The following is a 72,089-nucleotide window of genomic DNA, read 5'->3' as shown; positions in this document are numbered from 1 at the left end:
TGCCCTTTTCTACATACAGCTTCACAGTTCAGTTTACATTCTATTGTAGTCCCAAGGTACTTGTATGACTGCACAAGTTCCACCTTCTGACCCTTGATGACTGTGGCCTCCGGCGTACAGAGGTTCTTTCTGAAATCCACAATCATATCTTTAGTCTTTGATTGGATGGATGTTACAATTTTATGCCTGACTGTCTATCTTCCAGTTATCAGTCAGAAAGCAAGTGCCAAATAGCAATGACAAATTGTGCATAGCAGAGATAAGCAATGTTCTATGAAAAGTATTTTAAAAAGAATTCAGAAATTGAAAAATTTGAATAAATAAATAAAACTACCTGACAACACCACAAAAAAACTTTGATTCAAGCACATGAACTAAATACATACTCCTGACCTTTGATCACATCTAATTTAGCTTATGAAAAGCCACTTCTAACAGGACTTTTTCCTTTATATTTTTTCCAAGGTAAAATTTTGTGGAATTGGAAACTAGTGTTGGTGGAGGTTTGTGCTTCTCTCCACTGCACCACACAGCTGAAACCTGCATTTCTCTCACAGCAGGACTGTGTCAAGTTTCAGTTCAGAGTCACAGAAAGAAAAATCTTCAATCGAATCCTTCATTAAATAATCCAGAGCACCTTCTGTGCCCGTAGCTGCAGTTACATTCAGAAATTAACTGTTTATTTTACAGACTAAAAGCTGTAAAGGCTTTGTGTTTCCAGGAAGAGAGTTGCTGATCCTGGGGGCTTCACTCATTTTCACATGAAAACTGTTGACAGTCTATCATGAAAATGAAAGTTAACAAGTTTTCATGGAACTGTTTAAAAAATGTACAAACTGTTTACAAATGAGCACAATTGTTTGTGTGAACAGCAGCAGACTCTAGAAGTTAAAGCAGCTAATGATTACAAACGATCATCTTCAGCACACAGCCTCATGTTTATGAAACATGAAAGTGTAATAAACTGATTCAGAAAGCTTTTCACCCAGGTTTTATCCTTTAAAAACAGGTTCGACAATAAAACCAATCCAGCTCTTGTTCAAATAAGACAACGAGAGCACCGCGCTCAGAGTGCAAACCTCTGCCAATACTAGTTTCCAATTCTACAAATTTTTACCTTGAAAAAAATTTTCAATGGCAAAGTTCTGTTAGAAGTGGCTTTTCATAAGCTAAAATGTACAACCCCAATTCCAATGAAGTTGGGACGCTGTGTAAAATGTAAATAAAAACAACACAATTTGCAAATCCTCTTCAACCTATATTCAGTTGAATACACCACAAAGATATTTAATGTTCAACCTGATAAACTTCATTCTTTTCAATAAGTGTTTGGGAACTGAGGACACTAACTGTTGAAGCTTTGTAAGTGGAATTCTTTCCCATTCTTGCTTGATGTACGACTTTAGTTGTTCAACAATCCGGGTCTCCGTTGTCATATTTAGCGCTTCATAATGCGCCACACATTTTCAATGGGCGACAGGTTGGGACTGCAGGCAGGCCACTCTAGTACCCGCACTCTTTTACTATGAAGCCATACTGTTGTAACACGTGCAGAATGTGGCTTGGCATTGTCTTGCTGAAATAAGCAGGGATGTCCCTGAAAAAGATGTTGCTTGGATGGCAGCATGTGTTGCTCCAAAACCTGGATGTACCTTTCAGCATTGATGGTGCCATCACAGATGTGGAAGTTGCCCATGCCATGGGCACTAACACACCCCCATAATGTGGATGGTCTTTTTCTTTTGTCCAGAGGACATGACGTGCATGATTTCCAAAAACAATTTGAAATGTGGACTCATCAGACCACAGCACACTTTTCCACTTTGCGTCTGTCCATTTCAAATGACCTCGGGTCCAGAGAAGGCGGCGGTGTTTCTGGATGTTGTTGATATATGGCTTTCACTTTGCATTGTAGAGTTTTAACTTGCACTTGTACATGTAGTGACAAAGTGTGTTAACTGACAATGGTTTTCTGAAGTGTTCTTGAGCCCACGCAGTAAGATCCATTTACACAATGATGTGGCTTTTAATGCAGTGCTGCCTGAGAGACCGAAGGTCACCGGCATTCAATGTTGGTTTCAGCCTTACGTGTAGAAAGATCTCCAGATTCTCTGAATCTTCTGATTATATTATGGACTATAGATGATGGAATCCCTAAATTCCATGCAACTGAATGTTGAAAAACATTGCTCTTAAACTGTTTGACTATTTTTTTCCACACAGTTGTTCACAAAGTGGTGATCCTCACTCCATCTTTGCTTGTGAACGGCTGAGCCTTTTGGGGATGCTCCTTTTAGACCCAATCATGACACTTACCTGTTTCCAATAAGGTGTTATTTGAGCATTCATCAACTTTCCCAGTCTTTTGTTACCCCATCCCAACTTTTTTGAAACGTGTTGTAGGCGTCCATTTCAAAATGAGAAAATATTTGCACAAAAACAATAAAGTTTATCAGTTTGAACATTAAATATCTTGTCTTTGTGGTGTAGTCAATTGAATATAGGTTGAAGAGGATTTGTAAATCACTGTATTCTGTTTATTTACATTTCACACAACGTCCAAACTTCATTGGATTTGGGTTGTAATACAAAATATAGATCAAAAAGGTTTTCAATGTTAAAATTAAACATCTGCTAAATCTGTAATACGGATCAGATGCAGATCAAACTTAGTCTATTCATTGAGAGTGCCAGTTTGCACATTATTGTCACAAATGAGAGTGATTGAGGCACTTTTGATTGCGATATACAGTGAGGAAAATAAGTATTTGAACACCCTGCGATTTTCCACGTTCTCCCACTTAGAAATCATGGAGGGGTCTGACATTTTCATCTTAGGTGCATGTCCACTGTGAGAGACATAATCTAAAAAAAAAAAAAAAAAAATCCGGAAATTACAATGTATGATTATTTTAATAATTTATTTGTATGTTACTGCTGCAAATAAGTATTTGAACATCTGTGAAAATCAATGTTAATATTTGGTACAGTAGCCTTTGTTTGCAATTACACAGATCAAATGTCTCCTGTAGTTTTTCACCACGTTTGCACACACTGCAGCAGGGATTTTGGTCCACTCCTCCTTACAGATCTTCTCCAAATCTTTCAGGTTTGGAGTTTCAGCTCCCTCCAAAGATTTTCTATTGAGTTCAGGTCTGGAGACTGGCCAGGCCACTCCAGGACCTTGAAATGCTTCTTAAGGAGTCCCTCCTTAGTTGCCCTGGCTGTGTGTTTGGGGTCATTGTCATGCTGGAAGACCCAGCCATGACCCATCTTCAATGCTCTTACTGAGGGAAGGAGGTTATTTGCCAAAATCCCGCAATACATGACCCCATCCATCCTCCTTTCAGTACGGTGCAGTTGTCCTGTCCCCTTTGCAGAAGAGCACCCCCAGAGTATGATGTTTCAACCCCCTTGCTTCATGGTTGGAATGGTTTTCTTGGGGTTCTTCTCATCCTCTAAACATGGTAAGTGGAGATGATTCCAAAAAGCTCTATTCTGGTCTCATCTGACCACATGACCTTCTCCCATGCCTCCTCTGGATCATCCAGATGGTCACTGGTGAACTTCAAACGGGCCTGGACATGTGCTGGCTTGAGCAGGGTGACCTTGCTGCCCTGCAGGATTTTAAACCATGACAGCATCATGTGTTACTAATGTAATCTTTGTGACTGTGGTCCCAGCTCTCTTCAGGTCATTGACCAGGTCCTCCTGTGTAGTTCTGAGCTTTCTCAGAATGATCTTTACCCCACAAAGTGAGATCTTGCATGGAATCCCAGACTGAGGGAGATTGACAGTCATCTTATGTTTCTTCCACTTTCTAATAAATAATAATAACAGCTGTTGTCTTCTACCAAGCTGCTTCCCTGTTGTCCTGTAGTCCATCGCAGCCTTGTGCAGGTCTACAGTTTTGTCCCTGGTGTCCTTAGACAGCTCTTTGGTCTTTCTATGGTGGACAGGTTGGAGTGTGATTGATTGAGTGTGTGAACAGGTGTCTTTTATACAGTTCAAAGAAGTTCAAACAGGTGCAATTAATACAGGTAAAGAGTGCAGAATAAGAGGGCTTCTTAAAGAAAAATTAATAGGTCTGTGTGAGCCAGAATTCTTGCTGGTTGGTAGGTGTTCAAATACTTATTTGCAGCAGTAACATACAAATAAATTATTAAAAAAAAAAATCATACATTGTGATTTCCATTTTTTTTTTTTTTTTAGATTATGTCTCTCACAGTGGACATGCACCTAAGATGAATATTTCAGACCCCTCCATGATTTCTAAGTGGGAGAACTTAGTGGGAGAACTCAAATACTTATTTTCTTCACTGTAATGCAAAATGTACACAAAATCTACAATCCAGATCAGATCCTGATTAAACTTTGTCAGGGGATAGTGAGTGCCAGTCTGCATCTCATTTTCAAATATGAATGTGATTGTGGCATGTTTGATTAAGACATAATAATAAACATAATAATAATAAAATATACATTCAATGGGGTTTTCAATGATAAATTTAAATGGCCAGAAAATCTGTAACCTATATCAGATCCGGTGTCACCAACCAAATGGTCCCCCATAATACACATGCGTCAATTCGGTCAGCAGCGGTGCACCGATTATCACCTCATTTCTGCTTAAAACTGCCTCCAGTCATCATCTGTCTCAGTGACAGATATCTGAAGCTTTTGTACAACAATCATTTCCACATAAATTCAGCATTATTTCATCATAAAAGATGGAGGAAGCGATCAGAGCGCCACGGCTACACGAGCTGCTAGCTTCTGCATTCACTGTGCCTCCGTCATTTCAAAGCGCCAGCGATTATCGCTGTGTTTTTTCTTAAAACTGAAGCCTGCTGTCTCAGACTGGCATAGATGAAGACAGCAGTGTGCAGACTGGAGCTGTGTCAGCTCTATTCATTGTGCGTTCATTTATTCAACTTCACAATGTTGCTTGTAGCGCTTTGCACTTTTTGTGTGAAGGTTATGTTGAAAGGTTCTGTGAAATAAACACATGCTGCGAAACATTTAAAGAAAGATTTGTGTTAAGAGTGTGTTATACTAAATTTTGACACCTTCTTGACACATTTTACTGCAGGCAAATACCAGCAATGGCCTCCAAACCTTGTCAATAACTGGTATTGGCCCTGAAAAATCCATATCAGTCGACCCCTAATTGTGACATCACAACTCATTTAAAATATATAAGCCAACTAATTTAGTTATTTATTGTTTTGTAGAGTTGGGTATCGTGAACCGATTCTTTTCAGGTATTGTTAAGAAATTATTCAATCCACCGACATCGATAGCCTTTTTGTGGCAAAATTATCATTTCTCTACATTGATAAACTATGCAGCAGCTCCGTAATCAACCACCTCTGGTTCTTTGATTCACTGCTCTTCAGAAGCGCCAAGTCCTGTTCTTAACCCCTCTCAAAGCCATTAAAATATGTCAATCGTGAGTCACATTTGTGTGGATTAAAGTCACTAACTAGGAATCTTGTTTTGTTGCAGTCAAGAAACGAGAATTGTCCTCTGTTCCGGTGGCACAGCTACAAATGCTGCGCAACTCTCTGCCGAGACAGAGTCCGGTCGGAATTAATAACTTCAAAACAAATTGCCGCTTTAAATAAAATGACACCTCTTTCCAAACATTGTAATACAGACAAACTACAATAGACTAAAATGTTTTTTCCTTCCAAAATGAGACGTCCTGCATTCTTTATGAATTACATCCTGACGTGCAGCACAGCCAGCTGCAAGAGCTCAGCTCAGATGTATGGAAACACATTCATGCCAATGTCTGAATGGAAATGCTTTTGACAAAAACTACAGATTTTGTTTATTTCTATTTATGTTCAGAGATCGAGGATCTACCACGTAGAGTTAATTATGTCCAGAGTTTAGACTCAAAATGTTGGATGACACAAAAAAATCTGTAAAGCCTACTTTTAGGACACAGAAAATTCATAAGAGGTATCGATAAGGGAATCGATAATGGTACCGATAGATAAAATCTTATCAATACCCATCACTATTGGTTTGTAAGGTTGGTGATCTTGAACACAATGATAATGGACTACATTTTGACAGCACTTTTTTCCCCATCTGATACACATGCTCAGAGCACTTTAGATTCATGTCTGCATACATGAATCTACTTTGGAAAAATCGTGTCCCATGTTTTTCACTGTCCAGACTGCCAAAAAAAGAATAAATAAAATAAAATCAAGTTAGATACAATCTGGATACACCAAAATCCAATTTGAACTGGCAGTGTAAACAAGGCCTTGGACACCCCTGCCCTAAATCGAAACCTGCACTGGATTATTAAAAGCGCACTCAGACACCTGTCTATGGCTGATGCAGAGACCCTGATTCATGCATTTGTTTCTTCTAGATTGGACTACTGCAATGTTCTTTTTTCTGGTTTACTGCAGTCCAGCATCTGGGGTCTCCAACTGGTTCAAAATGCTGCTGCCAGACTTTTGAAAGGAAGCAGAAAGTTTGACCACATTAAACCCATTTTGGCATCTCTTCACTGGCTTTCTGTCTCAGAGATCTGATTTTAAGGTGCTGCTATTAATCTATAAAATTATTCACGGACTAGCACCTCCCTACTTAGCTGACCTAGTCAAGCCCTACGTACCGGCCTGGGCTCTGCATTCTCACGACACAGGGCTACTTTATGTCCCTAGGGTAAATAATAAAGTAAGTAAGTATGTAAATTTTTATCTATGTAGCATTTTCACAGATAAAAATCACAAAGTGCTTCACACTGAAAGTATAACATATCACAACTACATAAAACAATAGAATACAGCATAAAACAACAAATTAATTAAAAGCTTGTCTGAATAAAAATGTTTTGAGCTGCTTTTTAAAAGAGTCAATAGAGTCTATACAGCATAAAAACAAGGGAAGGGAATTCCACAGCCTTGGTGCCACTACCTGAAAGTGGCCCGATCCCCACGAGTTTTAAACCCTGTACGTGGAACCAACAACAACCTTTGACCTGATGATTTAAGAGCTCAGGAAGAATAAGGTTTCAGCAGGTCAGAGATATACTGATGAGCTTGACCATGTAAGGCCTTAAAAGTCTGTGGGTCAAAGAGCTTTCTCTTATCATGCCCCTGTTCTGTGGATGATCTCCCTGCGTTAATAAAACAGTCAGATTCTGTAGAGACTTTCAAGTCCAGACTTAAGACGCATTTACTCTCCCTTTCGTATGGCTAGCATACTGGCATAGTATGGTACTATGCTGTCTACCCTTTTAAATTAATTTAATTAGTAAACAGAGTGAGTTGTGGCCTCAACTTTATCTAAAGTCTGGGTCTGTTAGCGAAGCTAAGGGCTAGTGGCCGGCAATCCCCTTAGTATGTCTTCTGCTTTCCTGTTGCTTAATGCTGACAAATTATGCCTTAAATGTAGTATTTCTGGGTGACTGATTCTGGTTTTTCAGTTTTTCAGTCTCTCTCTCTCTCTCTCTCCCTCTCTCTCTCTCCAAGATGCAGCTAGATCTACGTGCTGGATGAGATGATTTCTGTACTGGACGCGGAACAGACTCTCCTGCAGGAACAGAGCGACTGAGTGGCTCGATGACCCCCCCAACGGTGGACTGGACAACTGCATGGACTCTCATCAATTGTTATGTTCTGTATTGTAAACATTTTTGGTAGAATGGTCTTAAGCATTGGGTCACCCCTTTGACTCTGGTCTGCTTGAGGTTTCTTCCTCAATATCAACAGAGGGAGTTTTTCCTTACCACGTCACCTGTATGCTTGCTCTAGGGGATAGTAAGGTTAGACCTTAGCTGTGTGAAGCACCTTGAGGCAGCTTTGTTGTGATTTGGTGCTATATAAAATAAATAAATTTAATTAAATTGAAAATGGAGTAAACAAAGCTGAGTGAGCAAACGTGTTCTGTAAAACAGATTTGGAGGATTAAAAACAGCATCCAGCCCGTTACCTCTTTTGTTCTCTTCTTTTAAATGACACATTTCTTCTTCATGGTCTGTGATCGTTCCTTCATCAACAGGTGTTAGCTGTAGTTTCAACATGTTCCTCGGCTGCTGGACATCAGACATGTTTGTAGAAACCCTTAAAAAAAAAAAAAGAAGTCAATGATCAAGTGGAGGAAAGAATAAAAACAGGATGATTTAAACATCTGCTGCTGCTGTGCTGATGAATCACAAGTGTGTGACAACACCGAAATGTCCCTGTGCCGGGACAGACGTCCTAAAGCAGAAGTCTCCAAGCCTGATCCTAGGGATCACCTGCCGTGCACGTTTTCCTGATATACCTGCTGCAACCACAGCTGATGATTCAAGATGGTGTTTCCGTCTTCTTGACTGGCTGTGCACAGCTGACTTAGTTAATTAGCAGTGGGTGGAGCAGCTAGAGTTTGGTGTCTGTCCTGTGCTTCAAGACAGAAACAGTGCATCACCTGTTAGTGTACTGTGGAACTTATAGAAACATGCTAAAATGCTAAAGTCGATGGAAAAAACATCGGCATGGAGAGAAACAGCGTCATGAATGTACAGCTTGCAGACTGACAGCAGATGATGTAAACAAACAATGCACGTCTAACGCGAGTTTGTGCCTCATCACCACGAGGTGACGATGTACCACCTCCAAGTAGCCCAGATGTTCAGGCAGCCCGATGTCACAGACTGAGATCACCCCTGTGTGCAGATAGCAAATACACTAGTGATGTGTCTTTCGCAAACGAAACGGCTCTTAGAGATGATGGCTCTTTCAAGTGAACAATCTGAGTTGGAGCTGTATTTTTTCCCCCCTAGTTTTTAGTTTCTTTTCAAGCTGCATGTGATTGGTCAATTCCATGTGGCAGCGTCTATATGTCCACACCACACTGAGCAGGAGGGACGGGGGCTACAGACATACCATGCGCACACATACACAGAGAAAAAGAAGGAAGGGAGAGGCATGTAAGAGGGAATAGCATTTCTATGTTGTTTCCCTGTAAACAATTAAAAGTTTATAAATATTATACAACCAATCAGAGAATGGATTGTTTTGTAAAATTGAGATGGGTATTTGTTTTTGTACTTTAAAATTAATTTTTTGTAACCCCTAGTTCCACAATGAGTATAATACACACCTGTCAATCTGCTTGTCAACCTATTTGTATACGATAAAACAAAAATTTCAAAGTCAAGATTTTTTTATGGAAATGTTATTCTGTTTGACATCAGTGATTTTGTCTGTAAATAAAGACAGTTTTTGACAGCAATAACTGGGTTCGATGGCCATGGAAACTTTTTTGGAAACTTTTTTGCACCATTTAAAAAACAGCACTAGAAGAGAGATTTCTTTTATTTATTAAAGAGACGTTAATAGAAGGCATCACTGTTGTTGTTTACTTCCGACTTTCCCGCGCATGTGCATGGACTGGTAGGTAGAAAACTCCAGACTCCAAGCAGATGCGGTGAAATAATGCATGGGAAGATGACTTCAGATGACTTGTCAACTCTTGATCCCGAAGATCAAAAGCGATATTGCGAGAAATTAAGTCTTGGCAATGACGACCATGAAGGCTTTCAATTTTTTGGAGGTGTACAATTATTTTATCAGTGGTCATGTGAGGGAATGTTGTTATCAGCCTGCTGCTGCAAATGTTGATGTTTGTCTGTGTTCCTTCTACTGTCTGGTCCTGTATGTGTGGGCTGAGTGCAGCAGTAGGACGTGCTCTGAAGTTGAGGGACTTTTGAAATGCAGTCCAATAAATAAATAAATAAATAAATAAACACCCCTGCACAGTCCGGCCGGTGTGTGCATCTGTGCACCAGGCAGCAGTTCACCTGTGCTGACAGTAGGGCTGAAACAATTAGTCGAGTAACTCCAATAATTCCATTACAAAAAATGTAGCTTGAAGCTTTGTTTAACACTGTAGTATATATGCCAGGCCTGTGTGTGGTGCTGTAACGTCCCCAGAAAAACAAACAGAAGATGACTAGAGCATGCACACAGGCCGTGTAAGCGCTACTCAAATTAGCACAAAAGCTACAGCTTTCTAACACAACACAGAGTGAAATAAAGTCTATTAGGAGACAAATGGTCCATGCTGATCATCTGAAATAGCGTACTGCACATTTAAAGTGAAGCAGTGTGTTCGTCTGTTTTAATAAAAACCCAGTTTCGTCCACTGCCTGCTCTCCGCTCTATGTGGGGAGTGGCTATTCACAGGGCGGCCGGCTGCTGCCTCTCTCTGCCCGGTTTGAGTGCTGAGCCCACTCACACCGGGCGAGTCACAGCTCCGTCCTCAGCCACACTGACAAACAGTCTCCGAAAGAAGATCCTCTCAGCAAAACTCCACTCTTTCTTCCGTGTTTTGCTCAAACTTGCACTGAGTGTTTTGCTTTTTAATTTCCGCTTTTTTGGGCAACACACAATGCTTCACAAACACGGTAACACAAATAAAATAATAATTTAAAAGACTGACTGCGAGGCTTGCATGTTCAACCTCCAGCTGAAATGCATTGGCTGAATTGCAGAGAAAGAGGGATAAAAAAAAAAAACAAAAAACAAATCACGCAGGGACCCAGTCCACCAACCTTATAAAAAACAAACAAACAAACAAAAAAAAAAAAAAAACTTAAAAATGGTTAAATTTTACAAGTTGGGGAAAACAAAAAAAGAGAAAGCCACATCCCATCGCCATTTCAGCAAAATGTCAAGACTTTGGCTCGACTGGCTGAGCTCCTGACACCAAAACTTGTAAAGATGTGAAAAAATAATTACCCAGGAAAACGGAAAGGGATACACTAAATTTGACAATCTCCGTGATGACGCAGCGATATTGTGCCATTGCTTAGGGAGATGTTTTAAAATGCAAAAGTATTTTTTATTCGATTAATCGCTAGAATAATTGATAGAATACTCGGTTACTAAAATAATCTATAGCTGCAGCCCTACCTGACAGTCATTAAATGCAGCAGTTCTGCGTGTGAACCCAGTGAAAGGTTGAAAAAAATGATCGAGGAAAAACGATGAGCCAAAGGTTTGTGTTTAACAAAAAGAAAAAAGAAGCCACCACAGAGGCGGCCACTTTAATTATATACACATGAACGTTGATTATATACACATCTGTGTGGATCACATGACTTCCCAAAAACAAAATAAAATATAAAAAAAAACCCTGAGCACAACACAAAATCCACACACACAAAATCACCTCATCCATTTATACATTTTAACAACCTGAAAGCCACCAGACCAGCTAGAACTGAACCACAGATTCTTGGACAGTTGCCTCCGTTTCTTCTCGCTGGCTTACAGTCATTTTGACACCAGTAATCCCAACTTTTCACTTTGTGTTCATCCGTTTGTCTGCAAAATCCCTCTTTTGACCATGTTAAACTGTGTTTGATTTCAAAAGAATGAACTGAAAATCAGATCATAGTTTGCACCCCTCATAATAACTTCAGTCACAGCTTATCACCTAAATGTCGAGCTGCACAAATAAAACCAAAGGAAAAAAGAAAAAAAAAAAAATACAGAAGGGGAGGTTTGTTTTTAATGTGATGAGTTCAAACACAGGGTGAGGTCATGAGATCCCATCTCCCACCTGTAATGAACACAATTCTGAGCCAAACCGCATCCAATCCTTGAGACTAAATGCTTGTTAAGTGAAAACCTTTAAAACAGATTGTCATCCATCTGGATGTGATGTGTTTTTTTTATACACGGCGCTGATCTGTGATGGATCACAGAGTGCACACTTTGAACAGTGACATCTTCAAATATTACGCACAGTCAGTGGGTGCATAAGAGTTTTCTGCCTACCAGTGTGTAGAGTCCCTTAATTGAAAGAGTAGCTTCAAATCAGAACATGGCGCCATTTTGGTTCTAACTGTGCCGAACTACTGAATGAGCTTTTTATGTTTTCAACATTTTTTTAATAATTTAAACGCATATAGCAACACATCCAGATACAGGTACTATTAAAAAATAGTTAAGCTATCAAATTTGCCATTTATGATGATTTATTAAATTAATTTAAAGCCTGATTTATGCTTCTGTGTCATGCAATGACGTGCGTGACAGTTTAAAAGTTCACCTTCGCTGGATTATGCTTTATTATGGGTTAATCTGACCCTCAACAAGCTTTTGTTTCTACAATCATCACTTCCAAATCAAAGGTAAGCTGTACAATTTCAGCTTTTTCTGACTTTGTGTTGTAAATTTGGGGACTTTTCTACGAAACTTATGTGATCCTGAAATGCAATCAATGTGCACACTGCAAAAACTATTAAAATATTATGGGAGATGCAGGCGTGAAAGCAGAGAAGTGTCAAATCACAGCATTTTGCTGTGTCTGATTTAACAGGTGCATGTCAGGCTGCAGGTCTGAGTCTGAGTACGGTGTGAAAAAAATTGGTCAGGCTTTTAATCACGGAAATGACTCCGGTCTCACATTCCTCAAATCGGAGAGTGTCAGTGCTGAACTTTAATTTGTACCTCTGCTGCTGAGCATGTCCAGACTAGTCAGGGTTTTAAATGGAAATACATTGCGACCGGACGGGACATTTTATCCGACGTGAGCGAAAATTCGTTATACAAAATTGTTATATACAGTGTTTATTACATGGAAAACAACACAAAAACTTGGGACTTGTTTTGGCTGGTGGCTGTGAATATCTGGTTTACATGATGATGGTTTAGGTGAGTTTTACTGTACATGGGACAGAAGCTTTGACAAAGTCACTTCCATCCCACAGAGCTGACTTTATCTTCCCAAATTTTTCTTCTGTTTGGATCTGAAGGGAATCTGTACATCTTGAAGCCCTTCCTTCTTGTGTCTATTTGTGTATCCAAATACACAACTTGGCATTTTCAGCAAATAAAATAGCTGAATTTATATGCAAACAGATTAACAGCAAACGCTATTTTGGCCCCAAGATGGCACCACGAATCATGTGACCAATTTTTTTTTCTACTCGTCATGTCACGACTACCTCAATGGACAATTTTCAAGATGTGTTGCCGAGACTTCCGGTTAGTGAGCCCCATGCTCGCTTGTTTGGCGTCATTAGAAACACCAGCTCACCTGTCAGATTTTAGGGAGTGAAATGGCCACTGAAAGCAAATTCCACACCGTATCGATAAGTAATTTTGTTGTCACTGTTGTTGTTAACCCACAAGGAAGCAGAGTGTGAGAAGGAGTGCTGCAGTTGTGTGAATATCGATGTAAAGGCCCGGTCACACGGCACTAACGACAGACACTGAAGCCAAAATGAAACAAGAAATCTGGACTTGCGTTGACTTTCAGAGACATCATTTTGTTCCTGTAGTTGGCGCTTCGTCAGAATTTTCAAACTGTTGAAAAATGTGAACGAATCCTGACTAGAACATCAATTTGTCTGTAATCTGTTTTGCTTTCTGTCTTGACAGTTCCTCATTGTTTGCGTAGTTCCTGTACCATCAGCGTTCCGGTTGATTGTTGCCCAACTTTGTCCAACCTCCCAAGTCCGCCGTGTTGCACAAACATTGACAATATCTTAATGACTCAATAACTAAAGATCCTCTCCAGCTACAGACGGCATGCGAACGTGCGCACAGCTGCTTGTGTGTGTGTGCGCAGAGCCTCTCCAGCCAGAGACATCATGTGAACGTGCGCACAGTCATTTGTGTGTGCACGCACAGCCTCTCCAGCCACAGACGGCATGCAAACCTGCAGATTTATTGTTTCATTTTGGCTTCAGTGTCCTTTGTTAGTGCCATGTGACCAAGGCTTCGTTGCTAGGAATGTTCAACGACCAAAATACCAACATTCTGCAATGAACATGTTTTCACTATTATTTGATTTCTTTGTGCGACTGACATCGTTATTCAAGCATTCAAAGAAAGAGAAAGTTTCTCGACATTTCTTGTTGAACGAAACTGCGTCTCACTAACTGGACTCAGTTGTGACGTCATCACGCATGCGCTGTCTAGCGACAACTTGAAAGTCCCCCATTAAGGGACGCTACCAGTGTGGCCCCCGCCCGGCGGGTGTCATCACTGCAATTCCTTCTGTCCCTTTGTTTGGGGTAATCTCAGTACGTGACACCCTATTTTTTCCCTGTTTTATTATTAGTATTTTATACGTGTGTCTTCTTTTATTCCTTTTATTTATTTTACTCCTTTTACTTATGTTTTAATTTGTTTATTGTGTTTTTAATCTTTAGTTCATTTTATTCTGATTTTTAAATTATGTTTGTGAAGCATTCCTTGTCATTTTTATCCAATTTTAGACCTGTGTCTCATCTGCCATTTCTGTCTAGGGTTTTAGAAAAGGTTGGCTTTTTACAGTTACAATCATTTTTAGAAGACAATCTCATCCTTGAAAAAGTCCAATCTGGGTTTAGATCACGACACAGCACTGTCAGCACTTAAAAGTTCATAATGATATTACTCTGTCGGTGGATGCAGGGAATCCTGCTGTGCTGGTTCTGTTGGACCTTACAGCAGCCTTTGATACTGTGGATCACACAGTACTTGTCTCCCGGTTAGAACATTTTATTGGCATTCAGGGTACTCCACTTAGATCATATTTGGCTGAAAGGAGCTTTTCTGTCATGATTGGGGACCTCTCCTCATCAACTGCTCATCTGTCTTGTGGAGTGCCGCAGGGTTCTGTCCTTGGGCCGATTCTATTTTCTTTGTACATTCTACCATTGGGGTCAATTATAGCCCAGCACAACATGTCCTTTCATTGTTATGCAGATGATCTGCAAATCTATCTGCCTGTGAGGACTAATGGGAGTGATGCTTTGTCATCATTATTTAATTGTATTTGTGATGTAAAGCAGTGGCTGTCCTAAAACGTCCTTTACCTGAATGATGGTAAAACGGAGATCATGGTGTTTGAGCGCTCTGGCATACCAAATGTGGTAACACCAAATTTTGGTGCTTTGGCTAACTATGTAAAACCAGCTGTCAAGAATTTGGGAGTGATATTTGACAGCTGTTTGAGGTTTGATCAACAGATAAACTCTGTTGTCAAAGTTAGTTGTTTCCAACTTCGCCTTTTGGCTAAAATAAAGCACTTTCTCAGTAGACGTGATCTTGAGACGGCCATTCATGCTTTCATCAGCGCCAGACTTATTATAATGCACTTTATTCGGGCATTAATCAGTCGTCTCTTGCATGTCTCCAATTGGTACAGAACGCTGCTGCTCGTCTTTTAACAAACACTTTTAGACGTGAGCATATTACGCCCATCCTGTACTCACTCCACTGGCTTCCAGTTCGTTTTAGAATTGATTTTAAAATTTTAATGTTTGTTTTATGCTATTTATTTAAGCTATTTATGGCCTTGCACCTCCCTACTTGTCTGAAATTTTAACTTTGTGCACCTACAGTAGGACATTAAGGGCGTCTGGCCAGCTTTACTTAGATGTTACAAGGTCAAGATATAAACGCTGGGGTGATCATGCTTTCACGGTAGCTGGCCCCAGACTGTGGAATGAGCTACCTCTTGAGTTACGTACTATTCCTGACGTAGCACTTTTTAAATCTAAGTTAAAGACTTATTTATTTAAACTGGCTTTTAACACTTAGTGGGTGGCATGTTCTGTTATTTTTATGTTCTTTATGTGTTGTTTTAAAATTTTATTCTATATGTTTTATTTTTGTGAATTGTGTTTTTAATGTTAAGCACTTTGGACACCAGTCGGTGCTGTAAAGCGCTTTATAAATAAATGTTGACTGACTGATTGAAGTGCATTGAGGCGACTTGTCGTGATCTGGCGCTACATAAATTAATACATTTGATCTGATTTGTGACACCGACAACAATGGCGGAGCTAAGCTAATGCTAACGGACGGAAGCTCATCTGGAGTGCCCGAAATATTTAACTCCAAAGAACCTATCTGCTTCGGTTTACGGGCACTGTTTAGGAGGGCCCACCCTGTCTGACAACATCGCGCAGTAAACACTGAACCGAGGATAAGAAGTTAGCTAGAAGATGGCTAATAAGTTAAACTGACCACTGCTGAGATTCACACGGATATAGAGTACAGAATGTCTTACCAGTACGGATAGAGGTTGAAAATAAGATTAAAGCATAGCTAGTTAGACTAAAAGAGAAACGATTACGAGGAGCTTTTCACACCTTTCATCAGCAGCACCGGAAGTCCCTCTGAAAACATGATCCGGCAGAAACAAGCAGCGGTACATTTAGTAATAAGCGTAATAACGTTGTTGACAACAACAACAACAACAATAATAATAATAATAATAATGTTGTTGACGACATTGGCACAAAGTAACATTGGCAAATATAGAAGGAATCGCGATGACGTCACGCGCCGGGTGTGGGGATTTTAATTTTAATGGAGGGGTGATTGAAGAAATGTTGGAGGAAAAAAGATTAATATGTCTGAATGATATGAGGAGATGAGGTAGATGTGTCCAGAGGGTTTGAGTCATCTATTGACCTCACACTGGACTCTGTGGAACTACAGTAGTGTTCAGAATAATAGTAGTGCTATGTGACTAAAAAGAATAATCCAGGTTTTGAGTATATATTTCTTATTGTTACATTGGAAACAAAGTAGTAGATTCTCACAAATCCAACAAGACCAAGCATTCATGATATGCACACTCTTAAGGCTATGAAATTGGGCTATTAGTAAAAAAAAAAAAAAAAAAAGTAGAAAAAGGGGGTGTTCACAATAATAGTAGCATCTGCTGTTGATGCTACAAACTCAAAACAATTATTTTCAAACTGCTTTTTTAGCAATCCTGTGAATCACTAAACTAGTATTTAGTTGTATAACCACAGTTTTTAATGATTTCTTCACATCTGCGAGGCATTAATTTTGTTGGTTTGGAACCAAGATTTTGCTCATTTACTAGTGTGCTTGGGGTCATTGTCTTGTTGAAACACCCATTCAAGGGCATGTCCTCTTCAGCATAAGGCAACATGACCTCTTCAAGTATTTTGACATATCCAAACTGATCCATGATACCTGGTATGTGATATATAGGCCCAACACCATAGTAGGAGAAACATGCCCATATCATGATGCTTGCACCACCATGCTTCACTGTCTTCACTGTGAACTGTGGCTTGAATTCAGAGTTTGGGGGTCGTCTCACAAACTGTCTGCAGCCCTTGGACCCAAAAAGAACAATTTTACTCTCATCAGTCCACAAAATATTCCTCCATTCTCTTTAGGCCAGTTGATGTGTTCTTTGGCAAATTGTAACCTCTTCTGCACATATCTTTTATTTAACAGAGGGACTTTGTGGTGGATTCTTGCAAATAAATTAGCTTCACACAGGCGTCTTCTGACTGTCACAGCACTTACAGGTAACTCCAGACTGTCTTTGATCATCCTGGAGCTGATCAATGGGTGAGCCTTTGCCATTCTGGTTATTCTTCTATCCATTTTGATGGTTGTTTTCCATTTCCTTCCACGCATTTTTTTTTTTTTTTTTTGTCCATTTTAAAGCATTGGAGATCATTGTAGATGAACAGCCTATAATTTTTTGCACCTGCATATAGGTTTTCCCCTCTCCAGTCAACTTTTTAATCAAACTACACTGTTCTTCTGAACAATGTCTTGAAGATCCCATTTTCCTCAGGCTTTCAAAGAGAAAAGCACGTTCAACAGGTGCTGGCTTCATCCTTAAATAGGGGACACCTGATTCACACCTATTTGTTCCACAAAATTGATTAACTCACTGACTGAATGCCACACTACTATTATTGTGAACACCCCCTTTTCTACTTTTTTTTTTTACTAATAGCCCAATTTCATAGCCTTAAGAGTGTGCATATCATGAATGCTTGGTGTTGTTGGATTTGTGAGAATCTACTGAATCTACTGGTACCTTGTTTCCCATGTAACAATAAGAAATATACTCAAAACCTGGATTAATCTTTTTAGTCACATAGTACTACTATTATTCTGAACACCAATGTAGGTGGGATTTCCAACTAGGACGCCATTCAGGATACTATTATAGGTAGCAATCATTACCCCATTGTTTGTGAAATAAGTTGGGCAGAGTCCAGCTTGAGGAGGCAAGTTTTCCTAGATGTAAATTAAGAAAAGCAAAGTGCGCAGCAATCAATAAGGTATGTCGTGTGAGGTTGGAGCATTTAGGCCAAGGTCATTTTGATCGTGTGGATAATTTTAATAGCAAAGTCACAGAGATAATGTATTCTACTCCAGTGGAAATAAATGGTAAAAGAAAAGCAGTGCAGGCACAAAACAAAGCTTTTAAAAAAGTTAAAGCCTCTTTGTCATTTACAGATCTCATAGAATACTGAAGAGCACGAGCAGCTGTCAGGCGGATGATAAGGAAGGCCAAACGAGACCAGTGGCAGCAGTTTTGCAATAGTATTGGAAGAGGACACAAGATTAGTGATGTGTGGGGTATGATTAGGAAGATGGGTGGTGTAAGGAGGGAGCAAGCTTTACCAGCTATGAGATATAATAATGAAATTATGAGAACTGATGAAGACAAGGTAGATGACAAAAACGTTTGTCAGAATTCATAGTTCAGATAACCTGCCCCCGGAAGCACAATCTTGGAGGGATGAAATGCTGAGGGTGCATCCCAATATTTTAGAGAAGACTGGCTTGGAAGCAGCATTGGACGTCTCCTCTATGTTTGAGTTGAAGCGAGCGTTAAATGGAGTCAGAGCTACATCCCCTGGGAAAGATAAGATCTGCTACAGGATGGTGGAGAACTTGTCTCCCCAAGCACAGATGGTGCTCTTACAGTTATATAATAGAGTTTGTGAATTTGGAATGCTTCCACTTAGCTTGGAAACACTCTGTTGTGGTCCCAATTGCAAAACCTGGGAAAGATAAGTGTGAAGCTACCAGTTATAGACCAATTGCATTGACTTCAATTTATGCAAAATAATGAAGCCTATGGTCAATGATAGGCTAAACTACATAGTTGAAAGTAGAGGGTTACTCAGTCCCCATCAAAGTGGCTCACAAAGGAAGGACAATCATGGATCTGGTGCTGTGCTTGGAGGATGTTATTAGGAAAGCTCAAGCCAATAAGGGCTTGGTAGGAGTGGTCTTTTTTGACATAGAAAAGGCGTATGATATGTTGTGGCGAGTTGGTCGCCTAATTAGACTGGAAGCCAAGGGAATAGGTGGGAGACTGTTCAACTGGGTTATGGATATGAGTAGCAGAACCATGGAAGTGAGGCTTGGGGTAGCCCACTCCAGGATTTATCTAACAGACAATAGAGTTCCACAAGGAAGTGTGTGCAGTCCCTTATTGTTTAATATCATGGTTAATGATGTTTTCTCAGAGGTAGATGTCAGTCTAGGAAGGACTTTGTATGCAGATGATGGCGCATTGTGGGTTCAAGGTCGAAATGCTGTATTTATTGGGAAGAAGCTTCAGGCGGCTGTCAACACAGCAGAGCGATGGGGCAATACGTGAGGTTTCCAGTTTTCTGTGGACAAAACGCAGGCCATGTGTTTTTCCAAAAAGCGTAATAATCCATCAATTTCAGTCAATTTGTGTGAGCAGACAGTAAAGCAGGTTCAAACTGTGTGGGTTTTGGGTGTATGCATGGATTGTAAGCTGAAGCATTTGGTGAGCATATCCAGAGGGTCGATATGCGATGTTAAAAGGCAGTATATATGAGGTGTCTAGCAGGAAGTAGCTGTGGAGCTAGCATGGCGTCTTTGAAACAAATCTATTCTTAAGACACACTTGTTTTCCCCTTTCTTATGGCTAGCATACTGGCATAGTATGTTTCTGTTTTTTTTTTTTACTTAATTTTATTAGGAAACAGAGCGTGCCACGGCCTCAGCTTTACTTAAATTCTGGGTCTTTATTATAGTTTAGGGCTAGTGGCCGGCGATCACCTTAGTATTTCTTCTGTTTTTCTTGTTGTTTAATGCTGGCAAATTATACTGTATTTCTTGTCTTTCTGATGCCTGATTCTGCTTTTTCCTCTCTGTTTAAGGTGCAGCTCTATCCAGAGATGGGTGTGGTATTTGTGCTGGAGACCCTACTGTCCTGTGCACCAACAGCATTTCCTGTATATTTGTTTTGTGAATTGTTCTGTAATGTCTGAAGCATGGCCCAAACAGAGGGTCACCACCTTAAGTCTGGTCTGCTTGGTTTCTTCCTCAGAAGGAGTTTTTCCTTACCACTGTTGCTCTGGGGGTTGGTAAGGTTAGACCTTACTTGTGTGAAGTGCCTTGAGGCAATTCTGTTGTGATTTGGAGCTATATAAATCAAAATAAATTGAAAATTTGAAATACTGTCATAAGATCTGCATTAGATTATGCATGCATTGTGTATAGCTCAGCTGCAAAAGTGTATCTACAAAAGCTTCAGGTGATACAAGCTCAGGCCCTCTGGGTATGTTGTGGAGCTTTTAAGACATCATCAGTCCCAGCTCTTCAGGTAGAGGTTAGAGAATTACCTTTGACCTTGAGGCGTCTCCAATTGTCCATGGGGTACTGGGCGAATTTACAGGGTCACAGTCAGACACATCCAACCAAATCAATTTTGAACCTACTGGGAGCATAGTACCGTTGTCTATTATGCAGTGTTGGCTTTTTCCTATGCCTCAGGGAGATTATGAGATGAAGAAACTGTCAAAGGACAGTGGCAAGTACAGTGGGATGGATGGTCAAGTTCGGCGATACCTTGTTATGAAATACACAGATATGATTCATGTGTTTACTGATGGATCAAAAGATCCAGCCACAGGAAAGACAGGGGTGGCAGTTTATATTCCCCAGTTTTGTAAGTCTATTGTAAAAAGACTTTCTGATCATTTACAGTAGTGTTCAGAATAATAGTAGTGCTATGTGACTAAAAAGATTAATCCAGGTTTTGAGTATATTTCTTATTGTTACATGGGAAACAAGGTAGTAGATTCTCACAAATCCAACAAGACCAAGCATTCATGATATGCACACTCTTAAGGCTATGAAATTGGGCTATTAGTAAAAAAAGTAGAAAAGGGGGTATACAGTAGATACATTATCTCTGTGACTTTGCTATTAAATTATCCACACGATCAAAATGACCTTGGCCTAAATGCTCCAACCTCACACGACATACCTTATTGATTGCTGCGCACTTTGCTTTTCTTAATTTACATCTAGGAAAACTTACCTCCTCAAGCTGGACTCTGCCCAACTTATTTCACAAACAATGGGGTAATGATTGCTACCTATAATAGTATCCTGAATGGCGTCCTAGTTGGAAATCCCACCTACATTGGTGTTCAGAATAATAGTAGTACTATGTGACTAAAAAGATTAATCCAGGTTTTGAGTATATTTCTTATTGTTACCTGGGAAACAAGGTACCAGTAGATTCAGTAGATTCTCACAAATCCAACAAGACCAGGCATTCATGATATGCACACTCTTAAGGCTATTAAATTGGGCTATTAGTAAAAAAAAAAAAGTAGAAAAGGGGGTGTTCACAATAATAGTAGTGTGGCATTCAGTCAGTGAGTTCATCAATTTTGTGAATCAGGTGTCCCCTATGTAAGGATGAAGCCAGCACCTGTTGAACATGCTTTTCTCTTTGAAAGCCTGAGGAAAATGGGACAGCGTAGTTTGATTAAAATGTTGATTGGAGAGGGTAAAACTTATACACAGGTGCAAAAAATTATAGGCTGTTCATCTATAATGATCTCCAATGCTTTAAAATGGACAACAACAAAAAAAAACAACCATTAAAATGGATAGAAGAATAACCAGAATGGCAAAGGCTCACCCACTGATCAGCTCCAGGATGATCAAAGACAGTCTGGAGTTACCTGTAAGTGCTGTGACAGTTAGAAGACGCCTGTGTGAAGCTAATTATTTGCAAGAATCCACTGCAAAGTCCCTCTGTTAATAAAAGACGTGCAGAAGAGGTTACAATTTGCCAAAGAACACATCAACTGGCCTAAAGAGAAATGGAGGAATATATTGTGGACTGATGACAGTAACGTTGTTCTTTTTGGGTCCAAGGGCCGCAGACAGTTTGTGAGACGACCCCCAAACTCTGAATTCAAGCCACAGTTCACAGTGAAGACAGTGAAGCATGGTGGTGCAAGCATCATGATATGGGCATGTTTCTCCTACTATGGTGTTGGGCCTATATATCGCATACCAGGTATCATGGATCAGTTTGGATGTCAAAATACATGAAGAGGTCATGTTGCCTTATGCTGAAGAGGATATGCCCTTGAAATGGGTGTTTCAACAAGACAATGACCCCAAGCACACTAGTAAACCAACAAAATCTTGGTTCCAAACCAACAAAATGAATGCCTCGCAGATGTGAAGAAATCATGAAAAACTGTGGTTATGTACAGCTAAATACTAGTTTAGTGATTCACAGGATTGCAAAAAAGCAGTTTGAACATAATAGTTTTGAGTTTGTAGCATCAACAGCAGATGCTACTATTGTGAACACCCCCTTTTCTACTTTTTTTTTTTTACTAATAGCCCAAATTCATAGCCTTAAGAGTGTGCATATCATGAATGCTTGGTCTTGTTGGATTTGTGATAATCTACTACCTTGTTTCCCATGTAACAATAACAAATATACTCAAAACCTGGATTAATCTTTTTAGTCACATAGCACTACTATTATTCTGAACACTACTGTAGCTGTCTTTTCGGTTGAACTGCTAGCGATCCTGCTGCGCTGTGGTGGGTGGAGGAGGATAAGTTTAGTCGTCTGGTCATCTGTTCAGATTTAATGGCAGCATTAATCAGCATCTCAAATGGCAAATCTGTCTGTAGGCCAGACCTGATTGAGATTCTTCAAAGCCTATTTAAACTGCAGCAACAGTATATTTCACTATGATTCATGTGTGTTCCATCTCATTCTGGAATTGAGGGTAATGAAGCAGTAGATCAACTGGCCAAAGCAGCTCTGAAATCAGAAATACGAATCAACGGTCCAAAAAAGTTGCGGACATTTCTGATCCATTGTTAATCAGCAAAAGTATTAAAATATGACGCCATACGAAGTAGTGAAAGCAGAAAGGTGTCAAATCACAGCCTTTTGCAGTGTGATTTAACAGGTGCACGTCAGGCTGCGGCTCCGAGTCTGAGCACGGTGTGGAAAAAAAAAACAAAAAAACAGTTGGGCTTTTAATCATGGAAATGACTCCGGTCCCACATGCGAGGGTTTCTAACAAAAATATATTGCGATTGGACGGGACATTTTATCCGATGTGAGCAAAAAAAATCCGTTAGGGTTATATATGGTGTTAATTACCTGGAAAACAAACAAACAAACAAACAAACAAAAAAACCCTTTGGGACCTATTTAGTCTGGTGACTGCGAATATCTGGTTTATATGATGACAGTTTAGGTGAGTTTTATGGTACATGGGACTAAACAATAAATTTCTCTCTCAAAGCTTTGACGATGAAGTTGCTTCCATCTCACACGGCTGACTTTATTTTCTCAAAATTTTCTTCTGTTCAGATCTGAAAGGAATCTGTACATCTTAAAGCCTTGTTGTGACTATTTGTGCCTCCAAATGCAGAGCAACCTGTCATTTTCAGCAAATAAAGAAATAAAATAGCTGGATTTAAATGCAGATTAACAGGCATTCTAACACTGGTAGGCAGAAAACTCATGCAGCCACTGACTGTAATATTTTGAGATGTCACCGTTCAAACCGTGCACTCGGTGATCCATCACATACTGAGAGATCAACGCTGTGCATTAAAAAAACAAAAACAAAAAAAAAAACCACATCACATCCAGATGGATGATGATCCGTTTTAAAGATTTTCACTTTGCAAGTATTTAGTCTCAAGGATCGGCTGTGGTTTGGCTCAGAATTGTGTCCAGTACAGGTGGGAGATGGGATCACGACCTCAGCCTGTGTTCGAACTCATCACTTTAAAAACACTCCAGTAAAGTTAAATATTCACAGATTCGAAGTTCACGGCTCAATAAATCTTAAGAGAAATGTTGTACAAAAGCAAACACTAGTTTATTAACCTCAGGAATGTAGACAACAAGCTACACCTTATTTTTATCAATATGAACCATCCGCTGAGCTGTACAAAATAACACTGATCTGAACAAGCAGATGACAGATGAACAGAAGCATAGGGACCGTCTATAAAGTGCAGAAATGAAATAAATAAATAAAAAGATACGCCGGTCATTCCGTGTGAAATCATCAGGTGCCTCCCAGGTCACTGACTCAGGTACTTTTTTTTTTTTTTGCAAGTATCTACACTCAACAAAAATATAAACGCAACACTTTTGGTTTTGCTCCCATTTTGTATGAGATGAACTCAAAGATCTAAAACTTTTTCCACATACACAGTATCACCATTTCCCTCAAATACTGTTCACAAACCAGTCTAAATCTGTGATAGTGAGCACTTGTCCTTTGCTGAGATAATCCATCCCACCTCACAGGTGTGCCATATCAAGATGCTGATTAGACACCATGATTAGTGCACAGGTGTGCCTTAGACTGCCCACAATAAAAGGCCACTCTGAAAGGTGCAGTTTTGTTTTATTGGGGGGATACCAGTCAGTATCTGGTGTGACCACCATTTGCTTCATGCAGTGCAACACATCTTCGCATAGAGTTGATCAGGTTGTCAATTGTGGCCTGTGGAATGTTGGTCCACTCCTCTTCAATGGCTGTGCGAAGTTGCTGGATATTGGCAGGAACTGGTACACGCTGTCGTATACGCCGGTCCAGGAGCATCCCAAACATGCTCAATGGGTGACATGTCCGGTGAGTATGCCGGCCATGCAAGAACTGGGACATTTTCAGCTTCCAAGAATTGTGTACAGATCCTTGCAACATGGGGCCGTGCATTATCCTGCTGCAACATGAGGTGATGTTCTTGGATGTATGGCACAACAATGGGGCCTCAGGATCTCGTCACGGTATCTCTGTGCATTCAAAATGCCATCAATAAAATGCACCTGTGTTCTTCATCCATAACAGATGCCTGCCCATACCATAACCCCACCACCACCATGGGTCACTCGATCCACAACATTGACATCAGAAAACCGCTCATCCACACAACGCCACACACGCTGTCTGCCATCTGCCCTGGACAGTGTGAACCGGGATTCATCCGTGAAGAGAACACCTCTCCAACGTGCCAAACGCCAGCAAATGTGAGCATTTGCTCACTCAAGTCGGTTACGACGATGAACTGGAGTCAGGTCGAGACCCCGATGAGGACGACGAGCATGCAGATGAGCTTCCCTGAGACGGTTTCTGACAGTTTGTGCAGAAATTCTTTGGTTATGCAAATCGATTGTTTCAGCAGCTGTCCGAGTGGCTGGTCTCAGACGATCTTGGAGGTGAACATGCTGGATGTGGAGGTCCTGGGCTGGTGTGGGTACACGTGGTCTGCAGTTGTGAGGCTGGTTGGATGTACTGCCAAATTCTCTGAAACGCCTTTGGAGACGGCTTATGGTAGAGAAATGAACATTCAATACACGAGCAACAGCTCTGGTTGACATTCTTGCTGTCAGCATGCCAATTGCACGCTCCCTCAAATCTTGCGACATCTGTGGCATTGTGCTGTGTGATAAAACTGCACCTTTCAGAGTGGCCTTTTATTGTGGGCAGTCTAAGGCACACCTGTGCACTAATCATGGTGTCTAATCAGCATCTTGATATGGCACACCTGTGAGGTGGGATGGATTATCTCAGCAAAGGAGAAGTGCTCACTATCACAGATTTAGACTGGTTTCTGAACAATATTTGAGGGAAATGGTGATATTGTGTATGTGGAAAAAGTTTTAGATCTTTGAGTTCATCTCATACAAAATGGGAGCAAAACCAAAAGTGTTGCATTTATATTTTTGTTGAGTATACATATGTCTGATGAACACATGCAAAATATTTCTGCTAAATTCCAAGTATTTTTTTTTAATATATATTTTTTTTAATAAGGGTACCCACAATCCTATTTTTCACTCACGGATGCATTGAGAGATTTTTTTTCCATTTTTAAAAGGCATTATCTCAGCTTAAAATGTAGATATAAAGCTCAAATTTGGAATACACCCTATTTGGGCACCCCAGATACAGTAGTGAATTTCAAAATGGGATACAGAGCTATTTTTTCATTCTGTAGCATCACAAAAATGGCAGTTTGTCCATTCTTGCAAAAAATTACAAAATTCCAAAGAGCTGTACTAAAGAAGGGTTTCAATGGATAACACTATGTAACAATTTTTATTTTTGTTTTGTTCTTGGGTACACAGTGTGTTTTCCTACCCTGTTATGCCTTAAATAAATAGAAAATAGCTGTTATTCCACAGAAACTTTGCTTCTATGATCAGGACAATGATATTTTGAAATTTGTCTGTTTTCAAGAATATTCTCGATTCGCCTTCACTACTACTGAGTAGTCTTCTAGAATATTCTTTAACTGCTAGAACTGTCCAGAATTTTCTAGAAGTTTCCAGAATTATCTAGAAATTTCAGGAAACTTTTAGAACTTTGTAGAACGTAAAAATAAATAAATAAATAAAATCAAAGTTTGTGCTGAATGTAGTCATTTTTCCATAGACTTTAGACATAAGCAGTTGAAATATAACACTTAGAAGCCAGGAACAAAAATTGTGTTACATAGTGTAATCTTCATATTGTAGAATACACATATCTGGGGTATTAGTTATATGTGTGTAAAAACATTGTGGTCATAACTTGAAGGGTTTCTCAATTTTTGACTCTTGAAAATCGAATATGATCGTAGAATGTCAAAAATAGGCCTCCAGTCTCTTTATGATTTGACCATGTGGGCAAGTGCACAGCCACTTCTTAGATTTCTAAGAGTTCCTACTCCTGTATGAATTCCTACTCCTGTATAAATAATTTGACAAGTTTGACAAGTTTGACAAAGTTTTATTCGGCACACAAAATATTCAAATAGAAAAAAATGAACAATTCCACAAACAAACACAGACAAAACTAGTGAGTCCGAAAGGGTGTGGGCTGAAGCAAAGCTTATTAGCACCCACCCCTGCTAGTACAAGTCCAACAATTCTAATCAGTCATATTTACATAAATATAAATTCACTACTACATGTCTACACACAGACATACACATCAATATACTATTCACTTATAATTATATTTATATAGTACCAGATCACAAGAAAGTCGAATCAAGGCACTTTATGCCAGTAAGGACTAACCTTACCAACCCCCAGAGCAAGCACTAGGCAACTGTGGTGAGGAAAAACTCCCTATAAGGAAGAAACCTCAAGCAGACCAGGCTCTTGGGGGTAACCCTCTGCTTGGGCTGTGCCATATCTACCTATATACATACGTATATACTTTACAAACATAAATACATACATACATATACACAGTCACTTATATACATATACACCTACCCATATCTATATATCTACATACGCATATACATACCCACACATTCAAATATACAATAAGTCCCACTTATAAATTGAACATTCCATATAAATCAAATTATATTTGCTTCTTTATGATACTTAGACATAATGTTCTTTTTGAGTAGTTTCTTAAATCTCACTAAGGTACTACTCATTCTAACCTCTGTTGAACATTTGTTCCATTTCCTCACCCCAACCACAGACACACAAAAACCCTTTACATTTGTTCTTACTGGTGGTTTCATAAAATTGCACAACCTCTTAAACTATATCTGGATTCCCTCAATCGGAACAGACTCTGGACATGTCTCGGTAAGGCTTGGTTTTTCGCTCGAAATAAAGTTTGAATTGTAATGTAATCGACCAAATCAATGAATTTTAATAAATTTAAAGACACAAATAGAGAATGAGTTGGTTCACGATATTGTTTATTGCAGATGATTCGTATGGCTCGTTTTTGCAAAAGGAATATTGGATTGGTATTTGATTTGTAAGTGTTTCCCCATGACTCAACACAATATGTCATATATGGTACCATCAGAGAATGATATAAAGTAAGTAACCCTTCTTGCGGCAGTAGGTCTTTGGCTTTATACAAAATGGCTATAGTTTTTGACAATTTTGATTTCACATAATTTATATGTGGTTTCCAGCTAAGTTTATTATCAATTATAACACCTAAAAATGTATTCTCTGTTACTAACTCAATTTCCTTATTGTTTATAGTTAAATTTTTACATTTGGGTGCCTGTTTATTTCCAAATATAATACATTTAGTTTTCCCAAGGTTGAGTGACAGCTTATTAGCGTCAAACCAAACCTTAAATTTTTCCAGTTCTTTCTCCACTATGTCCAGAAGCTGTTCAAGATTTTCACCGCTACAGAACACAGTTGTATCATCCGCAAAAAGGACACATCTCAGTGAATTCGACACCCAACTTATATCATTTATATAGATTATAAACAACAAAGGACCCAGCACTGAGCCCTGCGGCACCCCACATGTGACATCCCTGAGTTCAGAATTTGTATTATTGAATTGAACATACTGAAATCTGCCTTGTAAATAACTAGCTATCCATCATATGCCAGACCTCTGATTCCATATTTCTGCAGTTTACTTAATAGTATTCCATGGTTAATTGTGTCAAATGCTTTCTGTAAATCAAAAAAAAAAAAAAACACCTATTGTGTATTGTTTATTGTCAATTGCAGTTGCTATACTTTCCACAAAGTCCATCAAAGCATGTGATGTAGTTCGAGACCTTCTGAATCCATATTGTTCTTCACAAATGATGTTATGCTTCAGTAAATAATCATTTAATCTTTTAGCAAATATTTTTTCCAAAATTTTGGAAAATTGTGGCAGGAGTGATATAGGTCTATAATTAGAAAATGTGTGTTTGTCACCAGTTTTAAACAGAGGAATTACTTTGGCTATTTTCATTTGAGAAGGAAATTTACCAGTACTTAGTGACATATTGCAAATATAATTGAACAGTTTTACTATACAATCAATAACTTTTTTTTAATAAATCCATATCCAAATTATTAAAATCAGTTGATTTCTTACTTTTTGAACCATGAACCAGATCAAGTATTTCCCTTTCATGAGTACCACCAATGAACATTGAAACAGATTTGTTAAACGTTGAATTATTTACCCAGAAGTTATTAGTTGAGTCAATTTTACTGGCAAGATTTTTACCCACATTAATGAAGTATTCATTAAAGTGTTCAGCAATAGACTCGTCGTTATCAATCGTGATATAGTTGTTACTCTGAAAAAAATGAAGGATAATCTCTAGTTACTCTATTCTTTTTTACTATTTCATTTAATATGTTCCATGTGTTTTTGATGTTATTTCTATTTTTGACAAGTACCTCATTCTAATATGTTTTTTTACTGAGTCTCATGATATTGATTAACTTATTCTTATATGTTTTATACTTACTTTCAGCTTCCTTAGTTCGTAGTTTTATGAATTGTTTATATAGTACGTTTTTCTTTTTACATGCCCTCTGAAGTCCCTTAGTTATCCATGGTTTGTTGCTATATTGATTTCTATATATTTTGTCAACAAATGGACAGTGTTTATTATACAAACTGGAAAAAATGGAAATGAAAGCATCATATGACCTGTCAACATCATCAACAAAAACATCTGACCAATTCTGACTTGATAAATCCTCCCTTAAATTATCAATTGTTTCAGGTGTTACTTTTCTACTCATGAATTTGATATTGCTTCGATACATACAACAACCCTCCAATGCAAAGACTGAGAAAACTGGCAAGTGATCACTGATATCACTGACCAGTAGTCCCCCACTAAGATTACCGGATATAACGTTAGTTAAAATATTGTCAATGAGAGTTGTTGTATCCATAGTTATTCTGCTAGGATGAATGATGGTTGGAAACAGTCCTAAACAGTACAAGGTGTTTATAAATGAGGTAATTTGTGGATGATTGTGAGGGTTTAAAAAAATCTATATTGAAATCTCCACAGACAAATAAATGCTTATTTCTGTTGATTTTGTTGTACATTCCTAAGATAATGTCTTCAAAGGTGTCAATATTTGTCCCAGGAGCTCTGTAAATGCAACTAACAACTATGTTTTTGGAGTTTATAGATGTAATTTCTATGGTGACACATTCCGTGATGTTGTCCCCTGTAAATGACATGTTGTTAATGAGTTTACAGTTATAATCTGACCTTACAAACAATGCAATGCCTCCGCCCCTTCTCGTCTGCCTATTAACCAGGAACAATTCATAACCATCAAGATATACCAGATCTTTATTATCCTCATTTAACCATGTTTCTGAAATTGCAATAACTGAAAAACGTTTTTTGGATGTTTTCAAACAATCATTAATAGTGGACAGATTACGAGAAAGACTTCTGCTGTTGAAATGTATAATTGAAAAATCTTCATCATTGATTTTATAATTTTTGAATTGTTCTTCTGTAAAATATTTGCACTGTCTCACAATATTCTCACTGAAAAAGGTATCAGGATCATTTTCAGATTCGAAGGGGTGGTTAGCAGAGTTATTATAATTAAATGTATCTAGACAGAGCTCCTGGGCAGAAATAAACGGATCATTATCCTTAGTCATTATGTCTCTCTTGTCTCCGGGTGTAGATGATGTGGATGAGTGGGTTGCTCCAGTCTGCATCATGGTGCTGTGATGTGTTTGAGTCTTCATACCTATTGTTCATATTTGTCCAGCTCCTCGATGTTCCTTATTGCCATGACTTTTGCTTGTTCTGGTGATCCGTTCAGTTTGATGAATATTTTACAGTTTGAAGTCCATGTGTGCTGGATTTTTCCCTGTTTCTTTAAGAAGCGTGTTTTCCTGGCGATGTCGGCATTCCGTTTGGTGAGATGTTCATTGATGAATACGTTTGTCCCTTTCAGTTTCCTTCCTTGTTTTAACAGTGCTGTTTTGTGTTTTCTGTTGATGAATCTCATGATGACGGTTCGTTTATCACCGTCATTTCTCCGGGGCAGAGGGTGGCACGCTTCAATGTTGTTTAAATCCATTTCTATACCTTTAGATAGGAGGAAATCAGCAACCTGTTTTTCCACAGAGCTGACCTCCTGTTCACTGGGCTCCCCTCCGCTCTCATCTGTTACCGCCCGTGCATAGGACCGTGGTTTGATGTGAAGACCTGTGATGATGACGTCGTTAATTCTGGTGTACTGCTCCAATTCAGCCACTCTATTTTCCAGCTGCACCAGACGCCGGTCTTTCTCAGCGTTCTGGAGCCGTAATGCCTTCACCTCCTCCACCAGATCCATGATTGATTTCTGTTGCTGCTTCACAACAGAAATCTCTGATAGAAAGTCCAGAGATTTTTTAATATCGTCACCTTCCTCCGCTGTCAGAACCTTCTTAGGCCCCATGGTCGGCTTATGGGCAGCTTGACGATCGCCGATGTTAACAGCCTGCGTTGTTTGTCACCGGGATGGATCTCCACTGCGCTGGTGCCGCGCGGCCTCGGTGTTTCCGCGCTGATGGATCCGCGGTGGCTGCACGAGGCCTCGGGGAATTCATTTTATTTCTCTTACTTTTTTTTTTTTTTTTAACAGAGTACAATGGGCCCCAAACCCGGAGTCTATAGTTGCATCCTAAAAATTACTGGCATTGTATCCGAGGGCTCTCTTCAAGATGGTGACCATTCCCTTAATTGCAGATATCTGTACCTCATGGGATTGCCTCAAGGAATTTCTTCAGGTTCTTCTTCATAAGCCCTGTTGCTCCCACAACTGGTATATCTATTTCAATGACCATGTTGTTCATAGGTTGTTTTTAAGGTCTTGGTACTCTTTGTTAAGGGTGCAGCTTTAGACCCCGTGTCTGGGGCCCACTGCACTGGTACTCCTGTATGACTTATCATGTGTGTGTTCAGGTGGCTCTTTCGTCTAAATCTTTTCCCACACTCGGAACAACCAAAGGGTTTTTGTCCAGTATGAATTTTCATGTGTGTGTTGAGAGTGCCCTTTTGTCTAAATCTTTGACCGCACTCGGAACAGCCAAACGGCTTTTGCCCTGTGTGAATTCTCATGTGTTTGTTTAGAGTGCTCTTTCGTCCAAATCCTTGACCACAATCAGAACAGCCAAAAGGTTTTTGTCCTGTGTGAATTCTCATGTGTTTGTTCAGAGTGCTCTTTCGTCCAAATCTTTGACCACACTCAGAACAGCCAAAAGGTTTTTGACCTGTATGAATTATCTTGTGTGTATTCAGATTGCTCTGTCGTCCAAATCTTTGACCGCACTCAGAACAGCTAAACTGTTTTTGTCCTGTATGAATTATCTTGTGTTTCGTCAGATCACCCTTCTGTCCAAATTTTTTGCCACACTCAGAACATCCAAATGGCTTCTTTCCTGTCTGAATTCTCATGTGTCTCTTTAGGTTGCTCTTTCGTCCAAATGTTTGACCACACTCAGAACAGCAAAACAGTTTTTTTCCCATTTGAGTTCTCATGTGTGTGTTCTGAGTGTCCTTTTGTTTCTGTGTTTTACCCCGATTAAGACAGCTAAATGGTTTTGCACTTGCTTGCCTCCTCTCATGTTGCTCTGACTTGGTCTTGTGACCACATACTTTTCCATATTTCAAACAAATAAACTGTTTCTCAGCAATGTTGCAATTACTTGGACTAACAACACTGTTATTTTTTTGACAATTAAAACCTGACCGAAGTTCTCTGGTCTGTTTCCAGTTATAACTGTCATCAGTCTCAGTCTCTGAACTGTCTGAAATCCTACCACTGGTATCTGGTTGTAAATGACTGTTTAGAACTGAGTTGCTGGCTGGTTGTGGTCCTCCATAATCCTCTCCTTTAGCTTTTGCAGTTAGTGTTCTGTGTACAGATGAGCTGCTGGTGACAGGCTCAGCCTCTGTGCTCTCATCACTTTGGTTTTGATGCAGCTGTAATGACTCTGGTTTTTCATCATTTTCAGTCTTCACAGTGACGGCAGTGAAATCAAACTTAGTGAGATCTGCCTCCTCCAGCTGCTGATGTTGTTCTCCCTGCTGATATATTCCCAGCTTCTCTTCTTCTTTAATGTCCTCCTGTTTAACACTCAGATTCTGTTCCTGGTGTTCAGGGAGAATTTCTTCTTTAATCACCAACAATTGCTGCACATCTGCAAAGAAACATTTGAGTTTACAACCAATGTTAGAACCACAGTCATTGAAATAAAGTAACAGAGTGATGAGTTTGACCTGACCGCAGTAAGTTACTAAACTGATGGAACTGAAAGTAGAAAGTGGAAGGAGGCCCTGAGGATGACCCAGGATATGCTGGAGAGATTATATTTCCCAGCTGTCTTAGAAACACTTCTGGATCACCCAAGAAGAGTTAGAGGACATGGGCGTATGGACTGAGCTGGATCCAGCTAAGCAGCAGAAAATTAATGAACATCTCGACTTGCATTGTGTTATGATAAAGCTTTCACTGCAGGGTTCAATTTAATGCATCCATCTCAAAATAAGCAACGGATATGAAAATGACAGCTTTTCCATGCATGTAGCATCCTGAGGATGCGGAATCAACAGCATGTAAACTCCATCTGCCTGGCTTTCCTTCATCATGGGAGCTTGGATGCATTTTTAAAAAGACGATGAGAGGGAGAGCGTGGAGGTCAGAGTGTGCGACTGCCTTCACTTAAACAAAACTCTTAAACACTGTTATTTTGTGGTCGTTTCAAAGATGGACACATGGCAGTAAAGGTTTCTTCTTTTTGTCTTTTCATTACTAGCTGTGTGAGTCGAGCGTTTGTGTAGCCAAACCTGAGTGACCTGAATTTTTTTTTTTTTTGGGGGGGGGGGGGGGGGGGGTGTCAGTATTATGAAGCAAATAAATTCCGATAGACAAAGTCAAAAGTTGTCAATAAAATGTCTCTTTGGACCAACTGCCCTTTAATTTTTATTGCATTGTACAAATATGATGCTAATTTTTTTTTTGTGAAGGGGCCGTGCAAGTTCATGGACATCATCATACAGTGAAGTAAACAAGCCAGATTCTAGCCATCATCTATTTTCCATCTGTTGTCCCTGGTAGATGTTCCACAGCAAGTTTGTGATTGTGGGAGGAAACCAGAGTGCCCAGACGCATACATGGCCGATGCATACACGAGGGAGAATGTGCAAACTCCAGAAAGACATACAGAGACAGCTCTGATTGTCCTTTCACATTAAAGAGGTAAATCAAAGTGAGATCTGTAAAGTTATAATGCATTTGCAGCATTCTGAGGCCAAGGATCATTGTGGGTTGGATGTTTTATTTCTTAAAAAGTACAGTTCTCTTCTTCAAGTGCCAGTGGCACGTGATGAATTCATCTATCAGAGAAAATGAATTTCCCAAGCCCAAGAAAAAAGCAATTATAACTCCCATTCACAAGTCTGGAGCACCAGACCTGGGACCGTATCCGCGAAGTGAGTCAAAGTCCTCTCAAAGAGCACCTAACTTAGCCTAAGAGTGAGACAGCAGGCATTTGAGAGCAAGTCTGAGCAAGGAGGGGACAGAAACGTTTATCTTTATGAGGAGGCAGGGTTGACCCCATTGCAAGGTATGACGCAGTCCTCTAAGAGTTGTGATTGGCTGTCATGAAAAGGGGAAGAGAAATAAAAAAAATAAAAATAATAATAAAAAAACCAAAAAAAAAAAAAAAAAAAAAAAAAAACAGATATCCTCCACCCTCCTAATCATGAACGGACAGCAGTAAAATCAACGGATCATATAAGCTGAACTGCATTAAGACGTGTAATCATAAGGATAACTTAGCTATAATGATGAAACCCAGCAAAATTAAATGAATTATTACACAGCTTGAAAATGTTTGAACGAACCTCATTCACATGCCGAATATCTATATATTAAAAGCATGTGTGCATGTGTGCTTGGGTTTTTAGTATGTTCATTGTGAGTACATAATTACCTCTGCGAAGGAGGTTATCTTTTTGGTTGCGTTTGTTTGTTTGTCTGCCTGTTTGTCAGCAGGATAACTCAAAACATTTTGAACGGATTTTGATGAAATATTGTGGAGTGGTTGGAAATGACAAGAGGAACAGGTGATTAAATTTTAGTGGTGATCCGGATCCAGGAATTTTTTAAAGGATTCTTCACCATTGCGGGATAGGGGGAATGTTGACATTCTAGTTTCTAACTCCACAAAAACAAGGCAGAAAGGCTTGAAAAAAATTAGGGTGTAACATAGTCAAATGTTCTATCAAACAACAAAGTTTGGTGATGATCGGATCCGGATTCCGGATCTGGTGATCCAGAATATGCAAAAATATAGAGAAAATAGAAAATGTGTCAGTGTGAGGTGACAAATGAAGCTAGAGATGCACAACTAACACCAAATTGTAGCTGAATCTGTACTGATTCAGTAAGGTGTCATCAGATTTGATGTAGCTTCAAATGTTATGGAGCTACATCCAGAAGAAAACCGCTATTACAGAAAAATTGTTTTTATACAATAACTTGTGAACTAATAAAGACATAAAAGTGATTCCAAGTTCTAGATGTCAAATATAAAGGAAAGTGTATGTATCATAGTTTTGGTTGTAACACTGAATTGTTGAATAGATCACTGTGCCAAGGAGGGAATCTCTTTAGGGTCAGTGACCCTATGGCCTTGTTTAGAGAAGTGTTTCATAAAAGTAAAAAAAAATCATATATTTGCAGTTTAGTTGAATAATAAATTGAATTTTATCTCATTTGTTTTTGTCTATAAGCACATGCAATAGCAATATCTGTGCTCAGATGACAGTAGCTTCTGGGAAAGGTGCAAGTTGCAATAAACTGTGATGCCAAGCGCTAAGGATACATGCTATCCAGTCACAGCAGATGAAACTTTTTTTACTACTGAGCAAACATCATTGTTAGACTTTTTTAGGTTCAATGATTCCACGGTGTGTAGATGTTATGGCGTCAGGACCCCATGGCCTTGGTGGAGGTTTGCACTCTCTGAGTGCTTGTAGTTGTAAATACATTAAAAATACATGCATGACACAAGAAAGTGAAAACACTTATTTCCATTGAGGTCCATTTAAAATCAAATGACAAAATAGATGTAATAATAAAAGAAAACAATAATATTAATAATACAGATATAATAATAATAATAACGATAATAAAAATAATGCTAACAGTGTGTATATGATAACAAGAACCTAAACAATTTATAAATACAAGACAGTAAATTAACATAAAATAATTACATAGATCAAGCTGGTAACATGTTACTGACTCACTGTCATCCTACATATGGAGAATATCTCTGCTTCCTGTCTTTTCTGCCTTCTCCTCTGCTTAAGACACTTAGGCTTTCTAAAAGTCCTCCTCCATCCTCTTGCCAGTTTGGCACCTTAGGAGCTCTCTTAAGGCCTAAGGTGCTTTGCGGACAACTTTCATCTCTACCAAGGGAAAATTCTAAGAAATGTCTAAGAATTCAAGGAATTCTAAGATTTTTCTTAGAATACGTCACTAGGAGCTATTTTTAGCCTTAGGCTGCTTCATGGATATGGGCCCAGGGCCCAGGATATGTGTTCTAGACATCCATTTCAAAATGAGCAAATTTTTGCACAAAAACGATCAGTTTGAACATTAAATATCTTGGCTTTGTGGTGTATTTAATTGAATATAGGTAAAAAAGAGGATTTGCAAATAATTGTATTCTGTTTTTATTTACATTTCACACAACATCCCAACTTCATTGGAACTGGGGTTGTATTCTTTAAGAGGTTAAATGATTTTATATCCAAACATCACATACTAAATGAGCAGCAATATGGTTTTAGCAAAAGTTGTACTACTTCACTACCGGTAATTGATTTTGTGGAGTATATCACAAATGCAGCTGAAAACGAGAAACAATGAGAGTGCAAGGCAATTGATACTATAGATCATGCCTTGCACTCTCATCTGCAGTTTAGATATCAGCTTCTTTTTGTTTTGATTGGTCATTTGTGCTGACATAGAGGTCGCTACTGAGCCTTGGACGTTCTCTTCTTCCAGTGTCAGCTCTTTGCTGCTCCCTTGTGTCCTGCGTTAATTTATGAGAATGCAATATGAGCTATGGGTCTGAGAACTCTGCCCTTCTTTGAGGCACGATTACTATGATCGCCATACTATTGTTGCCCGCATTTTTGACTCTTCGTCTCACTCACTTGAGCTCTTCACAGACACTGTTCCAGATTTTGTATGGTTCCTTCCAGGAACCCGTAGTTTGTAAGCTGAGGGTGCTGTTTCCTCAGCTCATTTCGCTTAATTACGCTTTTGCAATAAAGATGATGACCTAAAGTGCTGGATTGTACCTGTGCAGCTGAACAAGAGTCTGCAAATTAGTGGATGAGGAAAACTTAGCTTTTAAGTATGTTTACATTTAAAGGAATGTAGTTAATATTTTAATTAATGATTTATTTTACCTGCAACACATCTACAATTAACCAGTATATTTTGTGTTTTTTTTTTTTAAATCACTTGACCTGCACAACCTGTGGATTACCCACAGTGTCCATGGATATCAGTGCATCTCTCATAGTTTTGTCAATTATATGCACCAAATGGAGAGTTACACTCACCATGCGCTCTCTCAAATTTTTTAGTTATACAAATCAAAAGAGGAAAATAAAACATTATATATTTCCAAGTTACAGACACTGTACAGATTTATGCAAGAATTTATGAGAACTGTGTTTAAACATTCAACCAAAGTACAGATCAATGTTATAGACTTATTTAGAACATTAAAACACAGAGACGTTAGCTTACCTGTGCTACAGCCCACCTTGACGAGATGCACGTTAACTATAGTTATGTGGATCAGTTCTAAACCAGTCATGCTTCCTGGCCTCACCTGAAGAGTGTTGCTAGCATCACGCCTGCTAACAGGCTAAGTGGCCTGCTATCACAAAATCTGGATACCTCCACATTTACACTCTTTGGGTCGACATGTTACACCTGGTAGCAAATTTGGATATTAATGTCACCAAGTTACCAAGGAAAAGTTTCATAGTTTGAGTTGTTGATGGAAGCTGCAGAACATAATGGATTTTATTCATTGGAGTCATGTTGATTTGAATTAATATTGCAGTCACCAATAAATTCTGGGAGCAAAGATAATTATTCTTGGTCTGCTCATAACCAGAGCTGCTCTTACCCATGTAACCCTTCCTACCTTTCAAAGGACCCAGAGCATCCTATTCACAGTGAATATGTCCTGCTGCCTCCAGTTCTGTTAAAAACTGTTTCTTGGACCAGACTTCGATCACAGACTCTCTCCTCCTCCTCCTCCTTTGCAAACTCACATTTCTGCACACTTCCACATTTACACTATTTGGGTCAACATGTCACACCTGGTAGCAAAGTCGGATACGAATGCTACCAAGTTACCAAAGAAAAGTTTCATAGTTTGAGTTGTTGATGGAAGCTGCAGAACATAATGGATTTTATTCATTGGAGTCATGTTGATTTGAATTAATATTGCAGTCACCAATAAATTCTGGGAACAAAGATAATTACATGGCTGTGAAATGAAAATTGCGAAATCCGAGGAAAATTCACAGGGGGTCTGGGGGGCGCATCGCCCCTGAGGAGCCGGGGTCCAGGGCCTTGTGGGGCCCCAGAAACCAAATTAAATTTTCATCTACTGATACATTTTCAGCATCTCTTGGAAGAACAAATCTCAAAATTAGTGCATATTTAAATGATCCTAGATTCAACCTTTCATTTGAACCATCAATGATCATATTGAAATTTGAAAAAAAATTGAATGAATATTGAGATTTTCCTTTTAATTGTAAACCAAATTATGCAATAACTCAGAACAATTAAACTACATGAAATTCATGAAGACTGAAAAGACTGTTAAAGTATTTCAAAAACCACAGCTAAAGCTTGTAGAATATTTTAAAAATCAGGGTAAAATATCAATAACATACCTTATAGTAAAAAGCCACACATTCTTGTGTAAATTCCTGTAAATTCATTCAAAGCCACAATGTCTTTTTTTCAATGAAAGAAAGTCTAGATTAATGAAAGAAAAAAGGCACATAATCTTTTCTGAACTTCTGTTTGAGCAGCACAATGTTTATTTTCCAGAGAGAGAAAAAAAATTCTTACCAGTTCACTTTTCCCGTTCATCTTTCAGGTGTGTTGATGAAGCCAGCAACAATTTCACAGATTCTTGTCCTTATCAGACTTTTTCAAACCGTCTTTCTCGCCATCTTCGCTCTGTCTGATGTCGCTCCGTGACACAGACATGTTGCAAAATTCTTCTTTTAAAAACCTTAAAGTTCTAAAAGTTTGCGATGTCCACATGCTACGTTTAGCTAAGCTTCGCACAGGAGCCACACAGCGTCACCGCAGCAACCAACCAGTCCCGCTTTACGACAACTGTTGCAACAGCCAGGCTTGGAGTGGCTTTTATTCTCCTCGAAACTCAGCGGATCCGAGGAAACTGATTTGTATCTGTAACACACAGATCAGTGTCAGCAGACTTATAAAACTTGCATGATGTCGTAAAAAAAAGAACGCTTTGCGATAAGCATTTTAAAAACTCAGTAACGATCACAACACTAACACCCCTGCCCCCCTCCCCATGATGAAATCCGCGGAATCCCGCAGATCCGCAGAGTTTTCACAGCCCTGTAATTATTCTTGGTCTGCTCATAACCAGCGCTGCTCTTACCCATGTAACCCATGTTGACCTTTTAGTGCCAAGTGTTGGATCAAAATAAACTAAACCTCTATGTGCCAGAATACGAAAATCACTGCCACCATCATCCTGTTAGGTACCTTTGTTCATTTCTAAATTCAAAATCCATGCTGATCTTGGACAAAGGGGGTCAAAATATTGAGGGTGGTGACATCACTTTCCTTCAGTAAAAATTATCCAGAGATTTTACACCATATATAGAAATTTTACATTTATCTTTCATAAAAATCCTTCTCATCCTGTAGTGTAAGTGTTCACAAAATCACTGGAGGAATATTCAACAAGGAAAATATTCGACTGTTTTAACTACATGTTATAAACTAGTATCAGTAACAACAAACAAACAACAAACAAAGCTGAGTGAACAAACATGTTCTGAAGAAGAGACTGGGAGGCTTAAAAACAGCATCCAGCCCTTACCTCTTTTGTTCTCTTCTTTTAAATGACACGTTTCTTCTTCCTGGTCTGTGATCATTCCTTCATCAGCAGGTGTTGGCTCCAATTTCAACATGTCCCTCAGCTGCTGGACCTCAGACATGTTTGCAGAAAGCCTTAAAAAAAACACAAGAGAAAGAGAGTCAATGACCAAGTGAAGGAAAGACTAAAAACAGGAGGATTTAATCATCTGCTGCTGCTCTGCTGATGAATTACAAGTGTGTGACAACACCTACAACACACACACACACACAGTGCATCTGGAAAGTATTCACAGCACTTCACTTTTCCACATTGTGTTATGGTACAGCCTTATTCCAAAATGGAGTAAATACATTTATTCCCTCAAAATTCTCCCAACAACAACCCACAATGACAATATGAATAAAGATTTTTTTCCAGAAACAACAGAAGAGTAACACAACAATTGTTCTCCATATATTGTCAGGTCTGAATCTTTTTCATAAATAAACAAAGTTCACAACATTATCACTCAAGAAAAAAAAAAGAAAAAAAAAAAGAAGAAAAAATTATTACCCCCCCTCCAGAAATTACAATGCAAACATTTAATAAAAATGTTAACCTTCATTGCATTTCTTTTCTGGATTTTTTTTCTGAAACAAATTGTAAAAAATTAGACCCCATTAAAAAAAATACAAGAAAAAGAAAAAAAACAAAAACAAAATAAATTCCCACCTGCATGCTGAAATTGGCCACATCTTTTTTTTTTTTTTGGGGGGGGGGGGGGAGACTTCAATGATATCGGTACAGCTGGTGCAAGAACAGGCACATCCACTAGGTGGTGAGTATGCTTTGGCTGAAGACAGCTGAAGTTTACTGAGCCAAGCCCGGTGTCAGGGGCTCAGCACTCTCCTAGACTATACTAGTCTGCACGTGTTCAAAGAGGTTATATATGAGAACTCGAGGCCGCAGTAGCACCGAGTCGTGCCCCGGCAAGGAGGCGTGGTCGCCATTTTAATTCCGGAAAACTTAGTGATTTGCACCCACAGATGCTCAATTTGTCTCATCAATAAACAGGTGGAATATGCCGGAAAGCTGCGCATGTTGGCAAAGCCACAAACGGAGGAAAAAAGGAGACAACATTTCCTTCCATAAGTCAGTGGTTTTGATTATTCTTGTCACTTTGTCCGTGACATTTGGGTAATAAACAGGTGTGTGTTTCCTGCCGTGCATGTCATCTGAGGACACGGACCATTAACGCTTCACTTATGTCTTGTTAATATTTTCCACTGCTAGGAGACCGATGTCTAGTTAAAGAAACTTGTTAGTGATTAAAATTGATAAAGACCACAGATTTTTTTTTAATTTGCACCTTAGAATAACCGAGCCGCTATATATATATATATATATATATATATATATATATATATATATATATATATATATATATATATATAGTGAGGAAAAGTATTTGAACACCTTGCGGTTTTGCAAGTTCTTCCACTTAGAAATCATGGAGGGGTGTGAAATTTTCATCTTAGGTGCATGTCCTCTGTGAGAGACATAACCTAAAAAGAAAAATCCGGAAATCACAATGTATGATTTTTTTAATAATTTATTTGTATGTTACTGCTGCAAATAAGTATTTGAACATCTACCAACCAGCAAGAATTCTGGCTCACACAGACCTGTTAATTTTTCTTTAAGAAGCCCTCTTATTCTGCACTCTTTATCTGTATTAATTGCACCTGTCTGAACTTGTTACCTGTATAAAAGACACCTGTTCACACACTCAATCAATCACACTCCAACCTGTCCACCATAGCAAGACCAAAGAGCTGTCTAAGGACACCAGGGACAAAACTATAGACCTCCACAAGGCTGGGATGGACTACAGGACAACAAGCAAGCAGCTTGGTAGAAGACAACAACTGTTATGATTATTTATTAGAAAGTGGAAGAAACATAAGATGACTGTCAATCTCCCTCAGTCTGGGATTCCATGCAAGATCTCAATTTGTGGGGTAAGGATGATTCTGAGAAATCCCAGAGCTACACAGGAGGACCTGCTCAATGACCTGAAGAGAGCTGGGACCACAGTCACAAAGATTACATTAGTAACACATGATGCTGTCATGGTTTAAAATCCTGCAGGGCAGCAAGGTCACCCTGCTCAAGCCAGCACATGTCCAGGCCCGTTTGAAGTTCACCAGTGACCATCTGGATGATCCAGAGGAGGCATGGGAGAAGGTCATGTGGTCAGATGAGACCAGAATAGAGCTTTTTGGAATCAACTCCACTTACCATGTTTAGAGGATGAGAACAACCCCAAGAAAACCATCCCAACCGTGAAGCATGGGAGTGGAAACATCATACTGTGGGGGTGCTCTTCTGCAAAGGGGACAGGACGACTGCACCGTAAATCCTTATTTGGTAACCACTTAAGGCAGTTCTGCTCCAATAATGATTTGATTCTTTCTAGTGAAATGCTTTTGCCAGTGGACAGCTATACTTATATCAGTAAAATGTGGCACACAACATCATGGCTAGATCACTGTATCTGCTCTGAGGATGCACATGACTCTTTAGAGGCTATGAGGATAAATTATGAATTTGCTATATCAGATCACGTCCCTTTCTCCTTGTCTATAAATGTGGGCAATTTACCCACTTATTAGCCCATGAATAATGAGACGCAAGAAGGAAAAATTTATTGGGACAAGCTGAATGCGCAGGATTTAAACTTGTATCACATCCAGTCTGATTTAGGGTTAAGTAATATTGAGTTACCAAAAAGCGCAGTGGTTTGTTCTGACATGAATTGTAAAAATGCACAACATGGCGCAGAATTGTGCATACTGTATGAGAAAATTATAGATTCTCTTCTTATTTCTAGTAGGTCCTTGTATAAAACTAAAAAGTTCCAAGCCAAGCCGGGGTGGAATGTGTATGCAGAAGAGCTTCATGCTGAAGCTAGAAGGGCTTTTAAATCATGGGTTAAATTTGGCAAACCTAGACATGGTCCTGTGTTTGAACATAAGAAACGGGCAAATGCTCATTTTAAATATGCCTTGCGTTTTATTAAGAGAAATGAAAACCTCTTGAAATCTGAGTCGCTTGCAAGGAAACGTCTGCAGAATAGTCCCACCGAATTCTGGAAAGAAATAAAAACAATGAACAATTTAAAAACATCCTTGCCAACTAATATAGATTGTGCAAATTGTCCTGACGAAATTATTCAATTATGGCGGAATCATTATTATGAATTGTTTAATTGTATTAAAAGTAATTCATTTGTGATGAACAGTATAGATAAACATGAGGAAGTGGTTATTTCTACACAAGAAATTAGTGATATTGTTATGAATTTGAGTAATAATAAGTCATGCGGTGTGGATAAAATATCGGCTGAGCATTTAAAATTTGCAAGCAGGAAATTGTTTTCCTTGTTGGCTATCTGTTTCACTGGGTTTTTAATTCATGGTATTTTACCTAATTCTATACTCTCTGTATTCTTAGTGCCTATTGTTAAGGATAAGTGTGGTAAAATAAATAATAAAGATAACTATCGGCCTATTGCTTTAGCCAGTACTGTATCCAAAGTCTTGGAAAGGGCTATACTTAATAGAATGGAGAAGTATTTGGTGACATCTGATAATCAATTTGGTTTTAAGTCAAAACTTGGCACTGATATGTGCATTTTGCTCTTAAGGAGATTTTAGACTTTTATAATCGGTGCAATACTACTATTTTTATGTGTTTTATTGATGCCTCAAAAGCGTTTGATCATGTAAATCATGATAAATTGTTTTATAAATTGTATAATAGAGGAGTTCCGAAGTATTTATTGAGAATTTTAGTGTATTGGTATGCTCACCAGTCTATGTATGTGAAATGGGGAAATTATGTATCTTCCCCCTTTCATGTGAGGAATGGGGTAAGACAAGGTAGTATTCTTTCACCTTGCCTTTTTAATGTGTATATGGATGATCTATCTAATCTGCTGAATCAGTGTAGGACGGGCTGTGGGGTTGGCCATACAACCATAAACCACCTAATGTACGCTGATGATCTTGTAATTTTCTCCCCGTGTAGTGCTGGGCTGCAGCAGTTGTTGAAGGTTTGCTCACAGTATGGTTTGGATTTTGACATTAAATATAATGCAAAAAAGAGCAACATCATGATTGTCAGAAGTAAGGAGGACTCGAAATCGTGTTTTCCTGCTTTCTTTCTGACAGGCAGCATTCTCCAAGTGTGTGATGAAGTAAAATACTTGGGACATAACATAACTGCTGACCTGTCTGATGATAGAGATATGTACAGGCAGCGGTGTATTCAATATGCACAAGCAAATATGCTTGCTCGTAAGTTCTCTATGTGCTCTGTATCTGTTAAAATTTCACTCTTTAAAGCATATTGCACTTCAATGTACACTGCCCATTTGTGGCGGCATTTCAAACAAAGCAGTATGCACAAACTTCAGGTTGCATACAATGATGGCATGAGAATACTGCTTAAGGTGCCGAGATGGAGTAGTGCCAGTCAGATGTTTGTAAATGTTAGTGTTCCAACTTGTGCTGCTGTGCTCAGAAACTTCATGTACAGATGTATGTGCAGATTTACAGATTGTGTAAACAGTATCATTCATATCCTGACCAGTCCTGTACAGAGCTCGGTCAGGTTTTCTTCTAGGCTGTGGAAACATTGGCGTATCAGTTTATATGGCCATGGATGAAATTGGTCTTTTTATTGTTGTTGTTTGTTTTTTTTTTGTATGTTCTTTTGTGTTATTATGGACCTTGTGTCTGAAATAAAGTTTGATGATGATGATGATTATTTCCTTTGATCAGTAGAGAGTCAGACTCAGTCTCAGATGCGCTGCTGTGGCGCTCTGATCGGTCCCGTCTTTTATTGAAGTATTGCTGAATTTATGTGGAAATGATCGTTGTACAAAAGCTTCAGATATCTGTCGCTGAGATAGATGATGACTGCAGCTGATGCAGTTTTAAGCAGAAACGTGGCGATAATAGATAAATCGGCTGCTGACGCTCCGAAATAATGCAAGCGCAGTGAAGGCAGGGGAGTGCTCAGAAGGGGGAGTGCTGAGCTCCTCACACCGGAACTTGCAAGCAGTTAGTTGCTCTGTCTCAGTCACACACAGTATGCATGTTTATCATGCTACTAGCGTGCAGTACACCGACTGTATTCAACATGGAAACAAGATTTATTTTCAAAATATCTTACATTTTTAGTTCCTCACTTGGTATGCAGGTGCTGTATGTGTCATTTTTCAGGTTAGAAATGATGTCTGTTTATGATAAAAAATAAAAATGAATTTAAAAAAACGACTTTTTTCTGCTGTCAAGGATGATAAACTGTTTTGTTTTTTGTATGGGGCTTTATCACTCCATGACAAATGTTACGGAACAAGCAGAATGTGTGTTTGGGAAATACTAAAGTAAAACAAAATTTCTCCCCTTCAGTGCACTTCCCTTTTGAACGCAGCAGAGCACATATAGGAAAAAAAACTGACACTCAAATATCGATCTGGTATCGATCGATCCGTCCAGCACTAAGCTAACGAGCGGCTCGCCGCCCCGACAAGAAGTTCAACCAGGGTGCCCGTAATATTTAACTCCAAAGAACTAAGAAGGTGCTCCATTTTACGGACACGACTCTTTAGGAGGGCCACCCTGTCTGACAACATCGCGCAAAAATAATATGAACCCCTCATGCACGAAGTAAATACTGAAGCGAGGACAGGAAGTTAGCGCAGGCTAACAGCAAATAAGTTAAACTGACCACTGCTGACATTCACACAGATATAGAGTACAGAATTTCTTACCACTTAGGGTAGAAGTTGAAGATTAAAGCATAGCTAGTTAGACTAAAAGAGAAACAATTACGACCTTTTGTTAACAAGAGGAGAGCTTCACACCGGAAGTCCGACCAAGAATAACATCCGGCAGAAACAAGGAGCGGTACCTAATAATAATAATAATAAATCGCTGACATGTAATAATAATGTTTGTTATCATAATATCTTGAAGTCACACCAGCCAGTTCATACTATTGAAGCTGTGACTGTTTCTCATCTGAAGCTGGTACCGTTGACAGCACTGATCTCAGTGGTTGACAGCTGGGTGGACTGAGACAATGGAGATTTAAGTCTCGACTTTACCCTTATGAGATGCATTGGGGCGATTTATGCTGTAATTTATAAACAGCAGATTTTGGGAGTAAAAAGTGACCCAAAAGGTCACCACCACCACAAAGCACAGATTGGTCATCCCTGCACTGAAAGGTACTGTTCATCTGCACACTAATCACATATACAAGGGCTGTCAATAAAGTATAGGTCCTTTTTATTTTTTTCAAAAACTATATGGATTTCATTCATATGTTTTTACGTCAGACATGCTTGAACCCTCGTGCGCATGCGTGAGTTTTTCCACGCCTGTCGGTGACGTCATTCGCCTGTGAGCACTCCTTGTGGGAGGAGTCGTCCAGCCCCTCGTCGGAATTCCTTTGTCTGAGAAGTTGCTGAGAGACTGGCGCTTTGTTTGATCAAAATTTTTTCTAAACTTGTGAGACACATCGAAGTGGACATGGTTCGAAAAATTAAGCTGGTTTTCGGTGAAAATTTTAACGGCTGATGAGAGATTTTGAGGTGATTCTGTCGCTTTAAGGACTTCCCACGGTGCGAGATGTCGTGCAGCGGTCCCAGGCGCCGTCGTCAACCTGTTTCAAGCTGAAAACCTCCACATTTCAGGCTCTATTGATCCAGGACGTCATGAGAGAACAGAGAAGTTTCAGAAGAAGTCGGTTTCAGCATTTTATCCGGATATTCCACTGTTAAAGGAGATTTTTTTAATGAAAGACATGCGGACGGGGCCGCGCATTGGGACGCATCCGGCGCAGTGCGGCGGCACAGGAAAAACACCTCTGTGTTGATAACCATTTGTAAAATCCAGGCGGCTTTTGATGTCTTTCAGTGGAGTGAGTATATGAGAAATTGTTTAACAGCTGGACATGTTCCAACTTGTCCTTAAGGCTTCCAACAGAGGTGTTTTTCCTGTGGCGGAGCGTCGCGGCGGCTGCGAGCCGATGCTGCAATCCGCCCGCACGTCTTTCATTAAAAAAATCTCCTTTAACAGTGGAATATCCGGATAAAATGCAGAAACCGACTTCTTCTAAAACTTCTCTGTTCTCTCACGACGTCCTGGATCAATAGAGCCTGAAATGTGGAGGTTTTCAGCTTGAAACAGGCTGATGACGGCGCCTGAGAACGCTGCACGACGTCTCGCTCCGTGGGAAGTCCTTAAAGCGACAGTATCACCTCAAAATCTCTCATCAGCCGTTAAAATTTTCACCGAAAACCAGCTTAATTTTTCAAACCGTGTCCACTTCGATGTGCCTCACAGGTTTAGAAAAAATTTTGATCAAACAAAGCGCCAGTCTCTTAGCAACTTCTCAGACAAAGGAATTCCGACGAGGGGCTGGATGACTCCTCCCACAAGGAGTGCTCACAGGTGAATGACGTCACCGACAGGCGTGGAAAAACTCATGCATGCGCACGAGGGTTCAAGCATGTCTGACGTAAAAACATATGAATGAAATCCATATAGTTTTTGAAAAAAATAAAAAGGACCTATACTTTATTGACAGACCTCGTATATACCCTCGGCACCCTCAGCAACAATCCGGTCAAAATTTTAAACACCCCACCAAAGCCACTCATTAAATAAAACAACCCCCCAGTCAAAAATCTGATTTCTAAAACAATAACCTCCAAACCAATGTTTGAGTTGTTTCAGAATAAGAGATAAGAAACACTTTATTGTCATTGTAATAAACAATAAAACTTCATTGGTGACAACCAGTCAGTAGCAGCAATGAGTAAATATAAAAAATAAAATACATAAAAACAAAATATAAGCGCAATAAGGTGCAAGAGACAACAACAGACATCAATAGACATGTTATTTACAGTGTAAGCTGAGATGTAAAAATTGCACTGGCCAATTCTGAATAAGTATTCTATTATGCTGTCACCAATAATGGAACCAGGGGCCTCATGTACAAAGACATGCGTGGATTTCCTACTGAAACAAGGCATATGCTAAAACCCAGAAACTGTCGTACGCCCCCCAAAAAATCAGATGTATCAAAGTGTCCATACGCATGGATCCAAGCACGTTTAATTTGTGCACCCAAACAATGTGGAATTGAGCGCACATGCAGAAGTGTCAAACTTCTCCCTGTCCACACCTCATTTAACTATGCAAATTAATGTAAATTAACTTTGCCCTTTGATCTATGACCTTGAAATTGAATCATTTCTTGTCTATCAGGTTATGAATCTTCAGTAAAGATTTAATTTCTATATATGAAAAATTGTGGGCTTCAGGCTGTTCACAAACAAACAACCAGGGGTGAAAACATAACCTCCTCCAACTTCATTGGCAGAGGTAATACTAAGTGAATTCTGTCCTTGCCTCTTTACATGGTTGAAATCACATGCTGCCGGGCCTGTGTGGCTTCGGCGGGTTGGTTGAAGTTGACGGGCCCTGTGTCTCAGACTGAACGGTCCCCCTAAAAATCGATCCCCCTGATGACACGGTTCATTGATTATCACCTCATTTCTTCTTCAAACTGCACTCCAGTCATCATCTATCTCAGTGACAGATATCTGAAGCTTTTGTATAACTACAACAATCATTTCCACATAAATTCAGCATTATTTCATCATAAAAGGCGGACCAAATTTTAGGGGTGGACCATTTGGTCTGCGACACTGGCATCCAGTTTCTCTGGTGGGGAGATATTCTGCTGTGGAAGTGATATGCTGTGGCGGTGTGCCACGTTGTGGAGAACACCACAGGCCATCACATCACACCTTCTTAGGTTGCAACAGCAGCACCCCTCCCTGATCTGTCCAGGCAGTGCCACCGTCCCTTCAGCATGCCAATTGCCCTCTCCACTGTCCAAGTGTGGGAATGGAGTTCATTGTCTCATCTCTCTTGGTTGATGTTGGAGTTTGTTAGTGGGTTTCATCAGTCACTATCTTAGCAGGTAGCCACAATACCCTGGAGTCAGATGAAGGGTGTCCTTCAGGTGTCTTTTGGCAAACTCCAGGTGGGCTGTCATGTGGCTTTTACTAAGGAGTGGCTTCCGTCTGGCCACTCTACCATACAGGCCTGATTGGTGGATTACTGAAGAGACGGTTGTCCTTCTGGAAGGTTCTCCTCTCTCCACAGAGGAATGCTGGCGCTCTGACAGAGTGACCATTGGGTTCTTGGTCACCTCCTTGACGAAGGCCCTGTGACTTACATTGGCCTCCAAAAGGATTGGAACTGTTGGTATTTCACACATTTTAGGGTGATTCTTAGACTACGGGCACTTATGTCCTTTGATCATATTGTATGAAAAACTGAAAAAAGGGGAAATTTCACACTTTTATAGTTATCTTTACAATGAAAGTGTGTTAAGAAATTTGTTCTAGTAGTCTATGATGACTTTTTCACCTTTTTTCAGCATCATTATATGCAAATATTGCCGTTTTGTGCTTGTCCCACACTCAGACTTTTGATCTTCAATGATAAAAATGAATGGTAAAGAAACGTTTTTTCTAATGTTTTAAAATATCTCTGAATAAAATATCAGTAAAATAATCAAAACATAATTGAGGTATTCAATGTCATACAACTGTTGTGATTTCTTTAAACAGAATGTAGTTGTCCCACACTATTGCCATAATTTCCACCACAACACTGTAATGTCCCTTTAAACAGTTTGTATGAAAGATTGTTTGGGTAGTTTCTATGGAGATAAACAGTGACATCAGAGCACATGTATATAGCACCAAATCACAACAAACAGTTGCCCAAAGGCGCTTTATATTGTAAGGCAATGGTGTAGTGGAAATTACATTTACAAGGCCAATAGTGCCCGTAGTTAAAGAATCACCCTTTAATTTGTTTAATTAAAATTAAAATAAATAAATTGTTTAATTTGTCCCCTACGTGTCATGAAAAAATGCTGCCCGTTGACCCCTATGAAATACCACGTCTGTCAATGCACGTTCACACGCCCACATGAGAGAGGTCTCACACGCAGCAAGGAGCCAAAAGGGCATTAAGATGTAACCACACAAACAACAACAACAGCAGCTTCCTGCGTCATGCGCACTAAGTGTGAAGGGGCCCTAAAACAGACACTAAGCACCATATCAAATGCAGACTGAGAACAAAGGGATGAAGACTTAATGAATGGGAAGTGGTTTAAGGTCTAACAGATTTTATTTTTGTAGGAGCTAAAATATAAAAACTGCTCAACTTTCTGAGGGTTTTTTTACGCAGCTGTTTACCTTTTACAAGTATTCACTTTGTGTAAAAAGTTCAGATTTTTGATTCCAGGTGTGTGTTTCAGACTTGGTGTCTGTTCTTTGACAAAACACTTCATCCTCATCATCATGCCAGTCCACCAGCTGGAAGTGGGTTGTCTTGGTTACTCGTTAGCAACCTGTAATGGACGAGAGTCTCATGTTACTGTCTCTGGGGATAAGGGCCGACCTGAAGGGCCTCACGGCCTGTACAGGTGTTACTCTGAGTCTCTCAAAGTAACACTGAAGATTTACAGCGACTCATGTCCAGATCGACTGTGTGCTGCTGCAGACGACAGGACCAGCATGTTTTCCTCCTGTCAGCACGTGGATGCAGCAGAAAGGTGAGGGTTTTTTTCCCTCGTAGAAGGAGACAGAAAGATTTTCCTTTATCTCTGTGTCCTCTATTTCCACAGGCCAGGTCTGGGATCGTGCACGCATGCACGGCTGCATCCATGTCCACCTCCTGAAAGTAGGCCTCTATCTGCCACAGCCAGGTGATACTTGGGTGCCTCCTCGGCCTCTTCCAGTTGCTGAAATCTTCTGAGGTACCTCTGCGGTGGATCCTGCTCAGAAGTTCACCATCTGATGTTCCTTCATGATGCAAACAGCATGCCTGTGCCTGTCCACAGAGGGCACTGCATCGTCCACAAAGTCAAGGTGAGTGAAGCTTTCCTCACTAACAAAGGCATGGAAGTTGCTGGACTGTACAAGTGTACCAAAACCAGTGGTGGACACACTTCTGATAATCCAATAACCGATAATTATCAAAGATAAAGTTTTCATTATCGGATTCAGATCATTTTGAAAACCATAAATAAAATAAAAATAATCTTCCGATAAATTTTTGTCCAATAATTTTTAGACCGTTAACACGGTAAACAAAGCTGAACAGCTATAAACTCTTATAAAACTTAAAATCAGTCAAATACCTACCTGCTAAATGTTTTATAGCAGATGTGTAGTTCTACCCTCTGCAAAAAGAGAAGAGCTGCTTCTAGAAGAAACCGCTCTATCCTCTGCAGGCAAAGGAAAACAGATCACCCAAAAAAAAAAACAAAAAAACCCTAATTTCTTTTAACCCCATACTGATACACGGCAATATCACCCAAGTCATCCAGAGGCATACATTTTTAACTTATGGTTCAAATTTTAACTAATTTCGGACAAGTTATTTAAATTAATGTTACGTCTGAAGATTTATAAAGTGAAAATATCAGATGTATGTTTTAGTTTTAAAGTAAGGCGTGAATTTTTAAGGTTTTAGTGTGGGCATGTTGTGTCCAGGTGCATTATGGGTAGGATAGGGTAATCTCAGTACCTTCACGACATGAAAAATGCATTTGAGACACTCTGATCAGGCTCCACAGACAACAGCATTAAACTCTAGTGCCTAAAACTCTTGTGAATATATTCTCTGGGTTTATAGATGTTATTGTGTTTGCGTTTATTAAATTCCATGCATCTTAAATGTAGTAGAGTAGCGTCAGACACAGATTATCAAGAATTTTGTTTTGACAAGTCTCTACTGCCATCTACTGGCCAGTAGTGTTCATGGCAGTATTCAAACTGAAGCTGGGCTGATATTTTCAATCACTGTACTCGGTTCCAGCTCAAAGTGTACCAGAAAACCGCACGGTGTAAAAGTTCAGAGTGCACGATTTATGTTCTCACACACATTGTACGTTCAAAAACCACACGTCGGACTCGTGTTTCCAGAAGCAAAACATAAACAGAAGCTTTTTTTTCAAACTTAATTTACAAAAACTCTTGATGGGTGACATCAAAGTTAAAAAACAACAACAAAAAACATTACAAGACAGGTCTGCGGTGTTTGCACAGGCACAGTGCGAGAGGTGGTCGTGAGATGTTAAACGCAGCTCATTACTCCATGTATACTAAATGATGCAGGATGCGCAATTAACCTGAAACTCTGTGCGATCCAAAAAATTCTCACACCAATAAAAAATCAACTGAAAAAGGGCCAAAACTCGCACTGGCACCAGTAGATCAATTTTGACACCGGTTATATCAGACAGTTATCTAATTACAACTTGGCTTTTTTTTTAAATGACTGTTTTTACAAATAAAAAAATGGAATATTTACAAAAGCACATTTATCTGTAAACACCAACACACCTCACATTAACGTGTTGGTTTACATAATCAACCAACCATCCAGTCAGTGTTTAGCGGAGGCACATTTTACCCAGAATCCTTTGCGATCTGTCTGTGTTTGTTACAAAACATCAGAATTAGTGCATTATTCAACATTAAAAGATATATGTTATATTTTAACTTTGTACAAATGACAGAATTGACATTAATGGAGTTATTCTATCAGTATTCATTTTATTTATACACCAAACCATAACTCAGCATTGCTTTACTTTCCAAGACCTCGGCCTGACGAAAGCATTGTGATTGAGTAGAGAGTGGAGCTTTGTGGCTCTGCTCAGTTGCTTTTGTGTTAGGAGCCATGTAGTAAACAGGAAATTCCAGCAGGGGGCAGGATGTTCAAAGATAGAAGTGCTGACTCGTTTGAGTCTGTTGTCGCTTTTGATGCTTTCAGAAGCAATCGTGATGTTAAAACTCAAAATCAGTTTGTTAGTAGTTGCAAGTGTACCAGAGACAATACTGGAATTTATCGGTTATCTGTAACTTCCAATACATTTTTGGGTGGTTTATCATTTTATCTTTATCAAAGATAACTTTTCCGTTATCTGATTATCTGTTATTGAAGTAAATTTTTTGGTTATCTGTGCCCACCACTGACCAAAACCCAGTACATCAGTCAGCTCAACACCACAGAAGAAACATACATTCTCAGGGACAGGGAGTAGATTCAAAAAGATGTAATGTTATACTATGTGGATTGAACCACAATTTAACCCTCAAGCGGCCGACCTATTTTAGCGACAAATATGACAGAGCAGGGTCATTTATGGAATCTGATATTTATTTCACCAAAATGTAGACAAAAACACAGTGATTTCCTTGTCTGTTACATCATGTCAAATGCACTTTATCTATCAGTTTACTTATCAGTCTCAATGCTTGTGCAGCTGTAAATCTTGCTATTCTACAACCTCGATTCCAGTGAAGTTGGCACATTGTGTAAAATGTAAATTAAAACAGAATATAATGATTTGCAAATCCTCTTCAAACTATATTCAACTGAATACACCACAAAGACAAGATATTTAATGTTCAAACTGAGAAACTTTATTGTTTTTGTGCAAATATTTGCTCATTTTGAAATGGATGCCTGCAACACATTTCAAAAATGTTGGGACGGGGCAACAAAAGACTGGGAAAGTTTATGAATGTTCAAGGAACACCTAATTGGAAACAGGCGAGTGTCATGATTAGGTATAAAAGGAGCATCCCCAAAAGTCCCAGCCATTCATAAACAAAGATGGGGTGAGGATCACCACTTTGTCAACAACTACATGAAAAAATAGTCCAACAGTTTAAGAACAACATTCTCAACATTCAGTTGCAAGGAATTTAGGGATTCCATCATCTACAGTCAATAATATAATCAGAAGATTCAGAGAACGTGGAGAACTTTCTACACATAACCAGCAAGGCTGAAAACCAACATTGAATGCCCGTGACCTTTGATCCCTCAGGCGGCACTGCATTAAAAACCGACATCATTGTGTAAAGGATCTTACCGCGTGGACTCAGGAACACTTCAGAAAACCATTGTCAGTTAACACAGTTCGTCGTTACATCTACAAGTGCAAGTTAAAACTCTAACATGCAAAGTGAAAGCCAAACATCAACAACATCAAGAAACGCCGCCACCTTCTCTGGGCCCGAGCTCATTTGAAACGGACAGACGCAAAGCGGAAAAGTGTGCTGTGGTCTGATGAGTCCACATTTCAAATTGTTTTTGGAACTCATGGACATCGTGTCCTCTGGACAAAAGAGAAAAAAGACCATCAAGATTGTTACCAGTGCAAAGTTCAAAAGCCAACATCTGTGATGGTATGGGGGTGTGTTAGTGCCCATGGCATTGGCAACTTACAGATCTGTGATGGCACCATCAATGCTGAAAGGTACATCCAGGTTTTGGAGCAACACGTGCTGCCATCCAAGCAACGTCTTTTTCAGGGACGTCCCTGCTTATTTCAGCAAGACAATGCCAAGCCACATTCTGCACGTGTTACAACAGCGTGGCTTCGTAGTAAAAGCGTGCAGGTACTAGACTGGCCTGCCTGCAGTCCAGACCTGTCACACATTGAAGATGTGTGGCGCATTATGAAGCGCAAAATACGACAACGGAGACCCCGGACTGTTGAACAACTGATGTCGGACATCAAGTAAGAATGGGAAAGAATTCCACCTACAAAGCTTCAACAATTAGTGTCCTCAGTTCCCAAACGCTTATTGAGTGTTGTTAGAAGGAAAGGTGATGTAACACAATGGGAAACATACCACTGTCCCAGCTTTTTTGAAACGTGCTGCAGGCATCCATTTCAAAATGAGCAAATATTTGCACAAAAAACAATAAAGTTTATCAGTTTGAACATTAAATATCTTGTGTTTGTGGTGTATTCAATTGAATATAGGTTGAAGAGGATTTGAAAATCATTGTATTCTGTTTTTATTTACATTTTACACAACGTCCCAACTTTATTGGAATTGGGGTTGTTTTGTCTGTTGGCTATGCTGCCCTGTTAAACAGTAAAATATACTGATTAGAGTTGGCAAATTACACAACCATCTGTAGCTATAACATCAAAATCTCATTGATCTCCCGGGGATCATGAGTAACCACACACAAGTTTGGATTATAGTTGCCACACGGATTGGCCAATCCTTGGAAAATTGTATGAGCACATGCAGGACAAATAGACTGACAAATTCATGGTAGGAAACTTTTTTCCCATTTGAATTGGAGGAATGATGCACAAACACACATGCGTGGGGTTGTAAATGACTCCACTCGGGCGCTTGAGTGTTAAAAATGAAGGTGATTTCAGGACTGATGCATAACCTGCACACACTACACAAGATTATATAAATGTACATGTGCCTGTCATGATGTTTTTCACTATATTTGACTTCATCATATGACTTCTGTGTCACTTCTTTATGAGGTCATTCATACCAATCAATCACAAATATTTTGCTGATCAATATATACTTTAGATAATCCATAGTTTTCTTCGTTGTTGAGATATCAAAAAAGGTGTTTTGCTTGGCCTTTGACCAAACAACTCCAAAATCTTATCACCTCTCTGTATCTATCCAAGTAATATTCTCACCAGGTTTGAAGGAAATCCATCCAACTGTTTTTGAGTTATCTTGTCAGCAAAATTCTGACAATCGGATATCAAAATTTGGCAATGAGAGACCGTCCTTACAAGACAGAATCTGACTTTTCTCATGTTCTCTTCCTGTATGTGAATCTGTATTTCCAACATGAAGAAACATTGATGTGGAGTCGTCAGTGATTCCATGGACCTCTGAGGGTTGGAAGTACGAAAAATATGGTACGACATGGGAAATCTGTCTGGAGTTAACTATTCTGAAAAACTGGGTGACTGTACAAGAAGGAGACTAGTGAGGGAAGCCACCAAGACCTCCTAATAACTCTGAAGGAGATAAATTTTTCTCTGGCTACAAATGGAGAAGCTGGGAAGAGTGCAGGTTTTGTATTTTGCATCACCAGGTACAAACCATCATGGTGGAGTGGGCCAGAGAAGGATTTTCTTCAAAGGAAGACTTGAAAGTTCAGTGTCAGATTGCCAGAAGGCACATGGGAGACTCAAATATAGATCTGAGCTATTTCCTTGTTTTCCACATCACCATGAAGCTGTGAGTTCAGATTTGCCCTCTGCAGTCTGTCCAGTCACATCCAGACAAGCCTCTCATTCCATCTGACTCTGAGCTGTCAGGTGTGTTGTTGGCTTCCCTCACTTGTCTCCTTTTTCATTTTCTCTCAGATTTTAAGAATTGCCAACTCCAGACAGACTTACCACTCAGAACCACACTGTTTGCATTTCTTAGTGATTGGTAGAAGTTAAGTCCAAGACATATTCACTGACTTGGAAGTGTTCATGGCTCTATCCCCTGACTTATCTAAAGAGACCTGGCTGTAAAAGTGATGACTTATTTGTGTTATACTAAGGTGTGCCATCAATCAATTTGGCTTTACTATTTATATTCAGTTTATATCAAGTTGTGGAGATTTGTTTTCAGTTTGAATTAAAAGAAGTTAAAATTAGATATTCTAAGATGTTTAAATCCCCCCCAAAGTGATTTAAAGAAATTAAAATGAGGCAACTTAACGGTACTGGATGTGACTGAATGCCACACCCACACAGTATAACTTTACCCGATGCCAATTTATGATTCCTGCTGTGTTCTCTATTGTTGCCGAGCGATAAGTCACGCAGGATTGTTGACACAAACTTTTCATACCGTGCACACAATGCAGTAAAACTACACCGCTCAAAGAGTTCAGATTTTTGATTCCAGGTGTGTGTTTCAGACTTGGTGTCTGTTCTTTGATAGAACACTTCATCCTCAGCATCATGCCAGTCCACCAGCTGAAAGTGGGTTGTCTTGGTTACTCGTTAGCAACCTGTAATGGACGAGAGTCTCATGTTACTGTCTCTGGGGATAAGGGCCGACCTGAAGGGCCTCACGGCCTGCACAGGTGTTACTCTGAATCTCTCGAAGTAACACAAGATTTACAGCGACTCATGTCCAGATCAACTGTGTGCTGCTGCAGACAACAGGACCAGCATGTTTTCCTCCTGTCAGCACGTGGATGCAGCAGAAAGGTAAGTTTTTCACCTGTAAAGTTAACATAACTGCACCAAAACTCAACACTCTCTCTCTCTCTCTCTCTCTCTCTCACAGCAGATCTTCCAACTATTTTCTTTCATTTACCCGCAGGAGACAGAATGATTTTCCTTTATCTCTGTGTCCTCTATTTCCACAGGCCAGGTCTGGGATCGTGCACGCATGCACGGCTACATCCATGTCCACCTCCTGAAAGCAGGCCTCTATCTGCCACAGCCAGGTGATACTTGGGTGCCTCCTCGGCCTCTTCCAGTTGCTGAAATCTTCTGAGGTACCTCTGCGGTGGATCCTGCTCAGACGTTCACCATCTGATGTTCCTTCATGATGCAAACAGCATGCCTGTGCCTGTCCACAGAGGGGACTGCATTGTTCACAAAGTCAAGGTGAGTGAAGCTTTCCTCACTGACAAAGGCACAGAAGTTGCTGGACTGTACAAGTGTACCAAAACCCAGTCCACCAATCAGCCCAACACCATAGAAGAAACATACATTCTCAAGGAGTAGGTTCAAAAAGATGTAATTTTATATGTGGATTGAAACGCAATTTACCTTCAAATGACCGACCTATTTTAGTGACTAATATGACCGAGTGAGGTCATTTATGGAATTTGTCATTTATGGAATCTGATATTTATTTCACCAAAAAGTAGACAAATACACACTGTCATGATGGGCGGGTGCCAGGCACCCGAACCTGCTTGGATCCGCATGCAGAGTCCCAGACAAGGCTTTGGTGTAAAAGAAATCGTGGTCTTTCAGGCTTAGGGACAGTACACAGGTGATCAAACAGCAGAGCAGAGGTACAATCAGGGTTAGGCAAAAACACAGTCATGGCTGAGCAGGGTTCAGAGGCACGAGCAAACACAGACATCCGGGTAGAGGTAAAAGGCGTGGTCGAGGAAAACACAGCAGGATTCTGTGACACGGCGCGACAAAAACAGGACTGAATACGAGAGCCAGAATGTGTGCAAAGGACGACAAACTGGTAGTGTGGTGGCTGGGAGTAACAAGGTCCTCAGAGTCTGTAGGACAGTTTAAGTCCAGACTGAAAACTCACCTCTTCTCCTTTTTCAATTTGTTATTCCTTTCTCCTTGTAAATATTTTACAGTTATTGTAATGCTGCTATTGTGAAGCACTTTGGTCAACTGCAGTTGTTTTTAAAGGTGCTATATGAATAAACAAGAATTGAATTGAAGGTGCACGTGAGGTGAATGAAAGGTTGTGCACTGTGCAAGACTGTGAGGTAGAGACAACACAATCTGGAGTGATGTAAAGACAAAGACACGTGAACAGGTGCCAAGAGTGTGATTGAAGAGAAACACAAAGCAGAAAGAATCGGCACAATGGCAGTTGCAGGGGCGTGGAGTGAAAAACAAACAAATGGAAATGAGCAAAAACTGAGAACAGAGCTAAAACAGAAACTGAGGGCAGAATATAATACTACTATGAACCAGAGTGAACAGGGCATGAACTTGAGAACAGAAAAGCTAACCTAAAGATAATAAGCACAAAAGAAAAACTGCATAAGAACTGATCAGAGAATAATAGGAAAATAAACACTAAGACAAAACTAAACTGGAACTGGCTAATGACAGAAGTATATAATAAAAGATAACCAGATGACAAAACAAATGAATAAAGACTAAATCATAAACAGAAAACAAAATCCGATTCCAAAAGCATAACAGACAAAATCACAGATGAGGAGAACAAAATAAACAAGTGATAACCTAATGATCAACAATGAAAACAAACCGGTTGAACAAAACTAGAACGGAACTGAACAATGGCTAAAGTATGAAAAGTAACAAAGAAACAAAATGGCAACGCAAAATAGAACAGAAAATAAACACGTCAAAAATAAAACAACTAAGAAATCAAAGCTGGGGCAGGCGGTGAGGAAGGAAAGAAAGAAGGAAAAATCGAATTTAATTCCAATGAAGTTGGGACATTGTGTAAAATGTAAATAAAAACAGAATACAATGATTTTCAAATCCTCTTCAACCTATATTCAATTGAATACATCACAAAGACAAGATATTTAATGTTCAAACTGATAAACTTTATTGTTTTTGTGCAAATATTTGCTCATTTTGAAATGGATGCCTGCAACACGTTTCAAAAAAGCTGGGACAGTGGTATGTTTACCACTGTGTTACATCATCTTTCCTTCTAACAACACTCAATAAGCATTTGGGAACTGAGGACACTAATTGTTGAAGCTTTGTAGGTGGAATTCTTTCCCATTCTTCCTTGATGTACGACTTCAGTTGTTCAACAGTCCAGGGGTCTCCGTTGTCGTATTTTGTGCTTCATAATGCGCCACATATTTTCAATGGGTGACAGGTCTGGACTGCAGGCAGGCCAGTCTAGTACCTGCACTCTATTACTACGAAGCCACACTGTTGTAACACATGCAGAATGTGGCTTGGCATTGTCTTGCTGAAATAAGCAGGGACGTCCCTGAAAAAGATGTTGCTTGGATGGCAGCATGTGTTGCTCCAAACCTGGATGTACCTTTCAGCATTGATGGTGCCATTACAGATGTGTAACTTGGCCAGGCCATGGGCACTAACACACCCCCATACCATCACAGGTGCCGGCTTTTGAACTTTGCGGTAGTAACAATCTGGATGGTCTTTTTCCTCTTTTGTCCAGAGGACACGACATCTATGATTTCAAAAAACAATTTGAATTGTGGACTCATCAGACCACAGCACACTTTTCCACTTTGCGTCTGTCCATTTCAAATAAGCTCGGGCCCAGAGAAGGCGGCGGTGTTTCTGGATGTTGTTGATATATGGCTTTTGCTTTGCATGGTAGAGTTTTAACTTGCACTTGTGGATGTAGCGATGAACGCTGTTAACTGGCAATGGCTTTCTAAAGTGTTCCCGAGCCCACGCGGTAAGATCCTTTACACAATAATGTCAGTTTTTAATGCAGTGCCACCTGAGGGACTGAAGGTCACAGGCATTCATTGTTGGTTTTCAGCCTTGTCCCTTACGTGTAGAAAGTTATCCAGATTCTCTGAATCTTCTGATTATGTTATCGACTGTAGATGATGGAATCCCTAAATTCCTTGCAATTGAATGTTGAGAAACATTGTTCTTAAATTGTTGGACTGTTTTTTTCATGCACTTGTTCACAAAGTGGTGATTCTTACCCCATCTTTGCTTGTAAACGGCCGAGCCTTTTGGGGATGCTCCTTTTATACCCAGTCGTGACACTCACCTGTTTCCAGTTAACCTGTTCACCTGTGAAATGTTCCAAACAGGTGTTCTTTGAGAATTCAACAACTTTCCCAGTTTTTTGTTGCCACTGTCCCAACTTTTTGGAAGGTGTTGCAGGCATCCATTTCAAAATGAGCAAATATTTTCACAAAAACAAAAAAGTTTATCAGTTTGAACATTAAATATCTTGTCTTTGTGGTGTATTTGAATATAGGTTCAAGAGGATTTGCAAATCATTGTATTGTTTTTATTTACATTTTACCCAACGTCACAACTTCTTTAGAATTGGGGTTGTAGGAATTACAGCTATTTTTATACATAGACCCTCTATTGTCAAAGCAAATTAAATACGTGCTTGATTAAAATAAAGCAATCACCTTTTCAGCCAGTTTTCTTTCGATAAAATGATCTTGGGATAAAATTCTCACATTTTTTTTTTCAGAGACCATACTGGTGTCAAAGTATACTTTGAAACCTTTATATAAAGAATTACATCATGAACTTTAAATTGCATTTTTTTTTGTTTGTTTGTTTTTTGTATGCTAACTTCGTGGGTTTGATTTTTTGACAAGTTGTGACACAACAGTATTTATTTATTTTCCCTTTCACCAGTGGGTTTGCTTGCAAAGTTTAGCTTGTTTTCAGTCTGCCATATTTGTAGTCAAATTTGGTGGTTTTGTAAAGCCAGTATATTTCAAACCAAAGATTTTTACTTATGTATTTATTTTTTTATTTGGAACATATTCTTTATGGTATAGACAAAATGCCAAAAGAGATAACTAGACTCTGTTATATTGTTATAATTATGGGCAGGGGCGTGCTGGGAACATTTTTCATCCCTGGAGTTTCATATCCAACCGGCCCACAAACCACCAGCGCACAGAGATGATAAGAGTTCTGCTGTGGCATTTAAATCCAGCATTTATGTGCTGACTGACTGTGAAAACTGGGTGGCTTATAATAGAAAGCAAAAGTTAGTTAAAACAAGAACGGTATTGTTAACCAGTACACCACCTAAGCAGTGAAGTCCCATACTGTAAGTAGCTGGAAGAGGTGGTCCCTCACTATAACGCGGTTCACCTTTCGCAGCTTCGCAGATTTTTTTTAGTGCAATTTTGCATGCTTTTTTTCCTTTTTTTTTTTTTTACAGCGCATTGTGTTCTGCGTCCTTATCAGGCGGGCCGGTCGCAGCACTGGTCGGCATCACCGCGATTGCTGTCACTGCCTCCGATGCGCTTACTGAGTCTGCGGGCTCAGTAAGCGCAGCAGCGGGCCACTCACACCGCCCTCCTGTCTGCTGTGCAGAGTTGCGGCCAAAATCTGGCAACAGGTCTAGAGACTACGCTCGCTGTTTTGATGTGGATGTTGACCGCAGCCGCAGAGCTCCGTGGCCACCAAGAGAGGACTTGGATTCTTTGCGGGTCCCGCATCCGTACCTCTGGAGGCAGTGAGCGAAGGGAGACCGCGCGTATTGTGTTCTGCGTGTATCTGTTTATAATCTTTTCGCCCAGAAGAAAAAAGAGAGTGTTTACACAGGAGAGAAAAGTGAGAAATGTTAATGCCTGTTTGAGAAAAGTGTATAAAATGTGTATTCAGGGGTTTTACAGCCTTAAAACATCTATAATAATTGTAAAAAATTAGCGCTGACTAATTCGCGGATTTTGCTTATCGCGGGTTATTTTTAGAACGTAACTCCCGCGATAAACAAGGGACCATCAAATGTTGATACGGCTGACATCCTGGCATCAACAGGCATATAGCCTGTCATGCCCGGCCCTATTTACCATTTCCCTCTTCGCTCTGTCTTCTTGAAAAAATATCTGTGAGCTTTGCACACTTGGCAGCATCTTCCTCCAAAGCTTTTCTTTTTCTTAATCTATCTTTTTCAGCTCCACCTGGCTTTTTTCTGTCCATCTTTTCACTCACGGGTAGCGCAAGTTCCATCTGAGCGCACAGGGCTTGATTGGACTGAACTAACTGTAATGAATGCATAGGGGTGTTAAGCGTGTAATGGTATGTCCCTGCCTTAGGCTTTGGAAAAGATAACAGCGTTGCAAAAGAAGCAGTCTTATTTTCTTGTGAATTTTCGTGATTGTAAAACATTTATAACACTTAATGTCTTCTCTTTAAGATGCAGCAGCCCAAGTGTCTTGCTGTGTAGCCTAACAGTTAGTGGTGGTCATATAACACCCCCTCACAACAGCCCTAGGTTGGACCAGCCCACCGGGAAAACTCCCGACTCTCCCGATTACCCAGCACGCGGTAGAAAGGGTAGAAAGGGTGAATACCACATACATAAAAGTAAATGGCAAAGTAGAAAACCATCCCTTCTGCTGTGTGAAAATGTCTCCACATATTTGTTTTGAATGTTAATTATTACGAGCTTGCAAAGAAATGTAAATGGCTTATGCGAAAGAAATACCTTGTAAATACTTTCCTAGGTATTTTTACCTTTTGTTTTCTACCCTTTATTTGTATGTTACTGGACACTGTTGTGAAATGTTCAAATGTACTTATATTCCAACGATAGTTTTGTACATTACATTGTGTAAAAAAAAAAAAAAAAAAAAAGTTTGTCTACAAAAAAAGGTCTATGTTTTTTTTTTAATTTTTCAAAAATATTTATTTGCAACAATGTATGATACACAAGTGAGGCAGTAATAAACGTCTCAATAACATTACCAAAGCAGGCAGCACAAATAAAAAAATAAAGTGCAATACAAACAAAAAACAAACAAACAAACAAACAAACAAAAAACAATAGTATTCCAATTGTTATACAAGGGGTTATGCATTTGTAGAACGTTTGCTCAATATACCATAAATTGTTTCATATCTATTTGATTTAACACATTTGAGGGATTTTAGATACATTTCAAATTCTATTAAAAAAAAAGTTTGAAGTGGGGGGGGGGGGGTGTGATTTGAGTAGTCTTTGTGTATAAATAATTTGGCTAGACAGAGGACTAAGTTGTAACACAGTTCAATGTCCTTATTTTGACGAAGGGCTCCAAAGGTTACAGTGTCGCTTGAAATGGGGCTTGGGGTCGTAATTTCAATTTGTATCCAGTCCTGCAAGTGTTTCCAAAACATATGCGTTTTGATGCATTCAAAAAATATATGGTCTGTTGTTTCTATATTCACAAAAAGTACATTTATTGTCATCTATATTAAATCGTCTTCTTAATAAGTCTTTAGAAGGGTAAATAGCATTCATAATTTTAAAGTGAGTCGCTTTGACTTTTGGTTGAATAGGCATTTTTAAATATAATGTTCCAAACCAAAGATACTTATCGCTCCAGTTACAGAATGCGTTGTTATAAGGCCATACAAGACTCCATTTCCCATGATGCTGTGTGACAATTCTGATCCAATCAGCACAGGCCGCAGACGTTATGAGCGGGAAACACCAGCCTCGGAAGTTTTACATTTCTTTAAAAAAGAAAACAGATCTAAGTCTTTATAAAAACGCTTTATGTAGAAGTCGATTTGAAACCCTGCGTCTGTGGGATGGTTTATGTGTGACAATGCAGGAAAAGTGAGATTGAATTTGTTGTCAGTTAGCTTACATGGTGCCGCTAAATGTATTAGCAGCCCAGCTAACGCAGATAAATGATTTCTGAGATTTGGACATACGCCAAACTTGAAAACTGCAAACAGAAAGTGAATTATTAACAAGAACTACCTGAAACGGTATGTATTTAAATTCCAGACAATTCTTGAAATGTTTGAATTTACACTTTGAACATATAGTACTACAAAGTTTGTGATTGGAAATATTCTGGACTTGGACCAGCCACAGTAAGAAAAGTAGCTATTGGCTGTCTTAAAAGTTGCTAAATTACATCATTTTCTAAATTGCATAATTTCATGGAAGCCTGTTGTTAAATGCTGACGTAACGCATCACGTGATAAATCTGTTTCCGGTCCGAAGACCTGCAAGTTTACAAGTCACGTCTGTATGATCCTTTTAAGGATCTACTGTTTAGTTTATGTTTACAGTGTGCGCAAACCCCTCCCATCTCCGCCTCCATTAACCTCATTCGTCTGTTTCTAAGGTAAGAACACTTAAAACTGTTTTCTTTTACTTTTATATATTTTATTATGCACAGGTAAAATATACATGTCTGTTTGTTAATCAAAAAAATGTATTTTTTCATAATTTAGAGTGATTTGTGGGATGTTTTACAAGGCTGGAACGGATTAAAATTATTTTAGTTATTGGGAAATTTGTTTGAAATATGAGCAGATTGGCTTACGAGCTTGGTCACGGAACAAATTAAACTCGTAAATCAAGGTTCCACTGTAGTACTAAAATGTATTTTTTATGCTTTTCGTCACGTTAATAAGAGACTGCATCCATGAGACCCTGAAAACTTGCTAAAATAAATATTACCAGTGGTCCATATCTGCTATGTTTAACCTATATGGAATTTAATAAATGCAAACCGATACATCTTATATATATATTACGCCGGAACAAAGAGGACAAACAGTGTTGTAAGGGACAATAAACGTATGGATGTTAAAGTGCAAACTTCACTTTCCCCCCAAATGACATGAACAGGAAGCGATCGCAGCTCACAGGAAATCCCATTGAAAATAACGGAGAAACCACCTGAGCTTCTGGCATTTTTACATAAAACAACGCAATAATAGTGTCTAAAAACCCAGTTAATATATCCAGGAAAGTTTTAGGCACAATATACAAAGAGTTTTATGTTGCAATGTTAATGCTGTTGTCCGTGTGCAGTGGTTAAAGTGCAGCCTGAGCAGAGTGTCTCAGTGCAGTTCTCAATGTTAATGACAGTGCGCCTTTTTTGTTTAGATCCAGAAGTTGAAAATCACTTGATGCGTTACATCACACTTAACAACCACATAACATGCTGTAGGAAAAAAGAATAACGATGTGGGAGAGACAAAAAAGTGAGTAAAAACACCTTAATAATATTTAGATAATAATATTTAGAGCCATGTTTATTTGTACTACAAATAAACTTCATTCTTGTTTATTTATTTTGCCATTAAAATTAGCCATCACTTTTCAAAATACTCTGTCAGTCTGAGTAAATTTCTTGTACTTATCAGCTTACACGTACTTTACCTGAGCACCCTCTGGTGGCCATTTTTGGCTGATGAAAAGATCGCTGAGCTCAATTCATATACAGTGGTCCCTCGTTTATCGCGGGGAGTTACGTTTTAAAATAACCCGCAATAAGCGAAATCCGCAAAGTAGTCAGCGTTATTTTTTACAATTATTATAGACGTTTTAAGGCTGTAAAACCCCTCACTACACACTTTATACACTTTTCTCAAACAGGCATTAACATTTTCTCACTTTTCTCTGGTAAACACTATCAAAGTAGAAAAAAAAGAACGTTTTCCTATAAATAATTAAATAATTATGATGGCTTTTAGAACTAACAAATTTAATTTTAACGGTCAACCTACGAGGTTGGACACATAAGAAATTATTAATAGTGACTCACCAGTATTTCACAGTTCCTTCTGATCGTGCCTTTTCATCCTGGCGCCGCTCCGCTGTCGTGTCTTTTTCCACTGAGTGACACCTCGGTGCAGATGTCTTTTTCCGAGTGAAGAACACAGTTATGGGTAGTTGTTGGTGCTCTTTTTTCTTCTGGGCGAGAAGATTCTTGTAAACAGACACGCAGAACACAACGTGCGTGCTCTCCCTTCACGGTGCTGCTACCGGCCTGGTTGATGAGGACGCAGAACACAATGCGCTGTTAAAAAAAAAAAAAAAAAAAAAAAAAAAAAAGCATGCAAAATTGGACTAAAAAAATCCGCGAAATGGCGAGGCTGCGAAAGGTGAACCGCGTTATAGCGAGGGGCTACTGTACATGTAATTTGATCACTTTTCAAAGGGGTTAGACAATAAAGTCAATTTAATGTACAGTGGTTCATTTCAGGTGAGCTTGGGATATAAATCTCATCATTCCAGGCAATGAGAGCTATCAGGTGGCTGTAAGAGACAAAACAAAACCAGCTGATTTCAAGAGAAAACAATACAGTCCGAGTTTTTCATCGGGTGGCCAGTCACACAAGTATGATTTCTTGCCTTCGGATTTGCGTCTTCACTGGGAAGTGACGTATACTTGCACCAACCCACCAAAAAAAAACCCCAAAACTGTTCACTGTCTATTGTTTCCTAACACAGACTTTATTAATTCTCAAAGTCTGGAGACTAATTAGGCCTACATCCAGACTGTCAGCCTCTTAATTTGTAACACCACACTCTCCATCACACATTCCTTCGTCTGTTCCCACTTTGCCTAAATGTTAAACATGGCCTACTTTTATACTGTTGGGTGTGCATGTGCGATTCAATGGTCACATCATTACAGCAGCAGTGATTTAGGTGAGAAAATAATTTTTTGTTTTAAATCTCGTGCTGAAACAGGGCAGGATCAGCCATGGTGGCAATTGTGCATGAATGATTTATTTGCACTTTGAATGTGGAAAAATATAGATCTGCATCCGCACTGCAAGTTACCCTGTTAAACATTTTTTTTTCACCAGAGGTTTAACTTTAATGTGGAACTCAGTGAATTCTGTTCTTTAGCGATAGGAACTATTGATCATTTATTTTTCCACTGTCCTCAAACTAAATTGTTCTGGTCTGATGTCCACAGCATCTCTCTTTGAAATTTGATTGCATTCCCTTGTTCACCTTGAACAACATAATTTACTTTATGGACAATTTAAACATGGATGTCGCAGACTTGGTCAACTTTGTTGTTATAATGGGTAAATATCATATCCATACATGTAAATGGAAGAGCTACAACCCTTCTTTCTCTGCCTTCATTTGTGATTTTACCCACTACTTTAAATCTTTGAAATGTGCTGAAAAATTGAATCAAAAGGCTAAAAAATGTATAACTGTATATCAACATTATTGCTGTTCTAATCTATCTTGCATTGGCTTCAGTGTGTGATTACCTAAGGATTTGAATACCTCTTTTTTTTTTCTTTTCTTTTTTAAAATCCCTATTTTGTATGCTTGTGGGTCATCCATATGAAATCACCAAAGGTCCCAGTTTCATGGTTTTAGAATTGCCTGGTTTTGATATATTTTGTAGCCAGTGTTGAGAGAAGAAGAATAGTCTTGGTGGCAGCTCAATATCTTGTTTCATTTAGATTCTATGGAGGTTTTAAAAAGGGGGCGTGTCCATGTTAACCCTCTATGTTCCGTTTGTGACCATGTTTACTTGGCCATAAATCAAAAACTATAAAAGATGTTAACTTGATATTTTCAGAATTTATTTGTCTATTCTGTCTTAAAGTTTATGTAAAATGTACAGTTGAAGAAATTAACCCCCTGGGGGCCACGCCATTAATTACCAAAAAATGGAATTTGAAAAAAATGTTCCGAAAGTGTGCTGACTTTGATGTGCATTTAACCATATTTGCCTTGTCATGTAAAAAATGCTGTTTGGCATGTTGGTAGTACTAATGTTAGGCTTCCTTGGGATGCAAAGAACAACACCACAATGTCCTCAGATTTTGCCCAAAATTAACCCTTGGCCGGCTATTTTTACCAAATATGTTCCTTTGGCGCCCCCCTTTTGGACATGTGGGCATCTTTTGATTTTTGTTTTGTTGGTCTCAAATGAAAAGTCTTCATTGGAACTTCAAATTAAACCTGGTACCAACATCTAACAAAGAGGCCTGATGGGAAAACAAGTGCCCTCTTTATTGGTAATCTTCAGTTTTCAGCTTAATCAAAATGTACATAAATGTACAGAAATATATGACAGTCCTACACATAGCCATTCTGAAATCCATCCAACATGTATACACATACATTGCTACATTATAAACAATGTCTGTATCACTGAATAAACAAAGCACAGTAAGTAACGTGTAGCTAGCTGTACATAAGCTATGCCCATGCATGGACTAACTTAAGTTCATGCAAAGGTGGTTATTAATCATATGAATGGAATTTTTCCTTAATGTTGACTTCAGACTCACCTTGCATAGGTTTGCTTGTGACAGGGATCATTCTTAAAAGCACCAATTAGAAAGCTGCAGGCCTCATGCAGTTCATACATTACAAATATTAAAACCATTCGCATGCGGAGTAAATATGAAGTCTTAATGTTACCTGTTGCATCGTTTCAGTCGGATTCATCATCACAGCCTGACAAAAACCTATCCATATAAAGCGTCCTGCTTTTGGAAAATAATGTCTGAGAATACTTTAGTTCCTTGTTGTGGCTGAAGAAACGTAGTGTTTTTAAATAAACACTACCTCTGTTTTGTCTGCTTCTCAGCCTGAACCAGAGAATCCCAGCACTTGTGCCACAACAAGACAATTAACTTATTTTAAAAGCTGAAAGCGTCAGAGTGCCTCATTTATTCACATCAGTGATTATCACAGACATCAGTCGACTCCTCAGCATTCTGCACATGATGTAAATAAATCCCATGATCCACCAAGACAAAAATAAAACGAAATAAAAAATTAAATTACCCAATTTAGCCTCTGCGTGGAGAAGAGACACCGCGCAACAGCATATGTATGCTCGATGCCATGCTCATCAATATTTACATGTTCTGCCAGCCAAACAAAAGGGTTCTGCTGGCATTGGTAGAATGAAAACCAAGCCAGACTTGACTATTCCGACCCGCACCATATCGTGCTGTACCGGCCCGAACTGCTCAGTGGAAATGAGGCTGTCAACATATGTTGGCTAAATCATCAAGGTGTGACAACTCAACTCAGCCTTTATTTCTAAAACGCCTTTAAAATGACAGCAGTCGCCAAAGTTCTGTACATAATTAAAAAATGGGCACCAAGTTACCCCGAATCATAAATAAATGAATTAAAAATAACAATAAAATTACAACAGGCAATAAAACAGATAAAAGACAAAGTAAAATAAAGAGTAAAAAGTCGTAGGAAATAATTTAATTTGATTTAATTTTATTTACATAGTGCCAAATCACAACAGCACCGCCTCAGGTGAAACGCATAAGTAAGGTCTAACCTTACCAACCCCTAGAGCAAGCACACAGGCAACAGTGGTAAGTAAAAACTCCATCCATCCATCCATTTTCTTCCGCTTTATCCGGAGTCAGCAGCTCAAGCAAAGCCGGCCAGACCTCCCGATCCACACACACCTCCCCAGCTCCTCCGGGGGAACCCAAGGCGTTCCCAAGCCAGCCGAGAGATGTAGTCCCTCCAGCGTGTCCTGGGTCTTCCCCGGGGCATCCTCCCAATGGGATGTGCCTGGAACACCTCTCCAGCGAGGCGTCCATGGGGCATCCGGAAAAGATGCCCGAGCCACCTCAACTGACTCCTTTCGACGTGGAGGAGCAGCGGCTCGACTCCTAGCTCCTTCCGAGTGACCGAGCTCCTCACCCTATCTCTAAGGGAGCGCCCAGCCACCCTGCGGAGGAAACTCATCTCGGCCGCTTGTACTCGCGATCTCGTTCTTTTGGTCATGAGCCAAATCTCATGACCATAGGTGAGGATTGGAACGTAGATCGATCGGTAAATCGAGAGCTTTCCCCCCCCCACTCAGCTTTCTCTTCACCACGACAGTCCGATACAGCGACCGCATCACTGCAGATGCTGCACCGATCCGTCTATCGATCTCACGCTCCATCCGTCCCTCACTCGTGAACAGACCCTGAGATACTTAAACTCCTCCACTTGAGGCAAGGACACTCCACCGACCTGAAGAGGGCAAAGCACCTTTTTCCGGTCGAGAACCATGGCCTCGGATTTGGAGGTGCTGATTTTCATCCCGGACGCTTCACACTTGGCTGCAAACTGCCCCAGTGCACGCTGAAGGTCCTGATTTGACGAAGCCAACAGAACCACATTGTCTGCAAACAGCAGAGACGAGATTCTGTGGTTCCCGAACCAGACCCCCTCTACACCCTGGCTGCCCCTAGAAATTCTGACCATAAAAATAATGAACAGAACCGGTGACAAAGGGCAGCCCTTGCGGAGGTCAACGTGCACTGGAAACAGGTTTGACTTACTACCGCAATGCGAAACCAAGCTCTGCTGTGGTCGTACAGGGACCGGATAGCCCTTAGCAAAGGACCCCGGACCCCGTACTCCCGGAGCACCCCCACAGGGTACCCCGAGGGACACGGTCGAACGCCTTCTCCAGATCCACAAAACACATGTGGACTGGTTGGGCATACTCCCATGAACCTTCGAGCACCCGATGGAGCGTGTAGAGCTGGTCCAGTGTGCCGCGACCAGGACGAAAACCACACTGCTCCTCCTTAATCCGAGGTTCAACCATCGGTCGAATTCTCCTCTCCAGTACTCTGGAATAGACCTTACCGGGGAGGCTGAGGAGTGTGATCCCCCTACAGTTGGAACACACCCTCCGGTCCCCCTTCTTAAACAGAGGGACCACCACCCCGGTCTGCCAATCCACAGGCACTGTCCCCGATCGCCACGCGATGTTGCAGAGGCATGTCAGCCAAGACAGTCCCCACAACATCCAGAGACTTAAGGTACTCAGGACGGATTTCATCCACCCCAGGAGCCTTGCCACCGAGCAGCTTTCTAACTACCTCGGTGACTCGGCCTAGGTAATGGATGAGTCCGCCTCTGAGTCCCCAGTTTCTGCTTCCTCTTCGGAAGACGTGACGATGGGATTGAGGAGATCCTCGAAGTATTCCTTCCACCGCCCGACAACATCCCCAGTCAGGGTCAACAGCTCCCCACCTGCACCGTAAACAGTGCTGGTGGAGAGCTGCTTCTGCCTCCTGAGGCGTCGGACGGTTTGCCAGAATCTCTTCGAGGCTGACCAATAGTCCTCCTCCATGGCCTCCCCGAACTCCTCCCAGACCCGAGTTTTTGCTTCTGCGACCGCACGGGCTGCGGCACGCTTGGCCTGCTGGTACCTGTACAGCTGCCTCCGGGGACCCACCTACCAGCAAAGATAAGTAGGACTCCTTCTTCAGCTTGACGGCATCCCTTACTTCCGGCGTCCACCACCGGGTTCGGGGATTGCCGCCGCGACAGGCACCAGAGACCTTGCAACCACAGCTATAAGCGGCCGCATCGACAGTGGAGGTGGAGAATATGGTCCACTCAGACTCCATGTCTCCAACCTCCCCCAGGATCTTGGAGAAGCTCTCCCGGAGGTGGGAGTTGAAGACCTTGCTGACAGAGGGTTCCGCCAGTCATTCCCAGCAGACCCTCACGATACGTTTGGGCCTGCCAGGTCTGACCGGCTTCCTCTCCTCCCAGCGGATCCAACTCACCACCAGGTGGTGATCGGTCGACAGCTCTGCCCCTCTCTTCACTCGAGTGTTTGAGACACATGGCTGAAGGTCAGATGATACGACTACAAAGTTGATCATCGACCTCCGGCTCAGGGTGTCCTGGTGCCACGTGCACTTATGGACACCCTTGTGGTCGAACATGGTGTTCGTGATGGACAAACCGTGACTAGCACAGAAGTCCAACAACTGAACACCACACGGGTTCAGAACGGGGAGGCTGTGCTTCCCAATCACCCCCCTCCAGGTCTCACTGTTGCTGCCCACGTGGGCATTGAAATCCCCCAGGAGAACAATGGAGTCCTGAGTCGGAGCGCTATCTAGTACCCCTCCCAGGGACTCCAAGAAGGTCGGG

At 39.9% G+C, this 72,089-nt stretch overlaps 1 long non-coding RNA gene across 1 annotated transcript; it reads right to left on the bottom strand.

Moving 5' to 3' along the window:
- Nucleotides 1–40,036: 40,036 nt before the first annotated feature.
- Nucleotides 40,037–50,702, bottom strand: LOC117524956. Its single transcript, XR_004564918.1, has 3 exons — nt 50,691–50,702; nt 50,499–50,501; nt 40,037–40,167 (listed from the first exon to the last, which is right to left on the bottom strand). It is a non-coding gene; the product is annotated as an uncharacterized LOC117524956 (long non-coding RNA).
- Between the last annotated feature and the right edge of the window lie 21,387 nt (nt 50,703–72,089).

The sequence above is a fragment of the Thalassophryne amazonica genome, chromosome 14 (genome assembly GCF_902500255.1).
Source record: "Thalassophryne amazonica chromosome 14, fThaAma1.1, whole genome shotgun sequence".
NCBI lineage: Eukaryota > Metazoa > Chordata > Actinopteri > Batrachoidiformes > Batrachoididae > Thalassophryne > Thalassophryne amazonica.
The sequence above is the reverse complement of the archived record's forward strand: the minus strand, read 5'-3'. Positions and strand labels throughout refer to the sequence as shown.